The 62,026-nt window shown below is 43.8% G+C and overlaps 1 protein-coding gene across 1 annotated transcript; it reads left to right on the forward strand.

Annotated features, from left to right (window-relative positions):
* Positions 1-22,973: 22,973 nt before the first annotated feature.
* KCTD1 (potassium channel tetramerization domain containing 1) lies at positions 22,974-58,274 on the forward strand. Its single transcript, XM_082014659.1, has 4 exons — positions 22,974-23,152; positions 50,349-50,493; positions 52,783-53,088; positions 56,196-58,274. The coding sequence occupies exons 1-4, from the start codon at positions 22,989-22,991 to the stop codon at positions 56,352-56,354; spliced, it is 774 nt and encodes a 257-aa protein (XP_081870785.1). The 5' UTR covers positions 22,974-22,988; the 3' UTR covers positions 56,355-58,274.
* Positions 58,275-62,026: the final 3,752 nt, after the last annotated feature.

Consider the following 62,026-nt stretch of genomic DNA (forward strand, 5'->3'; position numbering starts at 1 on the left):
TTAGAAGTCTTTGCAAGTTACCTTTCTTTAAATTATTTTTAAATGCATTATTTTTGAAATGCACATACATTTGCCAGCTGATTTCAAATAAAACATTGCGAGGCTTTTTGATGTCTCTTAAGTAGGGCCTGGATACAAATGTTTCCCCTGAAAGTACTTTCAGGTATAAGCTGTTCCCTTTAGTTTTAGGCATTGAAAAATGTCAAAAATAAGGAATGCCAAAAAAAAAAAGTAAGGAAAAGCTAGGTTCACTGTAACTAGCCAGTGCAAATATGTCCAAATGGGTATCAAGTTTAAAATGTACAGTAACTTAAATAATACTAAAAATGGTATTAATAGAAATGCTAATGCATTGGTGTATGGAAGTAGTGCTACGCTACTATGTAAGTGGCAAAAGTATCCCCATGGTGTGGAGGAGGATAATTCAACCCTTTATTTTTTTAAGTTTGCTATGGCAATTCCTTAGGAAAGGATTCCTTATGCCTGTGCTAAAGTGGGATTTTAACCAGTGAGTTTTCCTCAGTATGATACATTCATTGCCAGACTGCTAATAGATATACTCAGGATCGATCAAAAATAGGCTAAGTTTGCAGTACGGGGTAATGACAAGGTAGTAATAGTTGTCGTTGTGTAAAAACGTATGGCAGACACTTTCAGCAGCTTATGTTTGGTGTTTTAACTGTTGAGAGACACCAAAGCATCAGGTCAAATCCATTGTCTTTCCAGGAAAAGGTATAATAGGTGACAACTAATTTTTTGTTTTTAGATTTCCACAAGGCCTTTATGCAAATTTTTGCTAAAAAAGCAAAACACCGACCCCCGTCCCCCCTTTTGTCCTTGTTAGCTTAGCTGATGAATATTCTAACTTGTTAAGGCATTTCCGCTTCTGTAAAGTGCTGGACTGATTCCGCTGGAAGCTTTTTATTTTTTTTTGGCTAGAGGGCTGTGATCTTACCGATGTTCGTTGCTGTAAAATGCTCAGGTGTGGTCATTTTCTGGCATTCTTCTGTGAAGGTTTCCCGTGACAGAGCCGCAAGGGCTACCCCAGCCTCCGCGGCAGCGGCCCTCGCTCGGGGCGTGGGGCGGCCGAGTCCCCCGTGGGGAGTGCGGCAGCCCCGCGCAGGGATGCTGGGCGCTGCTGCCGGCAGCTCGCGGCTCTGGGCGCTTTGGGTCTTCTCGGGATTTCCTCCAAAAAAGTGAACTAATACTGTAAGGAAAAATTAAAACGTCTGCTCCCCCATCCCCCCAACCTTTTATAGAAACCGAGATGCTCCAAAACACACCTCAGTCTGAAAAGTTTTTATTCTCTTTAACATTAATGACAGTGGTCTGAAATAGCCGTTACCTCCTTGATCTGAAGGGACTAGGTTTTTAGAAGGGAAGGAGAGCAGAGGTAAGCTTACCGACCTGTATGGAGATCAGAAAGCGGGGGTTAAATAACTGTGCTAGCAGGATTTTGAAGGCAGAACATAAGAATTTTGTGAGGGGGGGGAAAAAAGGTATGGAAAAAAATTGAAATGGAAAATAAGGAGGAGCAGGAAAGCAGGGGGAGAAAACCTTACCAACTATCTTGTTGTAGCACGTCAGTTTGGAAACTAGATTTCTGTGTACCAGTGTGCTTCTGTTGATTTAGTTTGATGGATTGAAAGGGTGGGAAATAATACTTCTGTTTGGAGAGGGACTAAAACTGGAAGAGGAAATTAGGATTTTAAAAAAGCCTTCTCTCTTAACACTAAATAACAAACGTAGTAGGCACTGAAGCAAGATTTGATCAAGGAAAAGATAGACCCAGAGGGTCCTTCTACTTTAAAGTAGAAATGCTAGAGGAAAATGTAAAAGAACAGTGAAGTGTGGAGGGGAAGTATTGGTTTTCTTCAACTTTCAAGTTAGTTAAAAGAAAATGAGTATGATGTAAATTAAGTACAATGTATTCTTGCCTCTTTGGGAAATTGAAATGTAAAGATTTTTTTTTTTCCCCCTTAACCTTAAAAAAGTGACATTTAGACCAGTGGTTTCCTATAGAGTTTTGTGTCAGAGTAAGTGTTGGTTCGTGGGTATGTATCCTGGAAGAAATCCACTGTCAGCGCTGTGGTAAAATGCCCTATAAGCATTGTGTTTGTTTTTAGTGGACAATAAACTCCTTTCCTCAAGCTACTTGAAATACTCCTTGTAAACTAAAGTGTCCAGATCAATTTCTCATTCACATCTTATTGAAACTCAGTGAGGAAGTTGGGAAAACATGTTTTTGACCAAAGTGCTGTATAAACTAGTCATCTACTCCATTAATCTTTGAGCTACTTGATAAAATTCCTGAGAAGAATCCTGTTGGGTTCCTGCTTTCACGAAGACAGCTTCATCCCACCTGGATGTTGAACAGAGAGAGAACAGCTCACTGCATGATGGTAGGTCACACAGGAGGTTTATGGGGTCTAGAGGGAGACCCCGTATGTTGGGTCAAGTTGAAGAGTCTTGTTTTTCCCGTGTTTATCTGATTCAGAGTTTCCTCGTGGAATACTAGAATTGTTGAATTACTTCCATGAGTAGCCGTCTGCATCCAAAATGACTTGTGTGTGTTAGTCTGTTCCGTATGTTAATGCCTGTATTTTGGTTGTATAGTCAGTTCATGTTATATATGGCAACCTCAAATGCCTCAGTGGTGTGCTTAATCAAAACATTTTTTTTTTCTGAAGGAAACAAATGTAGGGTCATAGTTCTAGAAGTCAGTAATTTCTGATTGGTACTGGTGGTAGATGGCTGGATGCTAGCTTTCAGCAACCCGTTCTTGATAAGAAGTTAAGGTGCTGTCATACTGCACTCTACTTATTTTAAAATAAATATATTTTAAATTTCTATACAGGCTCTTTTCATGTACTGTCTTCTATCAAGTTTCCACTTATGCATCTTAATGAGTAGAAGACCTCTGATCAGCCTTTACAGGACCTGCTTCCATGCTTTATATATGTAGATGTATCAAGGTGCATGGTCATGCGCTCTCTAAGAAACTTCTTCAAGGAGAGATGTTCACCTGATCCGCAATATCTACCTGTTGGCAATGATGGGGGGATGCTTTGAGCACTTTCATAAAAACTGTAATATTGTGTGTGTTTTGGAGATGGTGTTGAACGTGCTGGTTTTGTTGTGACTTGGAAATAAAAGCTTTGTGTTTTACTGTGGGGAAAAAAGCAAATGCGAAGTGGCCACCACAACATAAAGCCTCACTGGAGCAAGAAGTGTGCTGCCTGCATGCCAGTGGGAGGATACCATTAGAGTAAGAAGTTGTGCTTCAAGAGATAGGAGATGACAGTGTTGGAGAAGGTGTAACCAGCTGATTAAAAGCTATAAAGAGTAGACAGGCTATGTGGCAGAGAAAGCTGATAAGAGATGTTAATCTGGTTGCACCAGCAGTTTAGCCCAAAAGGGGGTGGGGAAGAAAGTCCTCATCTGTAGTAACGGAAAGTTGTTAACTGTTCTTAAAGCACTTTTTTTTGTGGCTTGTGTGAAAATCAGTGGTCTCGGTCTGGATCCTAGTGGATAAGTATTCTTGCAGTGGAGGCCATCAGAACTGACACTGATTGTCACTCCTGTTGGCAGCCTGAGTGGCGAAGGGGGTAAGAGCTGCCCTTGCCCCAGAGGTGACCTCCTGACGGGCTGACGGCCATGTGAGGAACCTCGCTCTGCCCATGGTGGATGTGCTGTCTGGATGGTCTGCTTGGCTGTGAATGTGATGTTATCTCAAAGTAGCAGACTCCTGTACCAATTTAAGTGGAAAAACAAGACTAATGACCAAACTGGTACCCTTTGTGTGTTTTTTTCACTCGTCGTAAAAAAAGAGCAGTTTGCTTCTCCATCCTTCTGGCTTTACTACCCTCTTCATATAACTGCGCTGACTTTTACTGATGGCTTCTTGTGTCTAATCATTTCTTAATGAAGCAGACGAGTATATTTTATTTCATCCTGCAAGGGCTTCTTTTTGTCACTCGTTCTTGTTTCTCTCCACTCCATTTCCACTCTAGGCAAAAATTATTTCCAGCTGAGAGGGGCTGGATGCGTGTCATTCCAGAGCAATTGTAGATGACCCTACAGATTTGCTTGCAAAAAGCAGAACATATTTCCCCTCTGTGCACACCTCCTTTTCTCACCTAGAATGCATGCAAAAGAAAGGTCATATGGGGCCAGACCCGAGGGGTGTCTGTCCCTGTACCCCATCCCCAGAGCCGTGGCCAAGAGCAGATGTCTGTAGAAGAGAATAGGAATGGATGAGTAGGTGATGCTTCTCATGCGGGTCGTCCAAAGATGTTTGCCAGGTCCTTCTCTGAGGTGTGACGTGGCAGAAGGACATTAATCATTAAAAAGCAGATATTGACACAATCATGTTGGCTCTGTGGGATGAACGGACCCCTTTGCATTTCCTCTCAAAGTGTTTTGATGGGAATGTTGATCACAGACAAGGTAAACTTGTTTGTACTTTATTCATTAATAACAAACTATAAACTGCCCTGCCTCCCCTCCCCACAGGCAAGGCACTTGAGGAGATGCCAGGCAATTAAAGTACTTAAGACAGTAATTACAGTCAAATATACAACAAAAATAAAATCACTGCACATGATTTTTTTTTATGCTTGTTTTTTTTCTCTGCATTTATTAAACCACAATTCTTGCCTCACGATTGAACAGGAATCTCTCAACTGGTAGTACCAAAGCGTGTGACGAATTTGCTTGGGTTCAGCTGAGTATTTAATAACCTCTTTGACGGTCTTACTATTAAATTCTTCACAGCTCGGAAACTCCTGCTTTTTAGATGGATCTTGGTATATAAAGCCAGGGTGCCTGTGAGTCAGTAGGGAGGCGATACCGTCGCTCTCTTGAAACTTTTCCTTTTTTGCTAGTTTTCTCACTGTACAAGGAGTAGCGTCTCTCTGGTTACTGTGATGCTTAGGAGGGGAAGACTGACTTAGGCTGAGGAGTTCAGTTAATAATCCATAGTTGGTTTCAAATATTTAAATACTTAAATTTAGCTGATGTATTTTAAACTTCAGAAATAAGTGTCCACAAGCTTGACTTGTTGTGAACCTATTTAATGACTTAACCCCCTGCAGTATAAACTTGTGTGCATGCCAGCTCAATGTATTTTTAAGTGAAATTCTTAGTGGCTTCCATATTCCAGATAAAGTACACTTTAAAAAGACAGAAACTTAGCCGTAATGAGATCCAGCTGGTGTGCATAAACCTTTCACATTACATTACATAATTAAGTTGGTAAGTAATGTATGGGGAAAAGTTCTTGTTGCTTATTCTTTTGTACTGGAGTTTTACAAGGCTATATAAATACTGTAAGTATTTAATGGAGGAGTTGCAGGTTTAAAAGCAAGCGGCAGATGATGTATGCTACAAAAATGACATAAACCAAATCTGTAATATTACCCTTCTTGTATTATTAAATGACTGAAACTTGACAGAATTCTGAATGTCACCTATATTAAAATAGCTCTCATAAGAACAATCTCCAATTGATCAGTTTGATTAACATGACTAATTTAAAGGAAGATCGTTTTATGCTGGACGGTAACAGAGCGTGGATTCCTTCTGAGTAATGTTTTGACAGGTCTTTTTATTCGGTAAAATCTACATCGCTCTGGTATTCAAAGCAGGGTACAGGCTCACAGACTCTTTACCATAACTTAACAACCTGTTCTCCTTTTAACAAACTGTAATTACAGAAACATAAACTACATCTTCATTTATTTCGGCAGTAGAGCATGGGAGAGGAATGTGGGAAGGCATTCTTCTGCGCCGCCATCAATTTAGTTGCCTACCTTGCAGTTGTTTCATAAACATCCTAGAAAGCTCCTGAAAATACCGAATGTGGAATGTGCCAAAAATGGTTAAAATGCAAGACTTTGTCCTCTGACAGACAAGCCCTGGCAAATCTTAGCTTGATGTTGCTGCCCTCGGCTGCCCTCCTCCTTCGCGGAAGGCTTTGCTCCCTTGCGGAGTCAGCAAAAGGTACCATGTGCCCGTGGTTCAGCGGGCACAGCAAACCTTGGTCAAGGGGTTATTATTTTTTGGGTGCTGTTGTCGTCACCGGCAATTTGAGTTGCAGTGTTTGGTCCGTGAGCTGGAACGCGGGTGGCATGGGCATACGGTCTGTTTTGCCAGGTCTGCTATGGGGGTGGTAGCCTTGGGGAGAGGAGTAGTTAAAAAAAAAAAGTCGCCCTAAATTGCACAGTGATTTGCTGCATGATGGTGAGTCTGAGCCCTCAGCTATCCTTGTTTAAAGGGAATGGTCAGGCAGGCATCATAATGTATTTAAAGCTTAGGCTGTTGTTCTTGTGAAGAGTGTAAATTACAATAATTGCCACTTTCAATAATGAGCCGATCTATTTGAGGTGTCTCGATGTCTGTTAAACAGTTAAAATGACAACTTAATTTCAAGATGCTGTTACCAATGTAGGTATATTGACCTGGAGCTGCTCAGGGTGGATATTGTGGGGTGATTTCCATAGCAAAGGTGTATTACACTTCGGCTCCCTTCTGCAGAAGGGAAACCAAGTTTTGAACTAGAAATAAACTTTCACTTGCACAAAAATTATTCCACGAGAGGTGAAAGGAACATTCAGAATGTAAGCGAATAACAAATATCTTTTGGTTTTGTGGGTTTGTAAGTTCCCATAAATCAGTCAGCTCGTTCCCAGTCGTGACAACCACATGTCCCATGCTTTGCCATCGCAGTCACCGCAAAACTCAAGTGAAGGGTGCAATCAACCCGTAATAAGAGTGCCAAGCCAAATGTGTGGCGTTAAAAAACCAGGGTGCTGTCTTGCAGATTTCTGACTTAATTTTTTGCAGGCTATCAGTGCACCGACAGACTCGTTAAACAGCCTTCCCTTTCCTCTGTGGGTCCCTACCTTGCCCCTTGCCACTTGGTAAAGCAACAACCAAAAATCCATCATGGGACTTTGGAGGGGAAGAATGGGCTGAAGACCTTTCACGGGGCCTCACCACTGGGCGACTGGTCCCTTTTGGGGTCTCCGGTGCAGGCGAGCTCAGGACACGCAGCCTGGTGCCACCCGGACGTCCCGGAATAAAAAACGAGGGTGGGAAGCGGTGCTGCTCCTCGGCCTCGGATCACTCGGCAGGCCTGCGCTTCTCGACAGCTTCATGCTGCCTGCAGGACCGGCGAATACCTGGCGGAGGTGCCGAGCGGGACGTCCGCCAGAGCCCCGTGCCTTCCGCGCTCCCGCTGCGCGACGCGGCCCCGCGGGGCGCCGGCCGGCTTCAGCCGTGGAGCGGCCAGTTCCCGTGCTCTGCTGGCCTCCACCCAAACTCTGGCCTGACCCAACCCCGCCTTGGCCCACGATCCGGTGGGATCACGACGCAGCAGGAATAAGAGGTGCTTTGTTCTCCGTCGTAGATAGACCGCGATTAAACTCGGTAGTCACGGGGCTAGATTTACTGCTGTGCCCTCGCCGCTTTGCGTTGCACAACAGCACAAACACCCAGAGAGCAAGTGGATGCGATCTGTGTTTCCTAAGGATTGTGAAACTCCCCTTCTGTATAAATTTGCTGGCTGAATTTTAAGCATGATTTATAAAGGGGCCTTTCCTCTTATAGTAAACGTGATTTCCCTTTCTGTAGGGCTGCAAGACAAACGTTCTTAGTCCGCGAGGCAACTTTTTCAGCATGCTGTCCTTCACGTGGTTTTGGCTCATCTTCCCTGCTGCACGCTTACTGAAGTTATTTAACTGAGATGCAAAAGAAAAATATTATTTCTTCAGCATTTGGACCTAATGCCGGCTTACAAGAAATGTAGAGCAAGGCAGGCATTTGTTTTGCACTGTTCAGAAGCTTTCTAAAAATCCTCCAAAGTGTGCTGTTTTTCTTATTTTTGATCCGTTTCCTCCGTCTGCTGTTGCAAGTAGACTTTCTCTTGCTAATCTGCTGCCTGAAATACTCTTTGTTCAGGAAAGCAAGTCTCTTTCTGTTGTAATCAGGGCTAGGAATTCAGCTGCAGGGTCACTCTTGGTGCTGTAGAGTTCACTGACCACGTTTTGCTCCTGGCAGTCCTAGCTTTGGCCCCTTTACACAGATCAATGCAAGGCTAACCCCATTTATTGCTACTACTGAATCAAAACTCTACTTCTCCTATTTAATTTAGCTCAAAATAGACCTAATGCAAACAAGCGTCAGCATGGCAAAAGAGCCAGAAGAAGGGGAGGAAAGAAAAAACGCACTCGGGGTTTTTTTGAAATTAAATATACCAAATGGTACCAGGCTTCAAATGGGAGGAATTACTTTGCACTGTATGGTTAGACCCTTTATAAAAATCAATCATTGATTCGAATTTGCATGTGAGTATTAGAGTTTATCTGGTTGTCTTCAGTTCCCTTTTTGTGTTTAAAACCATTTCTAATGTCACTGCTACTGCTTAAGCTCAGCCATGCATTCAGATTTCTCCTGGGTTTCTGAGTCCCAGATGAACCTTCTGGTTTTCTTCATTGTGCCCCCACTAGGTGAACCTCCATCCTTATTACTAGATGCCTTCCACCAGTTACCGCAGCGTCAGCCTCCTAGAAAGTTCCAGTCTTGCTTCTGGTCAAGTGAAGTTGCTGTTGAAAGAGTGTATTATTCTCGGTGAAGCTACTTGGTGCTGAGCACTTCGTAAGGCTCGTCGCTGTGCAATGGGTTAAGAGGTTTTGTTAAAGCAAGGTAAGCCTCCTGTGGCTATCAAACCCTGTGGCTGCAAGGTAATTTTTTTCTCTATCTGTGGCACACCTCAATATGAGAAAGTGTCGGGATCCTCAGGATCTTACTTGAAGTTTAGATGACGAGACCTTTATGGCATGGTTGGCATCCAGCCACCTTTCCTGGCCAGGGCTGGAGTTAGGAATTCCACTCGCCACACCTCATTCCACACTGCTTGTCAAATATGCGGAATAAGTCGCACACATACCCTCACCCGTTGTTGTCTTCTGGATTGAAGCTCTGTTTGCTGTACAGGGCGGTATGGGTGGAAATCATGAGGTTTAGTGTTTCTGCTGAAAAACAAAACAATCTTGCCGTGCATCCTTTCATGCCACCCTCTCTCCCCCCAGAAAAACCTCTCCCCAAACGAATCCCCTTCAGTTCTTCAACTCCAGAGTGGTGTTCAGCAAAAATCAAGTGTTAGTCGAGTGTGTGTGTAATGGGACTGAAGAAGGCTGCCATGAGACAAATCTATAATTTAGGACTTGTTGCTGGAGTTAATTTCTGCTACCCTCTACTAGATGATCACCACGAGACCCTTGAAACCTTTCCTGTTTGTTTCAAATGTTCTTTTATTTCTGACATGACAATTCATCTGTTCCTGAAGGCAAGCTTTTCAAGTATTTGTTCCAGAGGGGAGAACAAAGCCTGTCAACTTAAACGTTTGTTGTTTTGGGTTTTGTTTTTTTTTTTTTATTTCACCACCCTTCTCCCCACTCTTATTGATTAAATGCCTCCTCCTTCTTCTGCCTGCCCTTTTTGTTTTTCTTGGAGCCTATGTTGTTCTGACAGGAGATGCTTTGGTTTCCCACTCCCAACGCGCGCTTTGCGTCTCCATTGCCTCCTTTCCTTGCCTCTTGCAGGAGCCATAGTGCCTCAGCCGCTGCTTTCCTCCCGTTCCGTGCCAGAGAGGCAGCTGATGGTTTCCTGCACTGCTCCTCTGGCCAGGAGACAAGCATCAAGTAAGATACAAGCTGTTAAGGCCTTCCTGATGTTTCCCTCAAACTTACCTGGTTCCAGACAAAATCCTTTGCAGATGTTATCTCCCAGGCTTTATCTGGAATTGGTCTTTTAAAGACTCCGGATGTGTCACTGTGTATGATTGTCCCTTTATCTGCTCCTTTACCTGTGAACTCCTCCTCTTGTGATGGTTTCTTCCACTTTTCAGGTCTCTGTTGGAATATGGTGGGGTTTTTGCACATGTTTTTTAAATTTTTAAAATTATTATTTCATTGTAGTTGGTGATTGTCTCTACCTGACACCTTCGCATACTTTTGATACTCAAACTGCTCTTTTAAAGATTTTTTTTTTTTTTTAAGATAATTCCAGATCTTGTAGTCTTGATCCTTCTTTAAAGTTGTTTTTCTCTATTGCAGAAGCCAGGTGTAGTTCAGAGTTGTCAGTTTGGACCTATGGAGGATGTTTCCCCTTATTGGCATAATCTACTGGTTATTACTCCTCAAGATATTCAGTGGGTTTCTTTTCTTTAGCTTTACCTAGATGAAGTCTTACCCTACCAACCCAACAAAAGATTTCTTCAAGTGTTATTTTGAATGAGGATACTTTCATCTAAAGCCTACTGCCTCATCCGTAGTTAAATTAGCTGACCCGAGCCTTTTGGCAAGGGCTGGCTTCGCCAAGAGCCCCGTTGCAAAACAGCCTACCAAAGGAAAAATTTCATACCTAAATGCTTACCCCATGGTGGTTGGTCCAGCTGTAGCAAGTGACAGTATGTGTCCTGGGTTGTCTCGCTTAACTGAAGACTTTATAAAACTGTATGTTTTATAAACTTTATAAACGTAAAACTTTAAAGCTATGTGTTTTAAAAATAAAATAATTATGTATTTTGTTTAGCTTTCATTTTCTTGGTAAAGCTGCTATTTGTCTTTTTAATTTTGAACTATCCCTTAGAATTGTCTAATGATGTGACTCTGTTGTTGGTTTCTGTGTCATAACACAGCTATGTGTACTATCAGTTTATGTTAATGTGTCTTTATTTCTTGCTTTTCAATTTTTATTGAAATGTGTTGTACATTGGAGGCAATAAAAGCCAATAGCTAGAGAAAGTGAGATAGGCATTTCTTGATGATTGACAGGCATAATCTTTTCTGCTTCTTTAAACATTTTCAGGTCCTTTTGTTGCCCCAGCACTGGTGCTTTGCGTGTTAGTAATGACCAGAGAACCACAAACAAAGACTTAGAAGCAGGCTATGCCATCCAAAGAAATGTGTAAGATTTCATCCGCTACTCTAAGGTTATGTGCGTGGTCTGTTGTGGTGTCGGGTCAAGTAAAAGCCTTTTAATATAAAATTAAGAGTCTGCTGAGCTAGTTAGCAGAGGTCATTCTGTCTACAGCTAGATAGTGGGTTACTTCTTCATGAGGTTGGCGGTGGCAATGATAGCTTCTGTTAGCATATAGCACGTGGTTATATAGATTCAGGGTTAATCCACCCTTGTGGGCAAAAAATGCTAAAATTAGCTGTCGAATGGATGTTTTTATCATACAAGCTACAATGACTACTTGGAGAAATCCCTACAGGCCTGAAAACAATAATAATCAAAATTGTATTTCTTAGCACTGGTTCCTAAAGTATCTTTTACACATAATGGAATCAAATGAACCAAATCTAAAATATGCTTTGTTCATATGCCATACGGTCGTCATCTTGCCAAGCACTCTTCTTGCCTTCCAGAGCAGACTCCTGTGTTCTCCTTTCCTCAAATCCTGTCCTTCACACTACCCCAAAAAATTGCCACTTGACCCCCATAGTCATATGCCTACCATTCCTTTTCTTCCTTCATCCCTAAATGCTTTCCCAGCATTCAAGAAAACTTCTTAAAAAAGGTAAAACGAGTTAAAAACCTTCATGTACTGCTGCATTGAAGGAGCCTTTTGAACTTAACCATGGCTGTATTTAGCTTAATTGAGGATTTCAGCTCCTTGCCTACCAGCCACCAAGAAGCATACATACTTCTCCAAGGGATTTAAAATCCGAAGATGGACAGATTTTGGTATGGGGCGGGGGCAGGGAAATACCTGGGTCACTGATGTTTTTTAGTTCGGGTCCCATGCTCTGCGTGGAAAGCCCATTTCCAGAGCTCTGGGGAGGCCCCTATCATTGCGTGCTGCCTCATATGTGTATTTTTAGCAGGAGGCTGTTTCTGTCCCCACACCAGGTGTACCTGTGTGGTATCATGCCGCCTGTCCCGGGGTGGTAAGTAACCCACGTGTGTTTTGCAATAGCTAATGATAATACGATTTATCTCGTGATAGTGTTTGGACTTTTTCATTCTCCTGCTTGTTATGAAATCTGTAGGCTGATAATTTTAATGGGAGTTACAAGAGAAGAGGAAAAAGTCCTAGCCAGCCCTGGAAATGCATGGGATCGTGGTAGAGCCGAGTAAATGCTCCCTCTTGCAGTCCATCTTAACAAGGACTTCCAAAAAGCCTGTATTTCAGTAAGTTCAGCTTTTATCCTTTCCTCCTTCCCTCTTGGCAGTCTCTGTACTTCTGGTGGGGTTCAGATGGTGACAATTGTTGAGAGATAGGGTCATTGCTTTGCTAAGTTCAGCTTCAGAGACCTGCTGGGACGGGAGGTGGACAGGAGAGAGGAGAAAAACCCAGCAACGACACAGGACTCCTAAAAGTTGGTCCTGTTTGCCCACAGTGTTGTGTTGCATCAATACTGCAGCAAAGGAAGTATAATTTAAGATTACAATTTCACACCGTTTTTCTAATTCTCTACCAGCCTGAACTGTAGCTGTCAAAATTGCAGTTCTGTTTATATCTTCATCGTAAATTAGATCATTATGAATGTATGGTTTTAAAGCCCTTCTGTGCCTTTTTTCTGCAGTTAGGTTATAGATGAAGCTATCTATCTGTTTTATTGTCTGGTGCCATAATTACTAAGTGGACACAATGTCTTCAAAATTACGATTCAGTCTAAGAATATTTTATTATTGGTTGCTGCAAGAAACATCTGGAGAGTGCTTAGAGCTCTTGTGTGTTATAGCATTTCAAAGACACGGTTTTATTGGATCCTTATAATTTGTCCCTTTCCTTTTTCTCTTCATATGGCACAAAGAGCTAACAGAGGCTTTTTTGTGTTTTTCTGAAGTCTGTTGAGGTGATTCCAGGTATAAAATTCTTCAGATAGTCCGAAGGTGGGGTTTTTTGTTGTTTGCATGTTCAGTCTGAAGTAGATAATGTTCTGTCGATATGTCCAAAACCACATCTTCTCTAGATGGGTCAGTATTATCTCTTTCTGCTCCTAGGCAAATTAACAAACCAAATTTAAAAAGTGCAAAGGAAAGCAGGCGGCTGGCTGATTCAAAGGGAGAGGCTATGTTTTTCATCACCACCCTTTCAAAGACTCTCTGAATCAAAAGAACCATTGGATTGCGAAGGCAAGACCTATGCCACACCAGAAGCTCCCAGTTCAGCAATTTTCCCAGGGTAAAATTATAACTCATGTTTCCTCAGCACAGGCTGTAACTGGCAGCGTTCCTTCTACTTCTAAGGGTGAAATTGCTGGGGGGGGAACAGACATCTAATGTGCCTCTGGAAGTTTTACAATGGGTGTTAGCCTCCCTTTGTGGAAAGGTAGACGTTCTTCTGGAACATACCCAAGGGCAGGTGCTATTCAAACTGGAGTGTAAATTAACTCAAATAAGGCAGCACGGGCTTATTTTTGTTCAGTCTGAGAGTCAAATTTGAAGAAGAAAAAGCCATTTCTCAAATTCTGACAGTTCGTGATGATCTTCCAGTTATCCCACTGAAGTCTGCATTTTTATGGGTCTTTAAAATCTTCAGATATGACTGTAATTCAAGATGATAATCTTTATTCATGTACTACTGATAGGATCTTAACTCGCAAACAAAACAGATTTTAGCAATGCTTGTTTTTTGGTGTTGCTTCTCACCAGAAGATTATTGGACAAATTGCAAACTCGGTCCAAGAAGGACGTAGCTAGTTGGTTTCTTTCCCACTCAAAATTTTGACACCATCTTTAAGGATTTGTTTGACTTTGCATTTAAATATATCAGCATGGTTCTGGTAAACAGAAGTCCTTTCCTTTTACATCCAGGAGGGATTAGTGTGGTGTTTGGTTTTTTTCTTGTCCTTTTCTTATGTAAAGACTCTTACAAAATATGCGCAGAGTGCCTTCTAGAAGTGGATAAAAGGCAACAACACTTGAGTGAGAATTCTGACCCAAAATTACGTTATTAATATGTCTCAACCTATGAGGTATCCACCTGAGAACGGTTGGAAGATGGATTCCAGGGTTCAGAGCTCCTGTGCCGCCTTCGGAGCCCCTGCCCCAAACGCCACGTACAGGCATGGGGTGGAGATGGCCGTTGCATGCCAGTCTTCACCGGTGCAGGAGATGAGCTGGGAGACGCGCCGTCCCTCACACAGGCAGCAGGAGCTGTTGGCTGCTCCGTGCTGGGCCGTTGCCAGCAACTGGGGAGAGCCGCCCAGGCGGCTGCATTTTTCAGGGAGCAGGTATAGACCCTGGATGGAGCCCCGGAGTATGTAGGTATGTTGTCTGCAAAGGTGCTGGCACGCTGCACCTCGTGCAGCAGAGAAGAAGTGGTCCAAGGTGTTTGGACCGATGCTGCTGCTCGTCGGAAGAAATGAAGTTTTCTGTGGAGGAGAACTGGTCTGTCGTCTCTGTCCTTTGCCAAAAGGTGAAACTCCCTTTGTGTGCTTGCTTTCCTGTGAAGTACAGGTAGATTCATGTTGTCTCTGTTACCTGAGGTTTGATAGAGGTAAGAGAAGACAAGCGACCTATTTTCCAGGTTTAAAGGAAAGTAAATGAAACTGTCCTCAGGGCAGCAGAAGCAAAGACTTTTCTATCAGCTGTAGTGTTGTGGGCAGGGCTGCCAGGCTGCTAAAGGCTCTTCAGACCTGGCAGCCTCTTTCCCAGGGACTGCTCATGTTTTTAATAGCATTTTTTGGGTTTGTTTTTTTGTTGTTGTTGTTTTTTTTAAGTGTCCACGACGACAGCAGCATTTCTCCACTGAGACTGAGGGATCTGTTGGCACTTACTGACTTGTAATAGTTTCTGCAGTGTCTGGCAGGATCCTCCTTTACCTGTGAGAATGAAGAAGGCTGAGTGAAGGTCACTGAGGTGCCTCGCTATGCACCGCATGAAATATTTTGAGCTGGGCACGTCTAGTTATAGAGAAGGCTCAGGCTGGGGAATTACGCTTCCTTTGGGTCACTCCTAAATCAATTTTATTGCTACTTTGAGTAGAAGCCGGTGCAGAACAGACAAGCTCCTCGCGGAGCAAGTGGCCTGAAATGCCAGGTATCCAGTCCGCCCCATCGCAGGATGCCATCAGAAGCAGCACAGCAGGTCTGTTGACCTTTGGTCCCATGTCCTCCTGCATCTGAACACTGCGTCCTCCAGCATGGTTAGGGGATGTTTTTGCCTACTGCATCCTGAGGTAAACACCCTGTGATTATGCCGTGTCGGGTGGGCAGTGGTGTTCTGTGCACTAATTGAGAGCAACTTTTAAATCCGGTTTTGCTTGTGAATTAAATGGCCACTGAGCGAGAATCGAATCAACACGTCTGAAGACCATAGAAGTTGTCTGCTTCCATTATGAAAGCCAAAGTGGCTAGTGGAAGTCTGTGTGTTTGGGGGTAAGTGAATCTGGGCTGAGCCACCATATGTGGATTTTTCTTTTTTTTTTTTTTTTTTAATAGTGCAATGGGTTGGACGTATGCCAGAGATCCTGCTTGCATTACGGGCTTAAGCCAAGTCCTGTGTCAGCCACATTTACCACTTGCTTGACCAAAGCATAGAGGGTGTTCACAGCAAGAAATGGGTAGGCAGTGCAGAAGACTGGAGCTTTACTTGCAGGGCCTGAATGTAATCAATGAAAACGTTTGGGCTGGCCTCAGCACTGCTTACCCAAACAAGCAAGAGGCTGAGTTAATCTTCCATAAAGAGTACAAATTTAGAGAATATCTTGAGGGAGGTATTAAACTTTTGTCTGCAGTTTCAAGGCTTAGGGGAATCTCAGAGAAGTTTATAAGCACTTGAGAAGATACATCCTGTCTCTGTAAACTTGACCTTTTCTAGATTTTGGACTTGCCTTTACTGCAGTACTGGTATAAGCACAGGTCCTCATTTGACTCCTGCACTTATCCCTAAATCCTTTTTCTCCAGTTAATTAGAGATTTTTCTTAAGCTCTCAGTGGCCAATTTCTGATGAAGGTGTGGTTAGAGCTGTTCTGCTGAAGTTAGTTGCGTGCTGCAGACTCGGCTGCTGGGCTCTGGGATGCTCAAAGTGTCTTCAAGCTCTTGTCCAAGGGCATTTCTAACTGTCCTGCCTCTCCAGGCAGGCAGCTCTCTCCATCCAGCACAAGTACCTCGCTTCCCTCAGCCCCTTGCCTTGCATTTGGCTCTCTGCACCTGTGGCATTTATTTTAGGTCCTGATCAGCTCTGATGAAATCCCAGCAAGGCTCGTTTTACCGAGGAAACGCACCCACAGTCTCTCCAGCACTCGCAGCCCTGAGTGGGTGTACGTGCTCAGCCGCGCCGGCATCTTGAGGAGGAGGAGGCTGTGAGCAGCCGGCGTGTGGGATGTGAAGCAAGGGACCCCTGCCTCGAGGGGCCGGATCGGTGCTCCACCCTGGGGCCAGTGCCTCTGGGACAAGGAGGATGTAGCAGTTAAAATTGTCCTGTCAGGTAAGTGCTCCAGTCACCACTGCCATAGCCACTCTGGTGTGACAAGAGGTCCATCATTGCCTCTGTAGGCTTGATCTGTATTTGGGCTATTGCAGGATACAGAAGGCAGCCTAACCGCCTTTGAAAATCTGTCCAGTCACCTCCTGGAAGGGGTTTCAGCCAAGGCTTTGTTTCACGGTGGCCTATACCTTACACCCTGGCTATGATGGACCCCTCTGGGTATCTCTGTCCCCTCTCTCAGGCTGCCCTGTGGCATCCACCTTTCTAAAATGCATTGCTGCATGCATTTCTGCACACAGTACCGGGCGCTGCGAACGCAGCACTGGTGGTGGGAGGAGTGAGCAGCTGCTTGGTATAGCAGTAGGTCTTCTACTGTGCTTGGGTGCTTCAGCATCTCAAGGAAACCTTCTTAACTTCTCAAACTCTCCGTTGTATTTGACCGTCGTGTATAGGCGAATTGGACCCTCTGTCACGCGTTGAGAGACATTCAAGACTTAAAATGAGACTTTTCCTCCAAAGGTCTAAAATAATTCTGGTTCTACTGCTGAGTCTCAGGGGACCTGGTACCTCTGCTTACCATGGCGCTAAATTGCAGCTCATAGAGTTCTGGGCCTGTTTCTCACGCAGCACTCAAACACAATTGTTTTGGAGTTTTGCTTTACAAACATAATTCGTAATGTTCAGAGTCAGCAATCCTAAAGCTCGCAGCTGCGAGGGAAAGCGCAGTCGGATTATATTGATGAAAGGCAAAACATGACAGTGCAATTAGCATATTTTTGCTGGGGGAAATGATGCGTTATTTCTTTGTTTTGCAGCCCCAGTGTCACCTGTATAGCCCAACTATCTCCTCGGAGTGCTACTGGCCATCAGTGTAAGGGTGACGAAGCAGAAGAAAGGGCATGGATGTGCTCACGTGTAAAGACTTTTTGCCAAAGATCTGGGCAACTTCTTGCCGCGTCTGTGCTCCTTGGAGTGAAGAGAAGGCACCGCAATGGCACGCACACCTTAGGAAACCGAAACGCGGCTTGCATGCTCCGCGCTGCCCACGCGGTCGTCTTCGACCGCCTCGCAGGGCTCTGTCTGAGGGGCCAGCACAACCTGGTGTCGCCCGTGGGTGCAGCGTACCGTGGCCGTAGCCAGAGAATTCAGCATGGGGATGTCGCCAGCCTGGCTTTCCCCTTCCAGCAGGACGAGCACCTGGGCTTCCTGGACGCGTAGCTCTGTATCTCTGCCTGCTTGCTACACCTTCCAGAAGTGCTGTTTATACTGTACTGATACTATTTATGTTGAATAAATGCTTTCTCCAGCCTCTTTGTTGTGGCGACTGTTTTTGCTGAATTGAAAAAAAGTGGGGGGTACTTGTTTAAGCATTGTGGTGAGACATGATCATGTTTTGGTTTTTTTTTTAATCTTTAATGAAATGTTTGTTTTGAAAAAGTGCATTCTCAAAATGGGGACACTTGTGTGGGAGCAAAATGTGAGAGTACTCCTAATGTTCCTGGATGAGGGACTTGAACTGGGCTTTGCCGTAGCCCACAAGCACTCCTAAGCATCAGCCTGCTGTTTGTTTCGGCGTCGGGCGCATGGCTGCCCATGACACTTGAATGATTTCTGCTTTGTGCTGAAGGAAGAGGGATTTGTCTTCAACTTCTGAAGTTTGTTCGCTGTTTGGATTCACTCCCCATACAGTGGGATGTATGTGTTCAGAGGAGACTTTTCTGCTGGAGGTGACTGATGTGGGTGTGCTGGCTGCTGTTGCAAGCTGTTCCTGGGCACCAAGCTTTTGTGAGGAGAAGCATCTGTCTCATGGCTTTCTGTTGTGGAAGAAAAGATAACAAATACAGACAGATTTGATGCTTTAGAATAAACTACTGCATGATTATTGCTTCTAATGTCCAGACTAGTGAGACAAGCTTGTCCTTACCTCCCCCCCAGCCCTGCAAAAATCCAAGAGTTTGAAATGTAACTTTGAATTTCTCAGCAGTGATAATTGCTTGGGCTGTGTCAGGGAGCATCTGATAATTTTAGAATTTGATACAAAGGCTAGAGCTACAGTATATTGAGTAGCACATCTACACTCCTGCTTGAGCTGGGCTGGCTCACAGGGGAATATCTTGGCTGTAATAACCCTAGCAGCAATGCCTTGACCTGCAACCTAAAATGATCCCCACAGTCCTCTGAGTCAAGTAGATGCTTTGTACTTGAACGTTGGTGCTCCAGCAAGTGAGCTCGGGTTGTCTTGTAGTGGTGTGGTTTTTGTCAAGGTTTCTGGCTTAGGAAGGGAACTGGAATGACTTTACTCAAGACCACGGAGTGTAAATAACACTTCTGAAACCACTGCTAATGACAGCAGTCTAACATGAGCAAATATTTTCAGGGGAGGAGGAAGCCTCCTGTCTCTTTGATTTTTGTACCCTTAGCAGCATGTTGTAATAACTCACATTCTTCAGATAGCTCTTATTTCTTCCACGTGTTACCAGAAGATTGACACGGTTCCTATGTTATTCTTTGCTAGACCAGTTGCATGGCTGTACATCTCAGCCCTACAGCTACTATGTTTTTTCAACCCAGACATAAAGGCTTATTCTTTAACTATGTTCTTGAATGGAGTTGGGGAGAGGGTGGTATAGAACAAAAAGACAGGGAGGAGAAGAGATCTGAAGGCTCTCCTCGATGATCCCCTTTGGTAGAAAGACTTCTAAATCCTAAGGATTTTTCTAAATCCCAGGGAGGATGAGTTTGGGCAGGGCTGCTTTTGCTTCTGTTGAGCCTACGGGAAGGCTTGCCTAGGGCAGAAAATGGGAAGCAGGTTCAGATATACTCAAAAGACCTGGGCCTACCAACTGCTTGTGGTTGAAAAACTCCTTCAAATATCAGCAAGAAAGTGGAGGAGCCCCAAACTGCTGTAATAGAGCAGTATTTTTTGTGTGCTGAAGCAAAATGGAAATGTTTTATAAGATTTAAATATCTTTAACCTGCCTAGCACATAGATTTTGGCACTTTCGAGTACCTAGTTTCAGTAATAAATTCATTCCAGTTTGAAATCGGAACTCATTATTTTGAAAAGTTGTTGGAAAAAACATCTTTGAGTACTGATAATGATATATGTTTTACAGGGTATTTCAAGTATTTTGGTCCAGAGGAAGCATTGCAAAATGTCAGATTTCCTGTTCTTATTTAATTTTTTGTAGGGAAAATATTGAAATGTTTGAGAAGAAAAGGTACCAAGTGAAAAATGGACTGTTGACAGACCAGGAAGGTCACTGCCCATCCAGCCTGCACAGGCTCTAGCTGGGCTTTATGTCCCACTCATGAATGAAGTTGGTGCAGTTCTTGAGGCTGATGGCAATCTCTGTCATATCCTGTCTGTGAACAGCCATGGCTGAGCTATAAACCCTTCCTGGGTGCAGGTCTCACCTGCCTGACACCAAGCAAGGCTTCCGAAGAGCTTTTTGATCCTTTTTGTAGTCAGCTGTTCTGGTTAACTTGCTGGAGCCCATTCAGTTTAGTTTCTACAACTCCCTTCTCTCCTCCTGTAGTTGTTGCTAAGGAATTGTATTTTTAATCACTTTAGGTTAGTGGAAGCTTAATTTACCTTGTTCTAAGCACTTTCTACCTAAGCTTGTTCACTTCCATGTTTGCAATGATCCAACACAAGCAGCGTGTCTCTTCAGAGAGGCTGTTTGCCCCTGTGTTAATCCTTTCCATAGCTGAACCAATACAGTGGTTTAACTAATGCAATGATTTAACTTTGATCTGTTAAACAAATGTTAGTGGTCTTAATGCCGTACCCACTGGATGGTGATCTTCTGTGCTGTGGCTGCACTAGTGGGTTGTGCCACATAAAAGAAGCTGTTTTTTAAGCACCCGGTTCTCTGAATCCCATTTCTGCTTTAATTTCTCCAGGGCAACTGCAGTAGAAATACCATTGCCTAATTTCAAAGTGGTCTCCGAAACAGTAGTGAACTGGTTTTATTCAGGGAAATGTGCTTTGTGAGCCAAGGCTGGAGCAAGGCTAGCATTATTGTATTTAATATCTAAACATTGAGCAGATGGGTGTTGTTTCTTGAGGCATAATAAATGCAGGTAACTTGAAGGGGGAATATTAAAAAGGAGGGTGGTGAAATAAGACAGCAAAAGGTTTTATTAGAAATCATAGAATAAGAGAATACCAGGTTGGAAGTGTTCTTATGTCCTGGGAGTTTTAGTAGGTAAACTGTGTAAATGGCAGCTTGGTTACATTTTGTTTTTTGGAAACCAGTTCCCTTTTCTTATGAGTTGGTGCATTGTTGTGTTTCCCCCCCCCCCCCCGCCTTGTAAAATGCCCACAGTCCTTTGACCTATCTCCCATCCTGGCAGTGATGTTTATACTACACATTCTTCCACCGTTTCATGCAGCCAGCGCTATCGCAGCTACGCTGAATGAGGTCCCAGCCTAACTACAGTATTAACCCTGCAAATCTGTTCATTTTCTCCTGAGCAGCCCCAGGCAGGGTATACAGGAGAATGTGTCCAATTGAAAAACTATTACAGGCTCGGTGGTGCTGCAGTGTGCTAAATTGCACCAGGGCTGCGTTTTTCTGCCAGAGAGGATTCTGCTAAGGGAGGTGGTGGTGTCTGTCTGATACAAGTTGAAGAATTTTTTTTTCTTTTAGTCTCAGCCTTCGTTCATGATTTTTTTTTTTTTCAAACTACTTGTCTACTTTTCAGCACTGAAATGTGTTCCCTTCCCCACACATGCTGCTTTCTTCCTGCTAGTCGTCCAACGCGTGCTCCCCCCCCGCCATTTGTATCACTCCTTGCCTTCTCACTTTCACCTTTCCAGTTGTTGTTTTTAATTTTTTTCTTCGTTATTTTACTAAATATCATACTGCTGATCAGTAGCATCTTGGGTGGTGGTTGTACCACATAGCATTTATAGCAGACATTAGTTTTGCATAGCGTGTGTACCTTATTTTGTCCGGACTTGTCTTCATTGCGCTGCAGGCACCTCCTCAAGCAATTGTAGTGATTAAGCGTGGTATTTCTGCAGATTTATATTAACTTCTGCTTATAAAGAAACAGAAGAAAACCCAACCCTCCCCCCAACATCTAAACTAGGTGTTTTTCTTCATCCCCTTCATTTTTATCAGTATTTGACCTAAGCTTGCTTTTGCGTATGAAAGAAAATTAGTTAAGTACCTTGTGGTTTATAGATGCCTTCTGTTACATATTACTTGGATTTATTGTGCAACACTGGCCTGTAAATCATTTCAGTTAGACGTTTACCTGGCTCGTGTTGCCTTTATGGTTTGAATCTTTTAACAGCCGTGCAAAATGGAGAAATGATGTTTTCGGCGGCGAAGGACTTTGCTAGTCCGAGTACCCCGTAACTCTTTCTCAGGGCCGTGCTCCGCTTCTGCCAGCTTTGCTGCCCGGCTCAGCGGAGATGTTTACAAGGAATCCATTACCTTTTGCAGCTGAAAGACGTGTCGAAAGAACAAAGAGAGTTTTGTGATGAAGTGTATCTGACTTCTCGCTGCTTTGCTTACCTTTTAAATGTAAAATTTAGTAATTTGCAAGGGCTCTTAGTTCTCAGGGCATCCCTGTAAGCTTCCACCCCTTATGGAGCTTTCCTTCAGTCAAAAGCGGGGTTGTCTCAAAACCGCTCTCGAATGCATTTCTATTTTAATCCCCAACTTTGAATGCAGCCTGCCTTACTGGCTCCAGCAAATCGCCCTGCCCTGCCCCACCCGCCGCGCACGCAGGCTGTGTCTGCGCTTTGCTGGCGTTACATCTCTTCCTTTGTGACTAAAAGTTGGTTTCATCAGCAAAGCATCGGCTCCTGCTCCGCTCTGGGAGCTCGCCTGCCTCGGGAAGCCGCTCAGACCTGCAGCCTATGCGGGGCACGCGGGGGCATCTGTCGCCATACGTATAACTTTTAAATGGAAAATGTCTTTCTCAAAGGCTGTCGATGTCCAGTGGTCTGCAGTCCATGAGCAGTTGACTAGTCCAGGTGTTTCTGCTTCTGTTTCCGTGCTATGTGAATTGGGAATTCGAGAGAAGAGTGTGCAGGATGGAGGAGTTGAGGGTTTGTATTTCTGTTCTGACTGTACGGCAGTGACGGAGGGCTTGGGAAGGAACAGAAGGTCTACCTGGGGTCCTCTTAATTAAGGAAAATAGTAATTGTTCTTGGTCTTTCTGTCGGCAGCTCTTTCTTTCAGAGCCTTTATCAGCTCTTAAGTACGAGAATGAGCTTTTTCTGGTATGGGTTGTCTGTCACAAGCAGTATTCAGGAAGAACTTGTTTTATTGAATATGTTTTCTACTTTGTGGGTTTTATCATTGCAATTTGCCCCACTTATTGAAAACATAGCCAGTTAAGACTCTTAGAGCTGGACTGATTTTAAAAACTGCCAACTGTTTGTCTGTGCTTTAATAAGATGAAAATCGTAAGCTGAGACTATGAGACAGTGCTATTGCCTCGAGACTGTGGGTTTCTGTGAGCTTTTTAAGGAGATCATTAACCCAGGTCTATCTCTTCACAGGACAGTCGGCCCAATATGTCAAGACCTCTGATCACTAGATCCCCTGCATCTCCATTGAACAATCAAGGCATCCCCACTCCAGCACAGCTCACAAAATCCAACGCACCAGTTCACATTGATGTGGGTGGGCACATGTATACCAGCAGCTTGGCCACGCTTACAAAATATCCCGATTCCAGGTAACTTTAAAAAGCTTGTTCTGCATGTCTTTGGCAACTCCTTTTCTTCCATTTCATGCTTGGACGTCCTGGGGCTGTCTTAAAATGATAAATTTAGTTCCTTTTGTTTCAAAACTAAATTAGGTTTCTTTGTTTGTAGGAGGTTAGAGACTGACTTTTCTTTCCCTGCTCCACTATATTTAAGACAGTGCTTCTACAAATTCCTATGTGTATGTACTAAAGTGCACTTACTTTCTGCCACCCACAACTCTGATTTTATGCCAGGGCACTGGTTCTGTGGTTTATTACATTCAAAAACTGTAGCGATACTGCATTTAAGTCCAAAGGTGGGGATGTTGGGGTATTTGTTTTGTTTCTTTTGGAGAAGTAACCGCTCTTCTGTAGTACCAATGTCTAATCTCAGATATGTCACTTGAGGTAAAGGCAAGATTGTATGTAAGAAAATATAGGACAGCATTATAACTGAATATTTTTTATTGGATCTTAGAACTTTTCAAATAATTAGACTCCTAACTCTCACCTACCTTCTAAATGAAACATTTATGGCTCTGGTAGCTTACTGGTATTAAGCAGTTAGAGAACTTCTGCATGCATGAGCAAGTGGTGTACGTAGAGTAGACGAAATAAGAGTGCAGCTTTAACAAAAGAGCAGTGCATTGAACACAGTGTGTGTGATATTACGTGGTGGTGGTGATGGCAGATAAACACTGTAGTGATATTGTAATTCTAAGTGTTGGTTATCAGTTAGCAGGTGTTGATTGTGTCCACAGCATTAGTCTGTACCTTACCCTTCATTGCCTGATGCTGCTCTAGAGGGAAGGCAGTGTTACCGTTGTGGTCTTTCCAGCATTTCAGGGGGGGAGTTTTTGAGTTTCTTTATCCCACAACTTTGACTTGCCTTTCCGAAGGGTACAAGGCACACTTCGTAGGATGTGATTTTGTTCTAAGCATGGGTTTCACTGGTTCTACTGATCTCTGTAGCGTTGCCTACGTAGTTTTAGGTGGGACTGGAGTAGTGCTTCTAAAACTATGAGCCTGATAGTGCTAGAGGAAGAGAACAGTAAATAAAGACATAGGAAAGAGAAGCAGCTGGGCACATGGCCTTTCTTATGACAACCTCCTCGAAGAAAGCCAGGGAGAGGGAAGTAATAGAAGCCATGCCAAAGGCAGGCCTGCCAGGAGAGATTGAAGCAATGTCTGGAAAAACTTGAACTGTTCTTCAAAAACCAAATCTATCGTTTTGGGGAACTTTTTTTTAGGACCTGCGTGTGTTCAGCTCCTAGGATTTGTGATTACTTAGTCTTTTTTTCAGTAGTTGGAGTAGTGATGGTGTCTGAAACTGTTGTGTGTTCAGCATGAGAGGCTGCTGCTATTAATACATGGAGCTTCTGTTTCCATGTCAAATTCAGTAGGACAGCATATTACTTTAAGTGGAGAAACACGAAAATATCTTTCGTAAGTGTGTATGGTGGCAGTGGAATTTAAGCTTAATGTATTCTGTGTTCAATTGAGCCATTGTAGCACTTGAAAGTGGAAGCTACGACTGTAATATCAAAGACAGTTTAATAAATTAAACATTTTAAACCTCTTCAAACATAATTTAAAGAAAACCCAAACTTTGAGTTATAGTCATTCTGTTTCAAGTTGTTCTGACATGCGTTTGTGTTTCAGTTCTGACAGTAAGTGTCTTTTGAACCCCTTGATGAGTAAATATTTCAGCGTAGCTGTTAGAACCTGGAATTCCCAGCCTACTTCCAGAACTTGAGGGTTTTTTTTTTAACATTAGCAGCTTCGAAAGAGCAATTACTAAACTCGTCTGGATGTCAAGGCAATGGCATGAAGCAATAAGCTGGCAATCACAATATAGTCATTTGCTTTTTGTCTGTGAAATTTCACCTTAACTTTTTTCCAATGGGGCAGGTGTGTATGTATGTGTGTGTATATATGTATGTGTGTATATATATCTCTATGTCGTGAGTGCTGGGCACAAATTATCCAGTAATATTTGGACCTTCATACAAATTGTTCATTGGAGCCTGACCTGGCCAGTCTATATCTACATTCTAACTTCGTTAGTGCTAGATAGTCAAAGGTTTTGGTCAACGTTGCTTTTATGTTTTCTTTTTCTACCAATATCACGTGTGTGAATGACATCAAAACTAAGGCAGGGTCTCATAGGGCCTATTGAAGCCTCCTGAGGCTTACGGTCATATGAAGTATTGTCTATGAAAAATAAGGTCTTGATTATCTTGCCTGAAAGAGCACTGCTTCAGGGATGAGTCAAGGCATAGGTTGCAGGCACCAGCATCGAACAGGTTGAGACATGAAAGTCATTACGCTTCTGACTCGTATTACATGTAGTCTAAGGGCCAGAAGCCTAAAATGAACCTTTCATCTGTGGGCCAGGTACCAGAGTCATCTTTCTTTGAGAGATTGAAAGGGTGATATCCAAACCAGGAGCTTTGCAGTGACTGTGACTTGCTGGTGTGAAGGAGACCTATCCTGATAGAGCAGTCTCTGCTCTGGAGCAAGTGTACTTCTCCTTTTGGGTTCAGTAGCATCTCATCTTGTGCCTCTCTATTTTCTCCTTCTTGGATAGTAGACTAGGAACTGGAAAGAGTACTTTAAAAAGGGTTCCGTAAATGATATCAGGTGAAGACTTGTAGCTTGCAGGGCTCATTTTCTGTAATTCTTTTGTTAGATCCCCCAAACTGGTTTGTGACTTGATATGTAAAAAGACTACTCACAGGTATCCATTCATTCCTCCAGAGAAACGCAGGTGAGACTATAAAAGCATCTTGATACTGGTGCTTGGTCCCTGCCCTTTGCTACGGAAAGACCATTGAGGGCTTCTCTCAAATGCTCTTCTGATTGAAGAACTCAAGGAATCGAAGCCTATCTTTGTTTTGGCCTAAGATTAACACAGTGAAGCAATCCAACAGACAAGCAGCTTGTCTAACTGATGGTTTGAACTGAGTAATCCTTGAATTTTAAATTCTGAAGCTGAAATAATGCTAAAAACCAAAACCAAATTCATTTAAAAATCCAGTAGCATAGAATTCAAAGGAGCCCAGTTATATTCCAGACCAGGGGGAACCTACTGTTTTCTCAAGGAAGATCCCATATGATTATTTTACCTTGTCAGCAGGCTGCAGGTTCTCCCAAGCCACCGCTGAGACCATGCCTCAGACATGATCTCATGCAGATGAATAATACAATTTTCCAGACTTAGGCTTCAAGAAGAGGCAATTTGAATCAGTATGTCTACCAAGAAGACCTAACGTAAGATCAGTCTGCTGAAAGAAATACTAGTTTTCTTTAAAAGTCTGAGAAGGGGGCAGGTGTCCTTTTGTGCAGCTCTCTCCACCAGGACACATTCACCCATATACGGATTGTTCGTCCTGTTTTTGAGTTGGTGATTGATGGTTATTCGTAAGTCCATGTGAATGGACCAAACAAATTGTTTCTATTCTGAGAGAAGTCTTACGGTTTTGGAATTTGTTCTGTTTTGAACTAGATCATGCCCTCCTCTTCTCAACAACCTTTGGTTTACTTGAAGTTACCAGATCTGCAGGATGATATTTGGCAACACAAAGTTCTCTGTTAAAGACTTGGGTGCACTAAATTTTTTGTTATTTTGTTTTTTGCAAGTGAAGAGTTAAAAAAAATAGGTCTGCTCTCCACTGCCCGGAAAAAAACCTCAAATTTTTTGTTCCAAGGAAGATGGATACAAGCTGAGGGTCTGCTAAAGGAGCCTTTCTCCCCTGAGAGATGAAGCACACATGCATGCTGTCGCATTGTTCCCTGTGGTCACCAGAGAGTCTGAGGAAAATGGGTGGAGGTTTTAGGATTTATCGTTGAGTAGAGGAAGCACAGGCCTGTTAGTCCTGATGTTTGAACCTGAGCAGCCTACTCTCCTTCTTTCAGTACATTATCATTTTGCAGTAGGATTGAACGCTTTGCTGAGAGTCAGTATTCCTACATCGCTCAGCCTTAATGCTGTCTGTATGTTATCTACCAAAATTTATTGTGCGCCATGCTAAGACAACCTCAACTGACTAATCAGAACTAAATGGGAAGATGTTTAATTTCGATCATATGAGCATCAGTTGTCTGATATCTCTGATATCAGCAATGTCAGCAGTGTTGTCTATCTCATAGGTTCAAAGCATCTGGACTTTTAATTAGTTCTGTCCAGTCATCTGGTACATATTTTTGCATAACACCATGGAATTGGATTGCCACATCCTGTATTCCCACCATAGAAAAGGAAGATTTCATTAGAAACCAGGTATATATTTCTTTGTAGAACCTTTCGGGGATATCTGTTTGCGTTGCCGCATCTCCCGTCTTGAGTTACTCCCTGTGTATGAAGATGGATTCTTCTTATATGGTATTTCACAATACTTCCAAATTTCTGCCCAGGGCTGTTTCAGGTTTTCATATGAACCAATCCATTCATGTCCCAGTTTTCTTACCCAATCTTCACTCTCAGCCCTCAGGGAGATTAGATTTCACACACTTGGATCCAGTTAGGACACTGGCATTTCTTTGGTTGGTAAGGGTTCCTTTTGCATCAAGAGCACAGAATTACTTAGGAGAATGCCCAGACTGTCCGTGGCCTTTTTTGACAGTTTACAATCAAGATTTTCCCTTCATACGTGACATAGGTGGACCTCCAAGGACATGCTATGAATTAGGCAGGTTAGCACTGTTTACCTGTTTCAGAGCTTTGGCAGTTTCTGTTGTCTGTAGACTGTTCCCGGTTCCAAAATAAGATGTCAGTATGGCCGTTAGTTCAAACTTCTGCAGGTTGCAACACCATGCTGGAGACTTGTGGTTCAGTATGAGGTCTGTTGAGATCGGGATGTTCTGCACTTTCCATGGGACTCCCTCTGTAATGTCTCCACCAGAGCAGCCCCGTTGCACGTTTCCTGCTCACCTTGGATAGTACGTCTCAAACCGCTGTCATGTGATGCTGACTGGCTAAAGAAAGAAATCAAAAGTTTTCTAACTAATGAGAATGTAGGTTGTGCTTTTTAAGGAAATACTAACAGAACGGATGTTATTATGTCTTCATTTCCTCTTTCCCTATTTGGATTAATCTTCCTGAAAGGCACATCCCTAGCTGTGGAGGTATTTGGTGATCTTTCTTGAGTAGCAACATCAAAGCCCAATGAGGTGGTAGCTCTTAGATCACCCTGACTCTACAGTAGCTAAAGACTACAGTAGGCTTGCGCTTTTTAAGAACAAACTTTGTGTTGCAAGTTGTAAAGAGCAAGCTTCCTTGAGAGTTTTCAATACTGCTATACACTAGCTCCGCTCTGTTAGTGTGAGTGGTCCTGGTTGCAGATTTTTAGTATTTTGTAACATTCCTGGCAGGAGGGGAATAGGCAGAATAAGTTGGCAGAGGCTCAGTTTAATCTTCATTACCTATCCTGTCTTGCTCATCTAGTTATTCACCTTTTATATTTCATCATTTGATTGCTGCATGGTCTTGTGGAAAGAGAAGAGGGAGGACTTGGGATAGGGAAATACACTGACTCTCTCGCTGACCCATCTGTGACCGTTCTGTGATTTAACTTCAAGCTTTCATTGCTCCCTACCAAGGTTAACAAAAAAGCAATTTGTGAAATGCTTTGGGATGATGATTGAAAGTGTGAAAGATTACTATCTCTAAGCATAAATATTTATAGATGCCGGTAACTGAGATGGAAACAGTTGATGATGTTGGTATCATCAGTAACATGTATTAGTAAAAAATGAAATGTTGATTCATCAGGACCAGACCTAATACAGTTAGGCAGTACAATTGTTTTGGTTGGTGTAACCACATTTACAAACTTGGGGAAAAAATACAAACGGAACTGTGAATGTTAGTATACTTTATGCCTATTTCAAGAAATTCAGAGAATTTACACAACTGATACTGTGAAGAGAACTCTTTTGTAACACACATCCGTCAATAAAGAGCTCAGGGGGGTATTTTCTCGTCCTGGCTGAACCAAGATTAATTGTATCTCTAGGTGTGTATATTGAACTTAGGGTATATATTGACCTCATTTTGCCTCAATTAATGATCACCACAGGTCAGTCATTGCTGTTGCCTCAGTAGAACTGAATATTTTCTGAATCTTAGTCCTGTAATATTTTTAACTTGCAAAGTCAGGAAGTCGTTGCTGTTGCTTGTGGCTGGTGACTAGGTGAAAGAAATAGCACGATCAGATTAGCGGGTTCTCACATCATGTGGTCAGTAAGTGGTGGTGACTCATCACTGAAAGGGGCGACGGAGTTGATGTCTTCCTGTTCTAAGTGTCAGTAAAAGTCATTTTGTGTATTATTTATTTGGAGGATAAAAAGCAGTGTTTTCTACTTGTTCAATGTTTTTGCACTCAGGTGTGTAAAATGACAGTGAAATCAAGATAGTGGATTGTTAGAGTACTCTTTGCATGTACGCAGACCCAGAGAAAGTAGATGTGCAGACTTGCTATTGCAGGGTTTCGTGCCGTACTTAATTATGGCTGCATGGCTATGACACTGTGGACGGAAATATTCAGGGGAGTAAATTTCTACATCCAGGAGAGTTACAAAGCTAAAGGCTTCAGCTCCTTATTTCTGAGGCTAGTAGTCCTCTGAAGTAACAAACATTTTTCTTGAGGGGAAAAAAGAAAATCCATATCCATATTGTCAGTATGGCTCATAGATCCCTTTCCCAGTAAGCTCGTGTGAGATTGTGTGGTTTGGATCAACCTGTAAGTCAGGGAGGGGGGAGGTTGTCAATAACTAGTTGAAAGGTCTGTGCTCTGAGAAATCCTTTCTTTGCAAAGGCTTCTTGACATCAGCTCCGTGGATGGAAATTTGTCAATGAGAAACAGTTTGTTGTTGTAGTGTTTGCACTTTTCTACCCAGTAGCGTGGCTTCATAAACCAGTCTGAAGGCACCCGAGCAGTATTTCTCACTCTAACCAACCAAGAAATGCTCAGGGGGAGGAAGAAAGGAGTGCTGAGTCTATGGGTCTTGTTGGTCTGACAAGGAAAAGCCCATTAGAAACTGAGGTGGCACTGAAGTACTCTGCTTATCAGTCATTTCTGATAGGGTCTAGGTTTGAACCATAGTCTTCAGGGTCAGTCGTTTGTTTTGCCTTTTGCTGTGCTCAGTCCTTGCACTCAGGATCCTCTGTATGTTAGCACTGGGTTCTCATCCTGCTCCCACATAAACTGTTTATACTTCATCAGCCTTTCATAAATTACAATGTAGTTGCTAAGCAAATTGGCATCTAGTATGTACGTAATTGCAGAAGTAAACATTTGGCTTCCAGTTTTACTGTCAACACCCGGCCACCTCTTGGGTGTGTTTGGAGCTTTAGGATATAGATTCCAATTTCTGGCTTACTTCTTTCTGGTAATGATCAACCTTCTGGCTGGGTTTCAGATATACAAGTCTGTTTGCCATTTGGGGGTGTATTTGCAAAGGTTGCACAGGAAATGGTGAAGACTGCTCAGGATCCAGTGGCTATCTGCACTCGTTTCAATGCAAATAGCGCATAAATGCTGTGTTGGCCAGGAGAACGTCACCAGTTCTTGTTACGTGGACGTGTCCTCTAACTTAACTGGTTTGCTGTTTATTCAAATGTGGTCATGTCACAACCAGACAACTGTCATCTGGCAAGTTTTATTTCTCCTTTGTCACTTGTTCTCGGTCTTTCTTTCCCCTTAGTCTATAGGTCTCAGGATGTTGCTGTCTCTTTGACTCCCTACCCTTCAGTATCTTTTTTCTGTCTCCATTCTACTCTGAACATTGATCCTACTTCAATCATCTCAATTCCCTCATTGCTTTGTCTTAATTTCTTTTTCATCTACGCTTTTCTATCTCTGTTGGAAGGAGTCGGAGCTCACAAAGGTCACGAGTGATCTCTACCTGGCCAGATCAAGGCCCATTGCTTGCTTCTTGTCCATTTCTCCCCACCCAGCCTTGGTTTTCTGGCTGCTGTTAATGGTGAGCTTCCTTTGAGTAGTTAAGCAGCCAGCGTATTTTATAGATATCTCGGATGATGCTTTCACTGTTATTGACATCAGTTGAAAGGATTTTCTGAGACTCGTTGATATTGATTTCTTTCACCAAGTCTTTGAATTACTGATCAAATAAACTATTTCTAGCTGTGATGTATACATGAGCTAGGATCTGGAGGACTTTTCCAGCACAGTTGTGTCTATACCTCATTTGGACAGTTTTCTAGGCACTTTCAGTTTCTGCCTGCTTCAGAGAACTGAGAGGCTCCAGCAACAGTTTAAAAGCATTTAAGCTGAGCTTATAGCTACTTCTTAAAGCAAGCTTTGTAGGGGCACGCCTTTAGGAAAGCAGTGGTCTCACTGTCACCTTCCCAGCCAGTCCTTCTGCTGTGCAGTGCCATGTGCGTAGACTCTTGGGCTGGCTCAGATGCTCAAAGCAATATAGTGCAGCGCTCCACCTGGACTCGTTTATCCTGCTTCCAGCTAACTCAGCTGTGCCGCGTCTGGTACCCAAGCTAATTACTGAAGGCCTATCTTTTGTATTTCTACACACCGCTGCATTTTGCCGAACAGGCTCTCGGTGAAGGAGAGCAACACTGGCAGTTCAGTTTCCATGAATTAACTTTCAGTTTCTGAAGGATTAAAAAGGTGGAAGGGGAGAATGATAGAAACATTACAGGGTTTCTTTTCATAAGGTGAGGTGGTTGAGTATAGCAGTATTAAACGCAATGGGGTGTACTTCAGCACTTCATCCATTTATAAAGATAAAGATTAATTCTACCTCTTAAACCCCAGTAGGGTTTTCACGTAATAACGTGACGTGCCTCTCAGTCAAACGGTAGACGTAATTGTTCTTTAAGCGTCCTATTAAAATACCATTCCTTTCAATTAAAAATTGTACTTGTGTTCTCGCGCAGGCCGTATTTGAACAGTAAAAACTCCGTTCGCATGAGGTGCGTTGCAGGTAGAGAGCTGTCATGAGCTGTGTGACACACGGGTGAAACGGGAGGAGTGATTGAAGTCCCAGTGCGGCAACACGTGGCTTGCCTTTGGCTCCCGCTGACACGGAGGGAGATGGAGGGATAAGCAGCATCTCCCAGGACCACACCCAAACCCTTTACGTTCCTTGCCTAAGAACTTGCTCGTAGTTACTTCTCGTGGCGTAGAAAGTTGTAATACACAGCATTTGCCGTAAGTGTGTCACTTCAGAGCAAATGATGGATTATGTCCTTCCACACCCCAAAAGTCGTCTTTGTGCTGTTATTAAAAAATAAATGTTGCAATGTTGAATGGGAAATATTTTCTGCCGTACAATGAATTTGTTTTGTTAGGTTGCCTGGATGTAATTGCAACAATGTCGGTGTATTAAACCCTTGTCACCGGTTTTCCTGCCGCTACACCAGCGCCAAGGACTGCTCTGCGTAGCAGCTCTGTTGCTGTTTTATCTCCATCGGCAGCAGAGATTATTTTGCTCCTGTGAAACTTTTCTTTTTTTCCTCATTTTGTTGCACGTATGCACGCTATAAATTACAGCTCTGTGCGAATGCTAACCACAAATCCTAAACAGTAGGAAGCGCTGCCATGCCAGAGAGCGGCTCCGCTGGGAGCTGGTTTTAGGTTCGCCCGAACTTGCCGGTGATCCGAGGGGAAGGCGTTCCAAACTGGGAAGGTCTGCCGGGCCCCTTCTACCCAGCTGAAAATTGATCCCTCTTAAACAGTTTAGAGGGCCCTCGGGGTCTTACAGCTTACATAAAAAATGAAAGCCCTTCCTGTCTTAGAGCAGCGCAAGCAGTCAATACAAAAAGAGAAAAATGATCTTTTAAGTGTATCCCATTGAATCCATTATCTCGAGGGTCCGTGCGTGATGCTTCATCAAAACATCATCGTCGCGGTGATACATGGGGGAGAGAGTGAGGTGGCATTCGGGGGATTTCAGAGAAAATGCTGCAGTACTCTCGGTGCCGCAGGACAGGCTAAATACGATACAAGCCAGAAAATGAGAGCTGCAGAAAAACCTGATATGTTCCTTCTTCTAACAAATTGATTTCATTATTTTACATGTTTGAAACAAAGCAAATAATTCAGGAAAAGTTTTGAGTGGTTATTTTGTAGGTATGAAAGCCCTACTCGGCATCTCTTACAATAATTGCTTTCCGTTAGATTACAAACTTTCAGACTTTTTCTATTACAATGATAAAGAAAATAGAGGAAAGAAAAATCAGTGTTTGTACCATTGGTGCATCCTAGCCTTGTTTTGGGAGGTAGTGAAAGGGTTGGACTGCACTATCATGAGCTAAATTGGTGTTGAATTTCTTGTTCCTGTGAGCAAGTGTAAGAACTGTTTAGTTTTTAAGCACTGAAGTTTTTAAAATCTTTTGCATGCCTGTATTAATGATCTGTATGTTTTTCTTAGACTAGCATGAAAGGAAGGTCTTTCATATCTGTTGTTCTGCGTTTGCTTATCTACTTAATGGCATAGTGGTAGTTTTTTACCAGATTACATGATTAGGAGCTGATCTTTTGCTGTTGGTATTTCCTTACTGCAAGTAATAAGGATGTTGCTCTTTGGTAGATTATATGGAATAAAACAGAGAAGAAATCAGATTAGTTTCCAATAATCAGTAGTATTAATAACTCAGAAGTGGTACTGAAAAACTGTATTTTTTGGAGGGCAAAGGGAAGAATGAATAAGCCGTATTTTTGAATGCAACCAAGTTGTCAAACGCACATGCTTTGGGGTGTCCTCCATTTCCTTTGGTGAAAGGTTTGCTTAAATAAACTGAGCAGTAGGCAGTGGGTGTGTGCCTTTGCACAACAACATACACCCAGGTGCTTTGTTGGCCAGGGTGATCCCAAAGGCAGAGCTCTGTCAACGTTCCTAATTGGTTATTACCCAATAACGCACACCCTCCAGTGTCTTGGGACTACAAAACACTTTTCACCTAGCCTTCCTACATGAATAATGAAGCACTTCAAATGCTCATCCAATTACATTCAGCCTCTCTCTTGACTAAGGGTTGCCAAATGCAATTGGACATACTTCTGACATAGAATTTCAGGCTATATCTATGTTGGAAGGGTTTAGTCATAATTCTTGACTTCTGGGGAGAGATTAGATAACACCATGATGGTAATTTCTCCAGCCTCAAAAGCTATTGTTTATTTACTTCTGCTATTAAATTCTGGTTTACTAGCAGTATCATTTCAGAGTTTTAGAAAAATGTATTTTTTTATTTATTTTATACTTGGAGCTTGTCACATGAAACTGCTCGTGTTCTGTTTAAAACAAGAAGATGATTTGCTTGTTCTCCAAGTGCTATAGATACAGCTGCGTATGACTGAAGTTGCCATCAAGCATGTGAAAAGCAGGCAGTTAGCATGTATACTTTTCAAACATGTAGACTATATTTATTTTCCCCTTCTGTTTTTTCAAAACATTTTGCTGCCCATCATGATTGGCTCCTGATATGCCAACGTCTGACTTTTAAAAGGATTTTTCTCATGTCTTGCTAATGTTCTCAAAAACAATGTCCTCCCTTTGTGGAATATTAAGGTTTAATTTTACTTTACTGGCTTCTCCTGTGAATAAACTCCCCTGAATGTTAATCTTCCCTCCGGCCTTCCAAAATGTGACGAAGGCGTTGTGCCATACCCCTGCTCGTGCCAGTTTGCAGCCCCGCTGCAGTAGTGCCGCAGGGAGTCACGCTGGCTCCCGCATGCTGCCACGGAGGAAAACCCCCTGACAGCGTCCGTCTTTTCGGTGTGAAGGAGATGCGCGAGTAGGGAAGAGGGGATAAATGCTGTTCTAGGAAGATGTAAGCTGGGGGAACGGCGGCAGGAAAGCCGCTTCTCCGCTTGTATTTCCCCCGTGGAAGACCTAACTCACAGGAAAGAAACAGGAGGAAAAACTGCTGCTTTTCTGTAGTTAAAGCGTGTTTGGAGGCTCCGCTTTTTATCAGGCGTTCTCATTTTCCCAGCTTCTAATATTGTTGTCTCATAAAGCTGGGCCTTGGGCCATGCCTTTCCTACCGGCCCTTTCTTCCTTAGCCGCTAACCCCGATAAACTCATCAGCAGAGCTACAATTGCGCTTTCCCACTTCTGCTTTGGATTAATGGTGTAGCTCTCCGCAACTGAATGGACCGCAGAGGTCTGGTTCCAGGTGAGCGTTTCACTTCCCGCTTGGGAAGTAGAAATAAAAGCCCTAATCAGGTATGTTTCGTGTGTCTCTCTCCGGCAGGCTCAACAGAAGGAAGGGTGAAAAGGATGTGACTGGGAGTGGCTGTTTGCCTGGTGTCATTACAAGACACAAAGCTTTGGTTTGAAAATAGAAACAGCGGGTATGGCTGCGACTTTCTGTTGCGTTTAGCCTCCGCGTGGGTCACTTTATTTCCTATTAAAATGCTAAGTAGCTAAATCAGAGGTGTGGGTCCTTCTTCCTTCTCTCTATTAATGAAGTCCTGAAAACATGACAAACATGAAGGGCCCTAGGAGCGATGAAGAACGTACAATAGGCTTCTGTACCATGCAAAAAAGCATAAAGCTGGTAGTGCAGCGCTCATTTAAAGAAGAAAAATCAGTCATGTTGTTCTCCAAACCTGTTCCCGAGCCCGCAGAAGCTCTGCCGGGGCGTGCCGGGCTGTTCCTGATTGGGACAGCTTGGCAGCGGCTCCTCCGGGAGTGTTTCTTCCAAGGGCCCTTTCTGTTGGTATGAAGGACTGCGGGAAGGACCTTGCACGCCTGAATATTTTTCGTTGCAGTGAGCTTCCACTGGGAAAGGTGAGCGTTGATGAAAGCTTTATCAGCTGGAAACTGAAGAAGCTGCAGACAGGGCAGAATAAATGGGGTGAGGTCCCCCTGAAAAAACAGGGTCAGTGAAATCTAGTCCTGATAAAGGTCAAGTTTGTTGTAGCATGTTGCTGGCTAAATGTACATACAAAACTAGGGCATGTCCGTCATAGCACAGAGAGTTTATTTTCCTCATTGCAGTCCTAATATTATTCTGCCCTAGTAACAAAGGGCTTGCAGCGGCATGGCGGGCGGTGAGGGAGCGGGCTGGGAGGGCGGGTAGTGCTGGGGAGGGCCGGTCCCCCTGGTACGAAGTGACTCTGCGTGGTTCAGCCAGCAGGAATGCATTCCTGTCGGCTTTCCCTGCTTCAGAGGCTGGGGTGGAACCCCTTCTTTGTCTTGTCTAAGTGTCCGGTGATAATAAGCCAGGGATGTGCTTCCAAAACTAGATGTGGAATTTGATTTTGCCTGTGTTCACAGGCTCGAAGGAGCAAATGTCTTGTCAGACTTTGATCCTGCAGAGACGCCTGAGCTGCTGTCCGCAGTCATACAGCGGCTGTTTCTATACAGTATTGTATAGCAGAGGATTTTCCACGAAGATCAACCAGCCCTTGGGGCACAGTGGAGAAGTACCCCTTCCTTTTGACAGTCTGTTATGAGGCTCAAGTCTTAGTCAACGCTTCTCACTGATCCCTGCAAAGCCATCGTAACTGCCTTTGCGTTAACAGCGTAGATGTGGCAGACTCCTTCCTTCCTGGCTTCCTTGCTTCCTTCCTTCCAGCGGTGTAAATCCCTGGGGCATACCCCTGCCAGAGGCCTTGTAACATCAAAGCAGGGAGGCGTTGCTGGTGGCAATCAGAGGCAGGACAGATCACCCGCGTGCTCGCGCCGCCGCTGCCCGCTGCGGCTGGAGCCCTGCCTGGGCTGCTGGGTGCGGGAATGCCGTGGGGCTTGCGGGCATGAGCAGGGCTTTGGGCAAGGGTCTGAAAGGGGAAGCTGCAAGCGAATCTCAGTCCTCTTGCTGCTTCTCTGTTGACTGTACTGCTGCAGTATCAGTGGTAATACCACAAAGCCCAGTCTGACCTCAGGTGCCTTCCCCCCGCGGTTAAAACCCGTCACGAAGCTGGTGCTCAGCAGCAGGTTCTGCCTTCTGCCTTACAGCTGGGCACCCGAGGACGTTTTGCCTCCCGTGACTTTTTTTGGTAGGCACCTTCTGGTATACACCGGGGGAGGAAAAGCTGTGCAAAAGTGAGTGGCCAAGGACTGCGCCGTAGTTTCCATCACGGGACTGCTTGGTTAGCGCAAACAAATGCGGATTTCCGTGCATGAGGTGGTTAGCAAGAGAATTTTGATGGTCTGGCTCCATCGTCAGAGTTTGTTTTAAGACGTTACCTTTCTCCACATCCCTTCCTTTCCTTGTGTTAACTGGCTTCTGCCTGCCTCTAAACTCTCAAAAAGTAGGGGTTTTTTTAGGAAGGTAATGGAAAATAATCAGAATCTTCCCATAGCCCCAAAATGTTTGCTGTAACACCAGCGGCTTCTGGAGGGGTGGGGTGGAGAGCTTTGATAAAACAGTGCAGCTCTTGATTACTCCAAACTATTTTCAGGCTTCTGCACCTTTCGATAATGTGGTTCTGTAGATCTCCTGTAAAGATAGTAGAAAACAATTACATCTATGCCTTGTGGTGATGCAAAGAAAAAAAAAATCAGAAATCTACCAAAACACCTGGATTTCTGCTACACTAATGTTTTATTACATTCAGATACAGAGCAAAAAGTATGGGTATTAAGTAGCTACACAAGTGGAGGGAGTAATGCAAGGTTGTTGTAACATGTTTTATTTTCAGCAAGCGCAGATAGGAAGAGAACTTTTTGAAACAGTTTCCTCTCCCTGAACGTGCCCGTTTTGGATCTTGCATTATTATGAAAAACTGCAGGTTTGGAATTAGGGATTTTTCTCACTAAATTGTTAGCTTTTTTTTTTTCTTCTTGGTAAGGGAGTCATGGACTTTTGGCATGCACACCTATGTTGGTTGTTGAATCAGGGTTTTTTCAAATACCAGTCATTAGTTAGTGCAATCTGCAACTTAATCTATTGATATGAGAGTTGCTACCAGTGTCTGGGGTCAAGGGCAGATGCAGTAGAAAGACCCTCAGGCAATGGCTTTTTTTTTTTTCTTTTTTAATCCAACTGTAGTTGAATTTGGTTCTGTCTTTTTAGAGAATGGCTTCAAAATTAAGTGCATGAAATAATGGAAACATAAAAACTCAAGCAGTAGGCTGCTCTAGGATCAACATCTTTCTGCTGGTTTAAAAGTAGCTCTTGGCTTTGTAGGCAACTTCTTGTTTTGTTAGCTGCCTGGAATTGCCACAGGGAAATTTTGGCTGCTGGGTCACGCTGATTTCTACCAAGAAGATCACAACAGATGCAAGATCCTCACTATTGTAAATCCTGTAGACTGATGGGGTTATGCTTATTCGACTGTTTCTCCACAGGTCATTTCCCACTTATTTGCCTGCATTCAGAATTTATTAGTTGCTACGTGGCAGAGCTGCGCGATCACCAGTGTGGTGGTGCACGAGGCGTACGTGGAGCCAGATCCAGTCCCACGCGGGTGGGCTGGGCTGCCCTCCATACGTGTTGGCGTCTCTCCATCGGCTGTAGCTCTATCCTAGAGTCACTTCAACACCCCGCTAAAATACTTGATGCTGACTGCCCGCGTTCAGGAAACGGGGATCCTCACGCGCTCGCGGTATCGTACGACTTCGGATGGTGCCCTTCTGTATTTCCTCTGGTAGATCTGCATCTCGGGAGGAAGCTGAGAACAGTCAGCTCCTCTGCACGAGGGGAACCCGAATTGCAGGGGGTAAAATAGCACTTAGATTAAAAAAACGTTACAAATTCCTACGCACTTTAGGAGCAGTGCAAACTATTGCTCACAACTCCGTATCGTATAAAGGTGTTATATTTTATTTAATAAAGCCTGGTTTTCTATTTAAATGGGTATCTAGGAAGAATAGTGTTAAGACCACGTTTAATACACGGATTTCAGTACAGTTAGTTTCCAGTCATTTTGTGAGCGGGATACGCTTGCCTTGACAGCAGCAGCTAGTGCGGGCACAGGGCTGCTGCAGGAGGGCACGAGTCGGCCGTGGTGTCCCGGTGCTGTCCCCCGGCCCTTTGGGAGTCCCGGAGGTGCCCTAGAGCACCTTGAGCGGCACCAGACACCTGTGTTTAGGCAGCTGAATCACATCCCAGCTGTTGTGTATTAAAGGCACCGTGATGTAACATCTGGTTTTGTCATGTGGTGTGGTGTTTTTGAGGATTTCACTGGCTGCAATTACAGTGTCTCTTTTCACATACGTGGATTAATTTACTCCTTACGTCACTACTTGTGGGGCTACGTTGCTTCTGTACTGCATCTCAGTTCTCTTCCTTTCTCCTCTCTTTACCTCCTCCACAGAAATACATCTGACATACTGTTGGGTTTGGTATGGCTGCAGGGATGATTACACCATGACAGCATCTAATTTAATAAACAATAAAGCCGCTGTTTTGTATATGTAAAGTTTGTCAATGGAAATAATGTTATCTGTGTGCTTTTTATCACCCCCACCACCAGCAGAATGTGCAGGCGTGGCGTTAGCATTTCTAACCTATGCATTAAGCATTATTTATCGCTCAGAGCCACTGTCTAAGCTGTTTTAGGTGGACTTTCCTGTCCTCTTAACTGATTAGCGCACAGGTTTTGTATTAACTGATTTGGTTAATGGTGTGATTTTCCTAGCTACTGAAATGCTTAAATCATTTCAACCTCTAGCATGGAAGCAGTTAAACATGTAAATGTATGGGAATGAGTTTTACGGGTATAAACACGTCTCTCTATGTAGGCACATGTGTTTGTCCACACTAGGACTCACAGCGGTGTAATTGCAATGTGTATGTTAGAGTTAATCAAAACAAGAGCAGTTTACTGTGTTTCTCAAACTAAATTCTGTGCTGGTAACACCCACATCTTCCACGTCTTTGTGTACGCTCTCGTGCTGCCTGGATTGCCTTTCTCAAAGAGTTTGTAATCGAGGATGTTAACCTGGAAGTACCATTTTCAGACTAGGTGAAGGACTGCGTGAGCAGGTGAGCCAAGTAGTAAAGGAAAACACAAGCGTTTAAGAGAAGTATAAAAAATGTGTTATTGTGTAGCTGGCCTCACAGCTCTTTCTCGTTACAATTGAAGTCAGCCTTATGGGAAAAGAGCATTATTTGGGCAGCCAGGGCAACCCTAGTTTGTCATCTTCATGGTGTACATGTAGTAGTACCGTCTCCAACACATGATTGCCTGCTGCGCTGCACAGAGAAATGCGACATTTAATTAATAAACGGGTCATCAGCATCTCCTGTTCCTCCTCACAGTTCAGCGTGTGTCCTTGGGCTGTATTATCTGTGTATTACTCGAGTCCTGTTCAGAAGAGTGATTCTTGCATGCTTTCTGTGCAGCATTCCTTGGTCTAGCACCTTATTGCTTCGCTCAAAGGAGCTCAAAAAAATAAGGCAGGCATGCTTAGTGTTAGCATCACGGGAAATCTGGCACGTTCTTGGACGGAGTTCATCTCTCCAGGGCAGCCCCCATCTGCCTACCTGCATTCCCTTCCTGCAACCCCTTCCTCATCCATTAGACCTTCTCCTACTCCTCCAACAGATGAAGCGGCGGTCCTGTGGGCAACAGTCTGCTATGCCGTACAACCCTGGCTTATCCCCAGCTTGCGTGCTGGATCGAGGGTGCTGTGGGAAGAGAGTAGGTCGTTAAAGACCAAGTCTAAACTGTTTCATACAGAGGAAGGTTTGCAAATGAAAGTCACAGGAGCATCTCTAATATCTGACATACCTTAACTTGCGAAGCTTGTTTTGACTCCTTTAATAATGTTCTTTATATGTGTATTTTTTTTCCTTTGTCTATTCTTGTAGGGCTTTAAAAAAGCACGCTGAACATCCTTTCTGCCTTCCCTGGCAAATTTGTCTTGTGACAGTCCGAGCCCAAGTTCAGCAGCGGGGTTGGAACCTGTTAATCTGTTTTACAGGCTTCTGCTGCACAAGCTATCAGTAGCAAATTGTTGTCCTCTGCGTGAACTGCACTTGAGAAGGATGTTAGGAACTTTGTAAGTGACTTTCACGGGTATTTATTGAGAGCAGAGGAGCAAAGGTGTTTGGGCATACTTTATTGCATTCTGGGCTCTGGAGGATGGTGTTTTCTGGGGCCACTTGCTCACCACAGTTAACAGCTAAAGGTTTTAGAAGCACTTTCTCGGTCTGAATTTTATTCATTAATGAGAAGCTTTTACTTAGGCTTTAATGTAGAAGTGGCCTCTTTCTCTCCTGAGAAGCAGTCCCCGTGGGATCCCCGTACAGCACGCAGGGGTTAGTTGCACAGTCTCTTGCCTTTATGGGCTGCAATGCAGGAGGAGTTTGTGCAACTCTTGCAAAGGGACGGGCAAGCGTGTTCTTGTCCTGTCTATAGAAACGGGTTGTCCTTTCTCTTAGAGGAGACAGCAGGGAAGAAAACAACATGGACAGGATTTCTGGCTAAGTAGTCAGAGTTGTGAAGATCTTGGAAAGCTTGATTTGTTACGGTTGCACTGCAGTGTCGTCTGCAGGGGCCACAGGCTTCGGGCATGTGAAGTGCGATGACTGGTTCCCAAAGTAACAGCCTGGAAAGGGGCAGAGTTGGCGACATCACAGCGCTTCGTACGTAGCGTATACAGGCATAACTGGGATACCGCTCCGTTGGGCTTGGATCCAGAACTTGTTTTGCTGGTAGTTTTCTAAGGAATTTCATGGAGAATCTCGGGGTGTTTCCTAATGTCCAGTAATTTGTACGTGGAATTTTGATGCTGAGTCTTCTCGAGGGTACAGAGGAAATACTGAGAGCTAACAGTGGTTTGAATGAAATTTGTGAAAGCTGAGGGGCAAACTTGATGTACGAAGGACTACATCAAAGAATTTCCCCCATTCCGAGAATTTTTCTTTAGGGGTGGTGGGGTGGTGGTGGTGGTTTCAACATCCAGATTTTTGAAAGGGAAATGGCTCTGGTAGCTTTCTTTAAATTGCTTTAACAGTGTTCTCCCTTTGTGGAATCTGCGTTTACAGGTTTATTGATAGGACTTCGAAGATGGGTATTGCTAACATGTCTTTAAGAAAAATTGGCAGGTTCAAAGGAGAGTGGGATGGAGCGAATATATTTTTGCTTTTTGCTTAAACTTGATCCCGAGACACACGTTCTACTTGATTACGTTGTTGCCTGCGAAGGGGTTCAGTGTTCTGAATATATAGATTATCATGGCCTTTGGGATGTGGTGCATTCACCGGTTTAGCTACTTTCTGGCTTTTGGTATCGAATGATAAACACTCCGGTTCTGCTCCTATCCTCCGTTATCTGTACTCACAGCAAACCTGACCATCTTAAACATGATTAAAATACAATTCAAAAGTTATTAGCTAATTATGACGCAAAGTACTTAATTTGCCATTGCACCCTAATAACTTAAAGGTACTCCTGATAACTTGGTAATAACCGTATCATAAGCAAAAGGACACGGTTGCTACTAACTTAATAGGCAGCTTCCCTCAAGATAAAACATAAATAACGTACCTCAATGAAATCGGATTCAAGCTTAGTTAAATTATCTTGGCAAGCAAAGAGAATATTTGTTAATTTTTCTGTGAAATGTTATCATTGCCAAGAAAACTTGGTTACAAAAAACAGAGATGGAAAAGTATTTGCATGAATAATTGATTTAACATTTCATTGGTTTAAATGACTTTAGGAAAAGTGGTTTTGAAATGCTCTGGAAAACGAAAAAGTTTTTAAGGACTTATTTGCAAGATACCAAACACTGGAGGAGGTGTGGGGCTTGAAGGCTTGCAGTCTGCTCTTCAGTATATCCAGTGCGTGAGCGAGCCCAAAAAGAAAGAGCAAGGAGAGATGGCATTGTAAAGCGTAAAATTCCGGCGGTCCAGCTGCAGCCGCGGAGCAGCGGGCATGCAGGTGAGCCGTTGTGTGTCGCTGCTCGTTGCCTGGTGTCCTCACGAACGGCTGAAGCAAAATGCCTCTCGAGATGAGGAGGATGGTGGCAGATATCTGCAGCCTCCTCCCCTGCTCCGAGTCTCCTTGACTTGGCACATGGGGTGGGTGGATCAGAGAGCCGGCCGGTCGGAGAGGTGTCTCAGTGTCCTCTAGGAAGACAGGGGCTCTGGTACTGCTCTGTAGATAGTGGTTTGGCTGAAGGAACAGCCTGTTTTGGGATTGCACAACTTAGGTTTTCTGGAGATGGGTTTGTATGGTAGCAAAAGGGCTTGAGGAAGTGCTTGGTATGTGGAGACAAGCAAAACTGTGATGGTCAGGGATAGACGCAATGTCTTGGGAAGCGTCAGCAATGTCAGCGTCTGTCAGATGGAAGAACCTCACTTTGTCAAAAGTGATGGGGATTGTGGGGATGAGGATCCTGGTTTGGGGTGGGGGAACAGCTGGAGAGCAGAGGACGGACCCCTCCCAGCCACATCTGAAGCCTGTAACGCAACCTAGAGGTTCAGGAGGTTTGGCTGCCACCGTCTTGAAATTGCTTTTAAAACACTTACCTGCCCAGCCTTGTGTGAAAAGATGCACATTTGGGTTGCAGCCTGTTCCTCTTATCTGTCTGTATCTCTTTGGTATACCAGAGCAGAGGGAGAAGGTACATGGTAAACAGAAACTCCCTGGCCCATCATCCGCAGTCTGAGGATAGTGCTCTCCTGGCCTCACCCTTGCTGCCGTTGTGCCATGTGGGAGATGGTTTCCATCTGCCCACATATATAGCTTTCTGGCCGTGAGTTACCAGTTCTTGACATCCTTGTTTATTCCTTTCTTTTCTAAGATGTCAGCATTTCTACAAGTGCCATTTGGGTCTGGGTGGATGATGGTCCCAAGTTTGGGAATGGGGGTTTGAACATCCCGGGAGAAGGCTGTGACAGAGCCTATGGTTTTTGGCCTACTGTTGGACATTTGGGCACCCTGCACCCAGTGTAAGGCTGTCAACCAGTATGTCACGTACATCGGGGGAGTTCCTGCATTAGCTGTATTTCATAGTGTAATAATTACTTCTGGTGTGAATCTCCTGGGCTGTTAGATCCCCTGTTTAGCAGGAAAATACAGGTCTTAATTTTTCTTGGAAAAACTTCCTGTTGAGGCAAACAGAGATTGGGGTGTTGCTATTGACTTCTTAGCCATCCATTTTTTTTAGTTCGCCCCAATGTTTCCTGTGACCCACGTATCGTCTTTTGTTCAGCTGTCATTTAGTTACGCGTCTCATTATCTCCACGCTCATCTGCGGCGTAGGAAACCGTAGTTCACTCTCGTGTAAGTAGCATTCCTGCAACATGACTACGTGGTGTTGTGCAATTTATTCTTTTCCAGTTAATGTGTCAGTTTGTCCATGTGGGTTAGGCCCAATGACTATTAGTTCATTTTGTAATATGTCTGATTTGCTTTCATCTCTGCTCCTGGTGCTCCCTCTGATCAGGCAGGTTATAGCAAATCCCGTGCTTCGGTTTGTTGTTTTGGTATTTTTTTCTCTCATGCATTCCCTGACGATACCACCTCACTCATCATTTCAATTCCTTCCCATCTGTTCCTTACATGCTTTACTCCGCATTTACAACTATTCACCACTTCTTGTCTATCTCATTTTTTTTCTAAATGTTTTATTAGCCCTCTGAGCTTGCCCTTACCTTTGCTTTTACTTCTGTGCTTGAATAACAATCTTAGGATGTTTGAAATGATCTCCATGTAAGTGATTCAGTTCTTTAAACTTTAGCAAATATTTCCACAAAGGTTTGACATCCTTCTACTCAGTGGCTGGGATTTATCTGTTCTTTAAAATGCCATGTAACATTTTCTTTTAAATCTCATAAGAACTGGTGTTTTAATACCTCCTCTCATGTATCCTTCTTGCTCTGTCATTCGGCTCCTATATAAATACCTTTTCTATAGAAGGTTTAATGAGATTTTAGGTTTTAATACATTTTCCCCTGTTACCGTTGCTTTATAATCATTATATTCATGCCTCTTCTGATAATGTAGAGCTGTCTGTGCCAAGGAATTCCTGAGACTCATGGACATGAAATCTTAAATTAAATGTAAGGAGGAAGAGATAAGAACAAATTATAATAGCACTGAGAGCAAGAGATTACAACAGGGTATTTGGTTAAAATGTGGTTTTCATAATATATGTTCCTGAAAATTGCAAATGTCTTCTGTTATATCATGTTTATGAGCCAACTTTTGTTATGCAGAGTTATAAAGATAGCTACGTATTCAGTCGCTGTGGATCCAAATCATGTAAGGTATTCAAAAAGGAGAGCAGGTTGTTACCGTCAAAGCGGTCCTCTGAAAAAGAATAGAAACCTTGCAATTCTCCACTTGGATAGGATAGCATTTCTCCCTGGCATGGATACCTCTTCAAGTGTACTGACTTCTCGGGGACAGTGCAAAATTACATAATTTGGACATACGAGGACGTAAAATTAAATAGCCATGAGATGAGCATACCATTAAACAGATCTAATTTATAGTGGGCTCTTATGCAAATTGCCTTTGAGCACTCAGTAAAAGAAAATGAAAAGAAATTAATAAAGACGATGTGGACTAAAGAGTCGCAGAGGGAAAAATAGGTAAAAGCCTACTCCAGCTCACTCTCCGCACGTCCCAGAGTGTTAAGTAAGCATTCCCGTTAGCCACATAAATACAGTGATGCGCTAATAATACTTGCATTCGCTTATCCTTTTAAGGGCCAAACCCCTACTCACTTTGCCACAGCGGCTCCAACCAGGTGAGTCAGATTTCAACTAGAACACTTCTTCTTTGCCATGTCATTCATTACTGGAGGGAGAGAGAGGTGTTTTCGTGAGCGCTTTGCCCCTTGCCAGCCGTTGGAGATCTGACCGCCGCGGAGTCCCGGGCAGCTACTTGCCCTGCCGCTAGCCCCCGGTCACGGGTGCCGGGGCATCACCGATGCTCATCCCGCTGCACAGTTCCCTCTGCCGGGTTATTACAAGGGCATCACACCAGGAGTTTTCCTCCTTTTTTGTTGTTCTGCCAAAGGCACAGAGAGCAGGGAAAGCCGACGGCTTAGAACTGTTGAAAATAGTTTATTGCAAAAGATCTCCGGTTAGTTTTCAGTTCATCGTGTCCTCTGATAATGATAATAGGATGAAAAATAATGTACTGAATATATTCAATAATAAGGCATCTGTGTTTTCTCAGGCATCTGTGTTTTCTCAGGAAAAAAAAGGCTTATTTCTACCTTAGATTGAAAGTAATGCAATATTCTGCATGCTTGCGGACGTCAAGACTTGCTGCTTTTCCATGTTCCTTGTATCCTTTCGATTACAAAAGGGAAGAATTTTAGCCCTGTCCACAGAAGCTGCTAAAACAGCCTGCAGAACCCTGTCATTTTTCTTAGTGTTAAGTTGTGCAATAGTTGACTTAATTAATATTGGCCATCTTGTTCCTAATGACTGCTGCTTTCCTAAATTCTCAGCTGAGGCAGAATATACTAAAGGGGAGTCTTTCTCTTTATGTGTATAATAATATATATAAATATTTATACAGTGCGAGGGCAAGGTTATAAACACTTATGCTATGTATACAGTTTTGCTGCAGACCTAGTATTTTTTTATACTTGACAAACAGGAGTTGTTTCTGAAGAATTTGAAAAATCGTGTAAGCAATATCATCTTCCCGTGCTAGATTTTTGGTCTAGAAACACTGCTATGGGAGTGCTGGTCTGCGGGGAGGAGGATCCCTATAGTATTTTATGGAAGTAAAACATTGCTCTCTTCTGTATCCCATTGTTTTCTCCCCACTAAAACCAGGCTTGTGTCTTTACCTGTTTTGTGTCCTTAAAAGTAAAACCAAATTCTGTGATGGAAGCTGAGTTTTCTGCTGGTTGTATTTTCAACCCTTGAAGCATTCGATTTCTGACAGCGGAATATGATACTTAAAGCCATAGACATTAATTATTACCCATTGGAGGTCGCACTTTCAACCCATGGGACATTGATTTTCCTGATATACAGAAAATTCCAGCCTGTTAGTTTTAATTAAATATTTCAGAAATACATTTTCTTGTAAATGGACTACACTTTCTTATCCTTTACCCTTGGTATTTGGCTAATTCTGCACATAATTATCAACTTACTTTGCAAGCCTTCTTCAAAACACTCTCCTGTTTGGAAATCCATTCAGCTGTTACATATTTGTCATTTGAAAAAAAAAAAAAAATCTTTGCCAATCATCACCCAACATTGTCAAGAAGGAGATGAGGAAAAACATCTTTCAGGTTTTCTTGGAAAGTGAAATTATAATAAACATCACTTACCAGTCCCTTCCCGCGCCAGCGGATTGATGTCTCTTAAGCATTTGTAATTGCAGCATGAGACCAAGCTGGGAGTAACAGCGGAGCTACGGGTGACAGGGAGGATGGTTACTCAAATCATGTTTTTACAGAAATTTGCCAAGCAAGGCACGGCAGAGAGCTTGCCGCTGTGCTTCAGGACCCCAAGAGTACAGAGGGAGGCTGGAGGGTGAAGGCGTTGGTCGTTCCCTGTATTATTTCAAGTCTTTCCCTGGAGGCCATGTGAAGGAAGCTGGAATCTACAGTTTTCCACTTGAAAAAGAAAAAGGCTTTAATTTTGTTTACAGAAGTTTCTCTGCTGGGAGTCTACCTTTCCAAAGCTGTTTTCACATGTGAAAGTGCAGTTGTGTATTGCAAAGTGATCCTGGGAGGGGATCGTAGGGAAGGGAATTGGGATTCTGCAATTCCTTGGGTTTTTCTGCAAAGCAGCAGTGCACTAAGGCAGTGCTTTCTGTTAACTCCTCCAGCCCAGACCCAAAGCCTTTCAGGTCCCAGGTAGAACTCGTGATGGCTGCACCCTCTTGTCAGCTTTATGGTTTTGTCAGAAGGCTCCATCCTCTGATACTATCTTGTTCTTCTCCTAAACAATTAATAAAATGAAGACAAAAAGCCTAGAGGTTTAAAATATGTAATTATAGTAGTAATTTAGAACTAGGAAAATGCTGCAGAAACCAATTACAATTATACACTTCAGTAATATATGTTTTCTGTGCGAATTCCATGATAGATTCCAAGACGACATGCTTGAGTATAGGGGAAAATTAATTCTAAATGCCAAGTGCATCCACATTAGACATAAATGTTGCTCATCCCACCTAGCTAACAAGAACCTGTATTATGTGGCCTGCTGCAGATTAAATTTTGAGCAGCAGGGCAGGCAGTGACAAGTATCCGAGGAAGAAAGCTTGAATAGTTCAAAGGGATGGCTTTGAAAAAAAAATATTTTGTACCTGATCGTTCTGCAAAATATCTTTAATTCCTTATATGTTACAGATTTCATGCGACTTGAATTGATTCAGGCATTTCCTACAGAATTGTAGATGGCCAGCTGAGGTTAATGGGGTTTTATTTCCTTCCTGGTCTTCATCTCTCCCAGCTGGTGACAAAGCACAGATGAGACTTGTATTCTGTTCACACCTTATTACCAGGCGTACTACCGAGGTCCCTGCTGCGGGCACAGATGTCACTCCGAGCTCCATTTGGGTTGGCTGTGCCCTTTTCAAAGGGGGGGTGATACGGCTGTGGGTGCAGTGCGGCGTGTGGTCACCTGGAGACCTGTCCCCATGCGGTACCCCGAGACCCCACTGCAAGGCCTGCCGTCTACCCCTCTTTGGGAACCGCTTCTGTCTTTTGCCTCTTGGACCTTTCCTGGAGATCCCCTTCTGCTGGCTGATGGATGGGGTGTCTCCCAGCCTGGGATGCTTCGTGCAGCCAGGAAGGCTGATCACCTCTGAGTTTTTGGTGTTTTCTACTGGTGGCGGGGAATGGTGGTTTCTTCACTTCTTTTAAAATAAAAACAGTGTGCCGTGACTGTTCATCGTGCTGGCTCTATCCTTTTTGTGAGCGGACTGACTTGTACCTTGCCTACACCACAAACTGAGCGTGATCTGGCAATACAAGCACCCGTCGGTCCCCTAGATCCATGCTGATGTCTGGTGATCCTCTTGCGTGCTCCTAGTAACATGCAGAGGTTTCACTCTGCTGGTTCCCAAAGCAGATGGGTTCTACTGGGACAAAAACTACGTACGAATGAGCCTTTTTATTAAAGTGTGCAGTGTCTGCAGAATATTGCAGAATGTAACAGGTCGTGACAAGGCTCTGAAATCGTGTCCCAAATTGTCGGTGCCATTTCACGCAAAGTGTCCGTGTGACGTTATCGCAAGGGAGCTATTTTGAGACCATTTTGTTTACAGTTCTGGTGTTGGAAAGAATCAAAAAGTACTTCCACATTACACACACACACACAAACAGGCACAGAAAATCAAACCAACCAGTCACTCCTGCTGATTTCACTGGGAAACCACCAGTGACTCAGGAGTGTTTTGCAAACATCCGGGTGCAGAAAGACAACGCATATTTTGCGTGACTCTGGCAAGGGTTTTGTTCGGAGTTTTTAGCCCTTCCTATGGCTCCAACTAAAGCTGGTTTGAGAGGCACACATCTAGAAAATGCGTGTGCTCCCCGCGGTCAATGGTGCAAGAGCTGTTGGCAAGCGGAGGCTCTCGAAGTGGCTGCGTGATTCTGGTGGTCGGTGGGTGGTCTCTCAAAACTGAGACCCTTTTCCTGATTATTTTAGAGTATGCTAATTGTTACCTGCCACAAACAGTTAATTTTTACTGTGAATTTGTTATCTCACGTGGAAATGTTATAACCTTTGTATCCCCAGCTGCTTCTGCCTGCAATGTGCTGCCCCCTCAGCTGTCCCTGTTCAAGTGTCGGTTGCAATAAATGGCACCCAAAAAATGAACTAGGTTTAAAACCAAACAAAAACCAAGCAAACAACTGAAAAAAAACCCAAACCAACAAACATTTCCCAAGTGCAGTTTCCAAACTAAATCAGGTTCACTGTGCAGTCCCCCAGAAAACAGAATGGAGTCAATCAAGGGAGTTGGTGCATCTGGGGACATGGGGGGCTATCAAGAGAGGTGTCCAAAGTAATCGAGGGGATGTCATCTCACGAGGCACAGATTTGGGCAGTGAGGCTGCTGCAAGAGGCTCCTGCCCCGGCTGCTTCCCCTCCACCTCCCCAGCTGTGCTACTTAGAAGTTTCTGAGGCTGCCCTGGAAAACCTGCAACTTAAACCGTGGTTTGAAACCAGCCCTTTTCTTACGAAGCGGAGCCGCAGAGCTGCTTCGGTGAGGTCGGGGCGAGGGGGTTTTGCAGCGTTGGGCCGTTTGAGCGGCTGCTGAGCTGAGCTTGGTCTGACCCTGCCACTCGCCTCTTGTTTCCTCTGCAGAATCGGCCGGCTTTTCGATGGCACGGAGCCCATTGTCCTCGACAGTCTCAAGCAGCATTATTTCATCGACAGAGATGGGCAGATGTTCAGATATATCTTGAATTTTTTAAGGACGTCAAAACTCCTCATTCCTGATGATTTCAAGGTGAGATTTCAAGGGGCTTGGCTGTTTTGCATGCAGCTTGGTAAAGCAAGTGTCTGGCGTGTAGTCAAAAGAGAGCCCTAGATGGGGTTGTGGGCTTGTAGAGCATGGTGCTGCATGGCAGGTACGTGGCAAAAGTGAGCGTGGGGTTGCTAAAGTGGCATCTGTCAGCCTTTCCTAGAGTGGCATCAATATTAAATCTTCCCCTCCTGGCTATAGCGTAATGGAGCAACCTTGCCATGTTTAACCTGGGGAAATTAAATATCGTAGGATGCTGATGCAGACGGAAAAGGTGTTACAATCTGGGACCGACTGCTCGTGAGCTTTGCTGATTACTTGTCCTCTCATCAGCTTTTATGCATCCCCTTTGATTGCAGCAGCTCCAGCTTCCACGGCCACGCTGAAATTCAGAGCATGGTGTGGGAATCACAGTATTGATAAAATAAACTGCACACATGGTAATATTTGAGCATTAAGTCATAGAATATTTTCTCCCCCAGACTCTTGAATGCATACCGCAAGTTTAATTTGGGAGCTTTAGAGAAGTCAGGGATGAGTAGTTCTGCATGTATTATTTACGCTTTATTAAAGATTCTGCTTTTTTTTTTAATAACAAATTAAATTTGTGGTAGTTCACCAAACTACATGTTAGCCTACAGAGGCAGAGCTTCAGACTCCGTGTGCTGTTCTGTGTTTATCCGTTTGTAGGTATGTGGGTGTATATATGGTGTCAGCGAAGTGAGCGCTGGAGACCGCGGTTGCAATCAGAACAGATCTTTATCGTCACTTAATGAACACATACGAACGTAGCTGGCTGTGCCATTAGTGCACCGTAGGAAATACAGCAATTCAGATTGAAGAGGAGAGGTGATGGGGAAGGGTTAGAGCCCTTCGCACCAGCATGCAGTCTTTTATCCCTCGTATCTGAGACAGATTTTCAGGTGTTTGGGGCATAATAGGTGTGAGTTGAGTATTGCAGCAACCTTTGAATTATCTGCTGTAGACACATACTTAACTTCTCCGGTGCGTGACAAGGGTAGACTTACCGGAACAATGTGGGAGTTTGGAACTAGCCGATAGGCATCATATCCCTGTTTTGAAGCCTTAGCGTGGCTTTGTGCTGCTCTCAGCAATTGTCCTGAAGATAATCAGAAATACAGAAAAAGGAAAAGCCACCTTCCATGCAATATTAAGACATTATCTCTGCAGAGCCTTTTAAGCATATCAACATACTGTAGCTGTGCTGAAGTTAAGAATGTAACTCCTGGCAAGTTTGCCCAACTAGCTTGATGTTCAAAGGGGTCTCCCCAGTTAAGTTGTCCAGAAGGTTAGCGCTTAAAATGAACAGTGGTCCTTGTTTCTTAGAAATAGATAGATTAGATGACTTTTTTATTACACATTAAATGTAAGCAGTATTTTGAGCATGGTTTAGGTGTCCCATTCTCATAAAGCATTCTGTCCATAGCTCAAATTCAGGGCCATATTGACTGTTAGCGGTCTTCCTTTGTTGTTGTTGTTCTGCTCCGTAATTCTCATGTATTGCTTTTCTCTGTATAAATATTTTCCAAATGGTCTTACAGTCTTAAACCTAGAAAAACAAGATTTTTTTTTTTTTTTTTAATTTAAAAAATGGCAGTAGACACACTCCAGATCATCAGTTCTAAATTACTTCTGTACTGGCTGTGCTTAGAAATGCGTTCGCTCTGCTCCAGCATTTGAGACAATGTAGTAAACAATACTGTTGGCAAAATGGGGAGGTATTAAAAAATACTTAATTTTTAAAATGCAATAATATGTGTAATTCATTATGCAAATATCTGAATCATTTTACACTTGGAACCATCACAGGCTCCCTCATTTACATTCTTATACCTGTTACAATGCCTGCTAGTATTGCTGTAAGATGCGATGGATCCTAGTGATGAATTTCCTGAATCCTGATTGAATTCTGTTCCATCTGTTCAATGAGGTCATTATTCTATGACATCACTATGGGGATAAAATACCGGGGAAAAGTGGGATTTTTGCCTGCATTATTCCGTAGCAGAAGGGAGTTGAGCAAGCATAGCTTACCCCCCCGCTAACGCTGCTATACCCAGTCTGTTTCAAGTGGCTGATGGTTATTTTTTGCTTGCGCTGTTATTTTATTACACCTTCCTACACAGTAATTATGAACTATGTCTAAAGGCTTCCAGATCTAGAGTGGTATTAGCCTGAATAACCATATACATTAAGTGGTACATTAGCAATGCCTTTTTCTTAATTGTGCACAGTAATATATGTGTCTTTCAGGACTACAGTTTGTTATATGAAGAAGCAAAGTATTTCCAGCTTCAGCCCATGCTTGGAGAGATGGAACGGTGGAAACAGGACCGGGAGAGTGGCCGCTTCTCAAAGTCTTGTGAGTGCCTGGTGGTGCGAGTTGCCCCAGATCTTGGAGAGAGGATTACCCTGAGCGGCGATAAGTCGTTGATAGAAGAAGTGTTTCCAGAAATCGGTGACGTGATGTGTAATTCTGTCAATGCCGGCTGGAATCACGACTCGACGCATGTCATCCGATTTCCACTGAACGGATACTGTCACCTCAACTCAGTTCAGGTAGGAAGTCACATATGCATTTTTTGGAAGGGAGCCTGCTGGCCAGGTAGCACTGGGTTGACCCTCTACCCTGTCACTGGAGCGTTTCAATGAACAAAATCAGCTGGAGGCTTTGAGCTAGTTATTTACTTCTATGGGTCAGGGCTGCATTCTCAATTTAATTTACACATATCATCACCAAATCTCTTTGCAAAGCAAACTACAGTAGTATTAAAAGCCTACTTTAGGAGGAGCATGTTTGCCTCGATATAAAGACATTGCATATTTGGAAAAACATTTTTTTGACATCTGATTATAAGGCAACCATTCAAGCCTGCTTCCAGTCCCTTGCCCTGCTTGTTATAAATTGTTTATTCAATCAATCTCATCTGGATTGATGGGAGGGCACAGGGAGGGAAGATGCTCCATCCCCACAGAGCTGTTGTGAGGGCATTGTGCTCTGTCCCTTCACCTGAGAAAGGTAGTGGAGATGCTCTGATTTACCAGCGTCCACAGGAGCTCTGAAACTAAATAGGAAGAACAGAGGAGCAAAAAGGTGAAGCCTCGGTCTCTTATTCTGGGGAAGTGATGGGAAAGGAGAATTAATGTGAGAAAGAGATGACTGGCCAGTGACATTGGCCCGCTGCCGAAAGGAGGGACACAGTTCCATGACGGGAGAGCACAGGCAGCTTCCTCTTCCTCCCTGCTGAAACAGGACCCAGTATTTTGGGAGAAGAGGGCAGCCTGCAGCCACGGGAGAAGGCATCCCCCCCCCTCGTACAGGGGACTTTGCCTCAGCCCCCCCTTGCTATCCCTCAAACTGGGACATCCTAGTAGGGCTTTCACCCTTCAACGAGACTTATTAGGCAAGGCTTGTACAGTAGGGGGGAGGTTGTCACAGGTGTGGTTAGAAACTAGTGTGTCATTTTTCCAGTGTTACCCAGGTCTCCTGCATTTGATAAAGACCTCCCTGATACTTCTTGAATAAATCACCATATACTTTTTACTTTGAATGAAGACATGATGTTCAATCTTCCGCCTTGCTGAGGTAACAAAAACAAAGGCACGTCAGTTTATTGCAAATAAGGACCCGCCCGTTTCTATGGTCTCAGGGAAGACCTTCCACTTTCACTTCCAGCATTTTTTCCTAATTTCTTATGGCATAGTGAAGGATGTAGCAGTATCTAAAATCAGTAGCTGTTAGGAAATGGATAAGAAAAAAATCTGGGAGAGAAATGCAGGTAATTTCTGGACGAATTATAATAAACTTATAGTGTCATCTGTTTTATCCTTTCTTGGTTAAAAACAACCAACCTCACACACCTGTCTCCACCTAGTTAGCACATCCTCCACAGCCAGCACTTTGGAATGGAACACTTCTTCACATCTGGAATTGTCACTAGCGCTCTTGATGCAGTCTGGTTTAGATACACCTCCTAAATGCTCCAGGCTCATGAGCGAGTCCTTACAGAGAAGAGACTTGTAAGCTGAACTGGGCATCTTTCCATCTGCCAGGTCGAGAAGCTCTGCTCTGCTCCCTCAGTTGAAAAGGGATAGGACTTTCAAGGAGGGTTATTTAGCCACACATCATGTGATAGTTGTCAAAGCAGTTGTATCGTTTAGAAGTTTTTCTCTTATCCTGATGTTTACACTTTTGTCACACAAATAAGAATCGCCAAGCATATTTACAGATGTGAAAAACCCCACTCAGAGCGGCAAAATATGCACAGGCTTCAAGAGAGATGACAATCCTGTGTTGATAATTCTGCATCTTTCATTTCTGGGGGACACAAGCATTTCTCAGTCCTAATAACAATGTGTAAAATTGATGGTTGCTTCCGAGTCTCTTTTCCCACCCCCTCCTTTTTGACATTGTCTGCTGTGCAACTAGCCATGCTCAGGTATTTTGGAAAGGCTTTTGCCAACCTGAAGCAATACATGCAAAGACGTGGCATGTCTTGTTTCAGGCATTTTTAAACCACAGCTCGCTTCTCCCCCCACCTCAAGCCTCTGCAGCCTTCTGCCGCTCTCTGTGCCCTCGCTGCCCGGGCACACGTGCAAGCCAATTTGCTAATTGGTGAAATAGATGGGAAAGACTTGGTAGGCACTCGCTCCCAGCACAACCCCAGCGAGGTCCGGTCATGCCGGACGGAGGGTCCCGTGTCCTGTGGGGTGCGGCAGTGTCTGCCACCCCTTGGTGCTGGTGGCCATCCCAGATGACCCTGGTGAAGCCCTGGAAAGGGTCTCCTTCACAGGTGAGGCGAAGGAAGCTCAGACAGCAGAACAGATAAAGAAGAAGATGAAAGTAGCAAAGAGTATAAACAAGGGAGAGAACACCTCAGCCCTGCAGTTACAGTAAAGCAGCACGAACACAAGTAATTAAAAAAATTAATAGTGGAGTAGTGGTGTGGAAGGAGACCATGCTTGGAGCAGCCTGGAGCCGGTGGCTGGGTGAACTGCGTGGGTGCGTGCCCCTGCCACCCCAGGAGCCTTGCGGACTCTTACTTTCTCCTTTTTTTTTTTTTTTTTTTCTTTTAGTCGTTTATTTCCCACTGGAAGCAACACTCAGGTTGTGAAAAGGGAGGAAAGGAGGTGAATAGGCAGAACTCGTTAGTCCTGTAATTAAAGTTAAAAGGTTGCAGGTTTTACCACAAGTAACTGTAGCCACAGATCTTTGTGATCATGGTTGGTTTTTAAGTGTCTAGAAAATATGATGGTAACTTTTGTGAAATTATGACCGCAGTTTCTGCATTGTCACCATTTAGTTGAGGTGTTCGCTCAGCATCCCCAGCGTCTGCTGTGGAATCCTATATTGGCCCTGTTGTACTGTAAGTTTTGTGAAGCAGAGAGTGTTTTTTCGGGCAAGTTTCTGCGGATAGAAGAATAGTTTATTTGACAGTACTAAAAAAAAAAATATGTATTTTTCTTATTTTATCTCTTGTTGCTCAGTGGCCAAAGTCAGCAGAAGTCGGTCCAATACAATGAAGTTGAGGGAACCAGTTAGTGCATCTGCGTAAGCACTTTTGTGTACTAGCTGCATCCATTTGAAAACAGTAGTTACCATCCTCAGATAGCACATAGTCTATTTATTTACTTATACATCGGTTTTTGTTTCCTCTTTTTTGCAGGTACTTGAGAGGTTACAGCAAAGAGGGTTTGAGATTGTTGGCTCATGTGGAGGTGGGGTGGACTCTTCCCAATTCAGTGAATACGTACTGAGACGAGAACTCAGAAGGACATCTCGTGCACCCTCCGTCATTCGAATAAAGCAAGAGCCTCTGGACTAAAATGGACATGTTTCTTTATGCACAAAAAAAAAAAAAAAAAAAAAAAGGAAAAGAGAGAGGGGAAAAAAAAAAAAGGGGGACGTTTCATGTGCAGTTTGGACTCCAAACAAGTCCTGGAACTAAAATTGAATAAAAGACACATTTATATCAAATATAAAGACCACACCTGAATTCATATGGGAACATTTGGAATAGTAGTAATAATAATAACCTCAAGGTGTAAAACAAAACACACACACATATATAAAAATATGTATGTATATGTATGTATGTACATATATATATGTATGTATATGTCAAAGGGTAGGAAATGCAACAACAAAAAAGTGGTAGATGAGGTTGGTGCTGTGATGGCCATTAAGTGTCCTAGGCCTTACTCGGCCCACTTAACGGTGTACAAGCCATTACCATTGGGGGATACGTAGGCTACTCTTCACCCATTGTCCGTTGCCAAACAGCCATCCACTTTTTAATGTCTACACACCTTGACTCAACTTTATTTGCGTATGGAGGTTTATGTCTGTCTTTTTTAGACGTGGATGGGCAGGCGTTCAGGAGACGACCATCCATTGCATTGGAAAGCTAGTCAACTGAAATTTTAAATGTAGTTTGTACAGAAGTCGCACACTTTTTGTCTGCCCTCACAGATGTGAAAGGTTAACTTTTCTTTTGAATGAGGTTTTTTGTTGTTTTTGTTTTGTTTTGTGGTTTGTTTTTTTTCAAAGGGGGCCAGAATAATTAATATTTGGTAGAGATGCTCTGGTTTGAATCTGCTGCTTTCCTACAATTTTTTCAAATTTTATAATGTATTAAATACAATAAACTCTGTTTAAAATAATGAGGGTCTGGTTTAAGCCAACAGAAGCAGAGAGGTGGGATTTGGCTGACTGCACTCTGGCGCGTCGTGTGGCGGCCGCTCCGGCAGGCAGCGGGCGGGCAGCGCTGCCCGCACACGACGGAGTGAGGTAAAGGCAGCAGACGCCGTTGCAGGATCGGTCTGGTGTGCCGCATGTTGCTGGTCTTCCTTCAGCGCTGTCCTTTTTAAGCTTTGTCCCGGTTTGAAGAGAGGCTGTTGGCCAGACTTAAAAATAACACCAGCTCAGCCCAGGGAAACCCATCAGAAAATGATGCCTGGTTCTGTTAACCTTCAATGTAACAGTGAATAGTTGCATCGTTCCCTCTTGACCAGGGAGTTGCCAGCTTCTACGCTCCAAGCCTTTGCCCTGCTGAGCGTTAGTCAGCCTGTTTGTTTTTAATGCTGTTCGTTTCCCTTGTTTAAAGCTAGTGTCCTTCTGCCTAGAGAGCGAGACGTGTTACGCCATCAGCTGCATTACTCTTGATAGCAGGCGGTAAGTCGATGTCCTGTCTTAGATGTCCTGCAAGTTGTTCTCTTGCAGAGTCTCACCAAGGCCACCTCCGCAGCCGCCTGGTTCAGGCCGGTGAGATTCTGCAAAGGCGCAACGCCACGATACCGCTGCGACGGACCGTTCATGGGTCGATGCTTTCAACACCTGAGATGCACCAGCAACCACCACCTTTCCTCCAAAGTATCTTTTTATGCAATATTCCAGAATATGACTGTGTATTCATCCTAGTACGGAATTTCTATTGACGCAATGGTGCCAGCGTTCCATTCATTTTGGTGACACTTTGCTATTTATTTAAGAAAAGAAAAAAAAAAAAAGACATTGTTAAATACATGTAACAAGGTTTTTAATATAGTCTGATAATTCAAGAAAAAGCTACCATTTTTCTGGTTTTTATTAAAAGATATCAGAGGGCGTACTTAAATAACTCTCTGGCAGTACATATCAATGGTTTTGAAATTATTGAAACGTGGAAATGGGTGAGGGAGGGGGCTCCAAAAATTAAGGTTCATTAGCAGGTTATTGGATCTTCAATGTGATGCTGATCTGCCTCTTCACAGTACTGAAACAGCTGCCTCATTGAAAATGCTTGGTTTCAATTAGCAGCAAGTAGTCCTCTTTCTTACAAAGTAAACCAATGCTTGCTCTTACTGCCCACAATTTGGTTCTTAGTTTGCATAGAAGCCAGAAAGCTAAAACCTTGGGAAATAAATGTTTTTAACAGACCTTCAAACCTTTGGAAGCGGTATGAAATTGGTGATGTTGAAAAAGATGCCTGTCCCTGGGGGTTGAGGGTACGTGGGTACCGGTACAAGGCAAGTTTCAGATGTTTGCAGGAAGCCCTCCCTGCGCTCCCCGGTGGACCCTCGCCCCCGGGGCCTCTGCAGTGTACCCGGGGGTATGTTTACGCTCTCTCTTAAGCCCAGAGGTACTCTCGAATCCAGACCTGCCCTGCTGGCCACCGTGTTTACGTACGGGCATGTGCTTCGGGGCAGGCTGGAGCCGGGGCAGGCGGCTGCGGCTCCTTTCCCTGCTCTCTGCCACTTGGCCAGCAGGTACCCCGAGCCTGCCTGGCCAGGAGCATCAGCGGCCCCAAAATCAGCCCCGCAGCACCTGCCCCAGTGCTGGCAGTGCCCGCAGCCTTCACACAGGCTGGGCGCGGAGGGCGAGGAGCTTTGCCACTTGCGCCTTTCGTTGCGTTGCTCCCAAAGCCGGCAGGTTGCGCTCAGCCAGTGGTTTTGCTTGCTCGGCGCGTACCCGTCCGACTTGACAACACCGAGAATACCTTTGCGCTCCTCCCAAATCCCCAGCTGGCCCGTCACACTCCCACCGAGCCCACGTTCGTTGTTCATGGAGTCAAAAATGACTCCGAGGCCCTGAATGTAAATGTCGCTGCAATTATGGTGTGGTCATGGAGTAAGTGGTCATGAATAAATAAAGCGACGGCTGGTGAAAAATGTATGTGGGAATAAGCTAGATGTAGATTCTTAGAGAGCAAATGAGATTAGTCCTGTTTGCAATTGAGGCTTGTGACCATGTGTTTTTAAAATGTTCTTTAGAAAAACTGATCAACAGACAAATAAGCAATATATCCAGGAAGGGGGGAGTGGGTAGAACCAAGAAGACCCAGATGATGGTCAGCTGTCTTCTAGAGGTTAGTAATTTTGACATGTACAATAGTTTAAATTTATCTAATTTTTTTATTAAAAAAATCTGACTCCATTTTATGCTATCAGTGGTGCTGTATTTAATAACAAGAGGAAGAGCTGCAGTGGACAGTAGCTGGCAACGTTGTACTTCATCAACTTGGTTAAGCAGCTGCCAAGAGAACTGCTGTGGGCGCGCAGAGACTGCAGCTGCCACCTAACACCCCTTCCCACTACAAGACACGGGCAGAGGAACTAGGTCGTCACCTTTTCTTTTGGTAACGTGAAGGCTGGATTTCTGCAATAACCATCGACCCAGAGTTTAGTTCTTCCCTTATTGCCTCCTTAACGTACTGAACAGCTACGTAATGTAAGCGTGGGTCCTGGCACGCTTGGATGAACTTTTAAACTACGAGTGTCCCACTGAAGACAGTTAATTTTCCCTGCTCTGGAGAAAGTAAAGTCCTGCTTAGTCACTAGGTTAATCTCTCTTTCCAGAAGCACTATTTGTAAATAGGTGCTTCTAATTTATTCTATCTCCAAGTACTTTTTGGCCAGGTAGTCTGGCCCAGCGAATGTTCTTCCTCTGCGTTGCCATGTGTCTAGAAGAAAGCTGATCATTTCGGTGCTTGACTGGCACAGGGAGGTATAGTTGAGGCATTATTTTTTGATGGCTGATAATAGAATCCATAATGAAATCCAATGGGGACAACCTGCTGCCTTCTGAAAACATGAACGTTTAGCCACCCATTCAACTATTTTTCTTCATGCTAAACAGGCTCTGATTTCAATTTGAAGAGAAATATTTTGTTCCTGAGCATAATTTTTTGCAGCAACCTTTAAAAATTGATTGCTATACTAATTACAAGGTTTTTACCGTCACCCAAATGACTTGTCAAGTGCATTTTTCTTTAATGTTCACATTTTTGGGGATGTGGGGGAAGAAGGGTTTGATTTGGATGGGAGAGAAAAGAATTTTTATTGACCAACGGTCAGTTTTTCAGAGAAATAAAAACATTTATTTCCAACTGTCATTTCTCGACTGCGGAATTCTATATTATGAATTATTTCTAGGGACAACTGGTATTTATGTGTCGGCATTCATGCTGCCTGAGGTTTATTTACAGTGGAAATGAAACCAAGACATCCTTAGGGCCTGTAGACCAGTTGCTTTTTCTCAGACTTCAGTTTGAGTGGTTTATTATTTCTGGAGGGTCTGGAGGGATCGCCACCACCAAAAATCAATACATTGCATCGGGTGCCTGTGTTGGCTTTGGCTGCTACCTTATTGATCTGGTTATTGAAGACCCCAAAACTGACTTAGCGTTTGGGGTCCTCTGTTTGAGATGATAGATTGAAACTGTTAAAAGCATATCTCTACTTCTCTTCCAAAAAAAGGTGCCGGTACATAGTACAAGTTCGGTCCCTTGTAAGCTGAGCTAGCTCTGCTAGCTGGTAACCAGGATGCTAATGCCGATGCTGGGGGAGAAGTCCTAGTGCCAACCTGCTGCAGCATCTTCAGTTTGTGCAAGGGTGAGCTCCAGAAAGGGAGGTGTCCTCTGACAGATGGGGAGAAGTCCACTTTTCCTCGAATCTCTGATTTTTTTTTTCACAGTTGTTGACTAGGGGTTTAATATGTTGTTGAGTCCTGTATCCCTAAAATAATGAAGAGTGTATTATTTTTCAATAATGTCAGGTATTATGGGCCAGATCTCATCTTCTGCTCTCCGTATTTGTGGTGAACTTGCCCCACACCCAAGTTATGATCTGAATTACAGATTAGTGTAATTTAGGGATTATGAGAAGAGGCACGGCGTGGCGATCGGCTCTCAGTACCGTTGCATCAACAGCAATTGTATGTTGTCTCTGTTACGTGTTGCTTCTGAAAAACCACAACATTTTCCACTGCAGGTCAGAGGAAACATCTGACTTCTGTTCAGTCAGACTCTTCTCTCTCAGCCCCACTGAAACTGTATGTCCATGAGCTCTTCTCTCCAGAGAGGCTGTTGCTGGTGTGAACAGGCTGGGTTTGTGCCCCTCGGGGAGCATGGGGTGTTGGTGCCCTTGGACTTGATGATCTTGAAGGTCCTTTCCAACCTAGTGATTCTGTGATTTTTTTGCCCAGCCCAGTGAGCCCTGTCCCCTGGTCCTCTGAGCACAGCTCTGGCTTGCTGGTCTGGGGAGAGATGGAGGGAGGGAGATTTGTCTCTGCATGCCGGCATTTGGACTGATAAATGATCTCATCTACAACCCCAAATGGTCTTCTAGCTTCTGGTCTATTATGTAGCTTGTCAGTGTTGTTATTAATTTTCCTGAGGAAAGTGCGTAGCGTGGGGTGGCTGGCCTTGCCTGCTGGCCGTTAGGATGCGATCTGAAGGGCAGGGCACTGACCTGTTGAGCGGGCGTTGATTTACAACAAAAACTGCATGTGCTGAAGTCCCCTAAACGTTTGTACTGCAGTGATTCTGGCTCCAGTTCAAACCAGAGGGCTTAGCGAGGATCACCAGTGGATGTTTGATACTTCATTTGATTTACCTCCAAGAAATTGCAAAAACAAAAGACAAACCAGGCAGAGCGTGGATGTTCTGGAGATCTGGAGCTGTGATTTCACTAATCCCTGCCACTTCTGAATAAATACTTCAGCACTGGGTGGCTCACA

Source organism: Phaethon aethereus (assembly GCF_964289735.1).
Source record: "Phaethon aethereus genome assembly, chromosome: 2".
NCBI lineage: Eukaryota > Metazoa > Chordata > Aves > Phaethontiformes > Phaethontidae > Phaethon > Phaethon aethereus.

Excerpts from the sequence above, each read along its gene's own strand:
- KCTD1 (XM_082014659.1), top strand. The coding sequence starts at position 22,989 with ATGTCAAGACCTCTGATCACTAGATCCCCTGCATCTCCATTGAACAAT. Across the intron at positions 50,494-52,782 it reads TCATTCCTGATGATTTCAAG|GACTACAGTTTGTTATATGA; the intron begins GTGAGATTTCAA and ends TGTGTCTTTCAG. Across the intron at positions 53,089-56,195 it reads GTCACCTCAACTCAGTTCAG|GTACTTGAGAGGTTACAGCA; the intron begins GTAGGAAGTCAC and ends TCTTTTTTGCAG.